Source organism: Amblyraja radiata, chromosome 21 (genome assembly GCF_010909765.2).
Source record: "Amblyraja radiata isolate CabotCenter1 chromosome 21, sAmbRad1.1.pri, whole genome shotgun sequence".
NCBI lineage: Eukaryota > Metazoa > Chordata > Chondrichthyes > Rajiformes > Rajidae > Amblyraja > Amblyraja radiata.
In genome coordinates, this window is record NC_045976.1 from 5,209,094 (window position 1) to 5,277,655 (window position 68,562).

Below are 68,562 nucleotides of genomic sequence, written 5' to 3' on the forward strand. Positions count from 1 at the left end.
TAGTGTTAGTGTGCAGGGATCGCTGGTCGCCGCGGACCCGGTGGTCCAGTATTTTCTGGTTTTGTTTCCTATTTGAGCCATCGAGCCAGGGTGGAAAGTTTGTTGTCACATGTACCCAGGTACAGTGAAACGCTTTGTTTTTGCATACAGCAAGGGTAAAATCATGTATGTAGCAGACCTCACCTTGGCAGAATGGCAGTACACAAGTGTCGCTAGGTTTTGGCACCAACAAAGTTACACAAAGTTAGGGTGATAGGGGTAAAGTTTGAAAGAGACCTACAGGGCAAGGGCAAGTGTTTTTCACACATAGGGTGGTGAGTGCCTGGAACGGGCTGCCAGGGGTGGTGGAGGAGCCAGATAAAATAGTAGTGTTTAAGAGACTTTTAGACAGACACATGGAAGTCCAGGAAGTGGATGGATATGGATCATGTGCAGACAGATGTGATCAGTTTACAATTGTATTGTATTGTATTGTATTTAACTTGGCATCATGTTTAGTTTAGTTTGAGATATACAGCGTGGAAACAGGCCCTTCGGCCGACCAAGTCCCCGCACATTAACACTATCCTACACACACCAGGGACAATTTACAATTTTACTGACGCCAATCAAACTACAAACATGTGCAAACTACATCGGAAATGTCCTCGTTCTTCAGGGAACGGGGATTCCCCTCCGCCACCATAGATGAGGCTCACACCAGGGTCTCATCCATACCCCGTAACACTGCTCTCTCTCCCCATCCCCGCACACGCAACAAGGGCAGAGTCCCTCTGGTCCTCACCTTTCACCCCACCAGCCGGCAAATACAACACATAATCCTCTTCCATTTCCGCCACCTCCAACGTGCCCGCACCACTCGCCACATCTTCCCATCTCCCCCCATGTCTGCCTTCCGCAAAGACCGCTCCCTCCGCAACTCCCTCGTCAATTCTTCCCTTCCCTCCCGCACCACCCCCTCCCCGGGCACTTTCCGTTGCAACCGCAAGAAATGCAACACCTGTCCCTTCACCTCCCCCCTCGACTCCATTCAAGGTCCCAAGCAGTCGTTCCAGGTGCGACAAAGGTTCACCTGTATCTCCTCCAACCTCATCTACTGCATCCGCTGCTCTAGATGTCAGCTGATTTACATCGGTGAGACCAAGCGTAGGTTGGGCGACCGTTTCGCCGAACACCTCCGCACAGTCCGCAATAACCTACCTGACCTCCCGGTGGCTCAGCACTTCAACTCCCCTTCCCATTCCCAATCCGACCTCTCTGTCCTGGGTCTCCTCCATTGCCAGAGTGAGCAACAGCGGAAATTGGAGGAACAGCACCTCATATTCCGTCTGGGGTCCTTGCGTCCTTATGGCATCAACATTGAATTCTCCCAATTTGGCTAGCCCGTGCTGTCTCCTCCCCTTCCTTAACCCTCTAGCTGTCTCCTCCCACCCTCCCATCCGCCCGCCCTCGGGCTCCTCCTCCTCCTCCCTTTTTCCTTCTTTCTTTCCCCACCCCCCATCAGTCTGAAGAAGGGTTTCGGCCCGAAACGTCGCCTATTTCCTTCGCTCCATAGATGCTGCTGCACCCGCTGAGTTTCCCCAGCAATTTTGTGTACCTTCGATATTCCAGCATCTGCAGTTCCCTTTTGAACAAACTACAAACATGTACGTCTTTGGAGTGTGAGAGGAAACTAGAAATCCCCTAGAAAACCCACGGGGAGAACGTACAAACTCTGTACAGAGAGCACCCGAAGTTATGATGGAACCCGGGTCTCCGGCGCTGTAAGGCAGCAACTCTACCACTGCGCCACCTATTTTTATGATCTACTTCCAGCATCTGTAGTTCTTAGTTTTCAAGCAAGTAAGAACTGCATAATAATAAGACAAAGTAATTCAGAGTAAGAGACAGAGGAGTAAGGATTAAAATATTTATTATTAAAAATACTGAGTTATGTAATGGGTTATATTGCAGGTGCCAAAACTGCGACAATATACTAGAGTTACTGAGAAGGATTATTGATCATTTTAATCATTTAAGCGTTTCATTACGTAATGATAATGCAATTCTGGCAATTTAACCGTACGTAAGAATTAAAGTGTCCATCAATCAACCTGTATTATCTTTAAACTTGGAACTGCACAGTTTGTTTAAAAAACATGTGGCAGAACTGTGTGAAGGTGCCAGGGTTGTGGATGGTTTGCCAATCTGTTGTGCTATTCTTTCCGGGATCGCTTGCTGGAGGAACCAGAGGGCATGGTGAAAGCGGTCGGAGAGCCGGGCCGTTCTTCGGGCAGGTTTGCCTGCCGGTACTTCTCGATGTAAGGGTTGGCCACCTCCCAGACCTGTGGAGAGAAGGAGGCCGGTCATAAGGTCATAAGTGAACAGAATTAGGCCATTTGGCCCATTGTGCCTCTTCTGCCATTCAACCATGGCTGATCTATCTCCCCCTCCTAATCACGTTCTCCTGCCTTCTCTCCGTAACCCCTGACACCCGTACTAATCAAGAATCGGTCTATCTCTGCCTTAAAAAAAACTATTGGACTTGACCTCCACAGCCTTCTGTGGCAAAGAGTTCCACAGAAGATAGACATAAAACGATGGAGTAAATCAGCGGGACAGGCGAATTGTGGACGCAGCCCAGACTATCACACCAGAGAGAAGGAATGGATGTGTTTTGGGTCAAGACCCTTCTTCAGACCATTCCTTCTCTCCAGAGATGCTGCATGTCCAGCTGAGTTACTCCAGCATTTTGTGTTTATCTTCGGGTTAAGCCAGCATCTTCAGTCCCTTCGTACACATGTAGATTACCACAGATTCACCACTCACCGGTCACCAAGAGCAGCAATTCAGCAGCAAGTCCGAGATATATCACTCCCATATCAGGCGGGTATCTTGACCCGAGTGCCACGAACCATGGATTCAGCCTGAAGTCATAGTCCAACAAGTGACAGTGACATTTTTCCATACCCCTGGACCGTACAATTGTACAGCAATTAGGCTAACTTATTAAAGGCAGCATAAAGGTCATTAGGAAAAAAATTGCAGTGATTAGAGTAGATTAGACAGCAGCAAGCAGTTAATTAAAACAATGATAGCAATATATGTGAGTGATACTATGAGACCATTCACAGGATAAGTAAATCATCGTGCACTCAGTGGCTGAAGGGCCTGTTTCCACAATATTGGGCGGCACGGTGGCGCAGCGGTGCCGTACAGGGCCAGAGACCCAGGTTCGATCCTGACTACAGGTGCTGTCTGTACGGAGTTTGTACAATCTCCCCGTGACCTGCGAGGGTTTTCGCAAAGTAGGGGTTGTTTTCTACAAGGATTGGGGTAACTGTAGTCAGGTTAGTCCGGTATAAATCAATAACTAATAGTCACAATCCCCAATTAAGAACAGGATCTTGATGATTTGTTGTGACACCGTAGAATCTGTAACACCATATGCTGAGAGAAAGGAGCAGCTGGGCTTGTACACTCTGGAGTTTAGAAGGATGAGAGGGTGTCTCAATGAAACATATAAGATTGTTAAGGGCTTGGACACGCTAGAGGCAGGAAACATGTTCCCGATGTTGTGGGAGTCCAGAACCAGGGGCCTCAGTTTAAGAATGAGGAGTAAGCCATTTAGAACGGAGACGAGGAAACACTTTTTCTTGCAGAGAGTGGTGAGTCTGTGGAATTCTCTGCTTCAGAGGGCGGTGGAGGCAGGTTCTCTGGATGCTTTCAAGAGAGAGCTAGATAGGGCTCTTGAAAATAGCAGAGTCAGGGGATATGGGGAGAAGGCAGGAACGGGGTACTGATTGGGGATGATCAGCCATGATCACATTGATTGGCGGTGCTGGCTTGAAGGGCTGAATGGCCTACTCCTGCACCTATTATCTATTGTCTATTGTCTAATCTGTAACTATTGTAACCTGAACACTATATAATGCTGTAAGATCTCTGGGATGCCACTGCATTTCTGAGTTTTTTTAGGAATGTTCTCCAGTTTATACTGAAATAAACCGACTTGTTGGAGGAACTCATCCCTGCTGTGTGAGATTTTCTTTATTTGCCGTCCCGGTTTGAACCCTAATTAAGTTTATTGTCACGTGTACCGAGGTATAGTGAAAAGCTTTTGTTGTGCGCTAACCAGCCAGCAGAAAGACAATACATGATTACAATCGAGCCGTCCACAGTGCACAGATACATGATAAAGGGAATAATGTTTAGTGCAAGATAACACCAGTAAAGTCCGATCAAAGATAGTCCGAGGGTCACCAGTGAGGTAGATAGTAGTTCAGGGCTGCTCTTTAGATGTGGTAGATGGTTCAGTTGCCTGATAACAGCTGGGAAGAAACTGTCCCCGAATCTGGAGGTGTGCGTTTTCACACTTTTATACCTTTTGCCCGAAGGGAGAGGGGGGGAAGAGGGAGTGGCCAGGGTGCGACTGTTCCTTGATTATGCTGCTGGCCTTGCGTGAGGTGTAAATGGAGTCAATGGAAGGGAGGTTGGTTTGTGTGATGGTTTGGGCTGCGTCCACAATTCGCTGCTATTTCTCGCGGTCTTGGATGGAGCTGTTCCCAAACCAAGCTGTGATGCATCCCGATAAAATGCTTTCCACGGCGCATCTGTAGAAGTTGGTGAGACTTCTGCCGAACTTCCTAAGCATTTTACGGAAGTCGAGACATTGGTGTACTTTCTTGGTTGTTGCTTCAATATGGTTGGTCCCGGAGAAGCGGGTGAATTTATGAGGGTGACTGGGTCCACATGTGGCAGTGTGGATGGAGGGAGGATTGGGACTAACTGGATTGGGAATCCGTATGGACTGAATGGGCCAAATGCTGCAATAACTTATTTACGTTCAAAATGGGATTAAAACCAACTCAGATGGTTAAAATTAATTAAAAAATACTTCATTCACAATTATTAAATAAAAAAATTGCTAAGTAATTGCAATAGTCCAGTATGCACCGTGGTCAGAAAGGCCTTTGGCAGCTTGGCCTTCATCAATCAGAGTATTGAGTATAGAAGTTGGGAGGTCATGTTGCAGTTATATAAGATGTTTGTGAGGCCGCATTTACAGTATTGTGTTCAGTTTTGGGCACCATGTTATAGGAAAGATGTCAAGCTGGAAAGGGCGCAGAGAAGATTTACGAAGATGTTGCCAGGACTAGAGGGTCTGAGCTATAGGGAGAGGTTGAGTCGACTGGGACTCTATTCCTTGGAGCGCAGGTGGATGAGGGGCGATCTTATAGAAGTGTACAAAATTGTGAGAGGAATAGATCGGGTAAACACACTGAGTCTCTTGCCCAGAGTAGGGGAATCGAGAACCAGAGGATAGAGGACATAGGTGAAGGGGGAAAGATTTATTAGAAACCTGAGAGGAATGGTGGGTGTACGGAACGAGCTGCCAGAGGAGGTAGTTGAGGCAGGTACTATATGTTTAAGAAAGATTTAGACAGGTACATGGATAGGATAGGTTTAGAGGGATGTGGACCAAACGTAGGCAGATGGGACTAATGTAGATGGGATGTGTTGTTGTGTGGGAAGTTAGGCCAATGGGCCTATTTCCACATTGTTTCACTATGACTCTATAACAAGCACTGAGTGCTGGAGTAACTCAGCGGCTCAGGTGATCCAAGAGGTTTCATGCCTGAAACAAAGTCCGTTGTTAATGTCTGTATCCTGCATAAACCCTGGGAAGCACCAACTTGCCTTCTTCTCCATTAACAACTGATGGACAGCATCGATGTCCGGTGCCATGAATCGGTCTTTAATCCAAGGCCTGGAAAACAGAAGAGTAACAAAACTTGAACCAACTTGAGTGGAACCATTCCTGCAGTAGGAAGGAACTGCAGATGCCAGTTTACACCGAAGATAGACATAAAACGCTGGAGTAACTCAGCGTGTCAGGCAGCATCTCTGGAGAGAATAATCAGGATCGACCCGGGTCTCTGGAGCTGTAGGGCAGTAACTTTATTGCTGTGCGACCATGCAGCCCTATTACTGATGTATTCAGTGACTGCTTTCATTATAGAGTCATAGAGTGATACAGCGTGGAAACAGGCCCTTCGGCCCAACTTGCCCACACCGCCCAACATGTCCCATCTACACCAGTCCCACCTGCCGCGTTTGGCCCACATCCTTCCAAACCGTCCCATCCATGTACGTGTCTAACTGTTTCTTAAACATTGGGATAGACCACTCTCAGTCTGATGAAGGGTCTCGAACCGAAACGTCACCCATTCCTTTTCTCCACAGATGCTGCCTGACCCGCTGAGTTACTCCAGCACTTTGTGCCTAACTTGAGTGGAAGCATGTTGGGCAGTCCGCGCTCAAACGCGAGCCAAGGACATCGAACGTACCTCACTATCGTGCGAACCAGATCGTAGACCTTCTCCAGAGGTGTTGTTGTCCGGAGTGGGCGTAAAAACTCGATGCCTTGACAAGCGGCCAGCAGTTCTATGCTGAGCACTGAATGAAACAGAAGCACTCAATCAAAATGGAGAATAACAAGCAAGAGCGATACATGTCCAAAGTACACAATTTGTGGTGAACTCATGTTCATAAGTGATCACAGCAGAATTAGGCCATTCGGTCCATCAAGTCTACGCCGTCATTCAACCATGGCTGATCTATCTTTCCCTCTCAACCCCATTCTCCTGCCTTCTCCCCGTAATCCCTGACACCCATTCATATCATTAATTAAATAAATGAGCATGTTGGTAAACTGTAGATCACTGTCATGCAACTTCCTAACGGCACAGCATGGTCTCGATAAAATATAACCTCTCCCGCGGCATCCCATTGTAATCTCCCAAGGGCAACAAGGTGGCGCAGCGGTAGAGTCGCTGCTTCACAGCGCCAGAGACCCAGGTTCAATCCTGACTACGGGTGCTGTCTGTTTGAAGTTTGTACGTTTTCCCCGGGACCTGCATGGGTTTTCTCCAGGTGTTCGAGTTTCCTCCCACACTCCAAAGGCATGCACGTTTATAGGTTAATTGGCTTTGGTAAGTTGTGTGTGGGATAGTGTTAGTGTGCGGGGATTGCTGGTCAACACAGACTGGATGGGCAGAAGGGCCTGTTTCCATGCTGCATCTGTAAACCAAACTAAACCATGGAATGCCTTGTCCTCCCTCCATGCTAAACTTTCTTCAAGGAGAACAAAGAATAAATACTTCATAAAGAACCATTATTGGTGCTCAATCTGCCTTGGCCTACGCGATCTCCCAGTTGCCAAACACTTTGACTCCCCCTCCCATTCCCACACTGACATTTCTGTCCTGGGCCTCCTCCACTGTCAAGTGAGGCCACACACAAATTGGAGGAACTGCACCTCATATTTTGCTTGGGCAGCTTACACCCCCGCGGTATGAATATTGATCTCTCTAATTTCGAGTAACCCTTGCATCCCCTCTATCTCCATCCCTCCCCCACCCTAGATGTCATATTAGTTTCTGTTTGTGTCACTCGTTATCACCTTCCAACAATGAACCATTGTGGGCTCCACCTTTCCTTGATCATCCTTGCTGGCTTTGATTTGTTCTTTTCATAACTCTGACCCAAAACATCATCTATCCATGTTCTCCTGAGATACTGCCTGTCCCGCTGAGTTACTCCAACATTTTGTGTCTATCTTCGGTGTAAACCAGCATCTGCAGTTCCTTCCTGCACATGACTGATAATTGATTTGTGATAGTCTAATGTATAGTTATTTGTTCTATGTTAATGTACTGTCTCGAGGGGCCGATTGGCCTACTACTGCACCTATTTTCTATGTTTCTATGTTTCTATGTGCTTGTAAAGCTACAGGGGGAAATAATTTCATTGTTCGGGTCCTGGTGCAAATGAAAATTAAACACTCTTGACTACCTTGACTCTTAATGCCAGAACATTCGATAATACTAAAATTGAGAATTGTTTAAGAATCACAGGTATGAAGAGGTCGCGTGAGAAAGCTGGGTTATAGTCCTAGGTAGACAAAAATGCTGGAGAAACTCAGCGGGTGAGGCAGCATCTATGGAGCGAAGGAAATAGGCAACGTTTCGGGCTGAAACCCTTCTTCAGACTGATGTGAGGGTGGGGGCGGGGGGGAAGAAGAAAGGAAGAGGTGGAGCCAGAGGGCTGAGGGAGAGCTGAGAAGGGGAGGAGAAAGTAAGAACTACCTGAAATTAGGGAAGTCAATGTTCATACCGCTGGGGTGCAGGCTGCCGAAACAAAATATGAGGTGCTGCTCCTCCAATTTACGGTGGTCCTCACTCTGGCCATATAGAGTCCTAGAGTGATACAGCATGGAAACAGGCCCTTCAGCCCAACTTGCCCACACCGCCCAACATGTCCCATCTACACTAGTCCCACCTGCCTGCGTTTGGTCCGCATCCCTCCAAACCTGTCCTATCCATGTACCTGAAGCACATCAAATTACACACAGATTTACCAAGATCTCATTGAATAGCAGAACAATCTTCAGATACCTCTATTCCTATAATACCAGCAATGCTCCTAATTTGATGTTGCTTCCAATTTTTGAATTTGTACTTCCAGTTCTCAAGATGTGTTGAGAATTAGTGTTTAATCTAATCCCAGTGATGTCAATTGAGAGATAAATAGTGGCCAGGGCATCAGGTGAACTCCTTATGGGCCTGTCCCACTTAGGCTATTTTCAGGCGACTGCCGCCGACTGTCATAGTTGTAGCAAGTCGCAAAAAAAACAGCGACTGAACCCCCCTCGACATAAAGTTTGAAATAGAACATTTTAACTTAACAACAAAACATAACGAAGTCAGCACCGGCGACAACCTACGTAAACCTGGTGACAACTCCAACAGCAACTACGTCAGGAGAAGCTAAGCTACACTCATTGGCGTCAAACCCACTGTCGCCGACTGTCTCCGAAAATGAAAATCCAGCGGCGACCAGAAAGGCGCTACGACTCTCTGGGCAACTACTCACGACCATGTGGCGACAGCTTAGTCGCCTGTAGTCGCCTGAAAAAAATCGCCCAACTGGGACAGGCCCATTAATCTTTAGAGGCAATGCGAGTGGATCTCTTATATCTATCTGGGCAAGCTGAAAGACTCATGGTGTATCTTCAGTGCCATGAATTAGTTTTAGTTTTAGAGAGACAGTGCGGAAACAAGCCCTTCAACCCACCGAGTCTACACTGACCAGTGATCCCCGCACATTAACATCACCCTACACACACTAGGGACAATTTACACATACGCCAAGCCAATTAACCTACAAACCTGTACATCTTTGGAGTGTGGGAGGAAACCACAGATATCAGAGAAAACCCACGCAGGTCACGGGGAGAACGTACAAACTCCGTACGACAAGCACCCGTAGTCGGGATCGACCCGGGTCTCTGCCGCTGTAAGGCAGTGGCTCTACCGCTGCGCCACCGTGCCACCATACCTTAGTTGCAATCAGGTTCCAAGTTGTTCCTGGTAACTATCAGAGTCTCTCAGTCCCCGGGACATAGTCTGACCTTGTTCGACGTGCTCGATGACCCTCAGTGCTTTCCTGGCAGCCCATCCGCCCATGGAGACGTGGTCCTCTGTGGCAGCGCTGGTGGACAGCGAGTCCACTGATGACGGGTGGCACAGAACCTTGTTCTCAGACACTGGAGATTTAACAATAAAACATTTCCAACTTACTCAGCAAACTGGAACAGTAATCTACACGACCATTATCGGGAGAAGGTAGGAGGGAGAGATAGATCAGCCACGATTGAATGGCAGAGTAGACTTGATGGGCCGAATGGCCTAATACTACTCCTATTCCTCATGACCTTATGACTTTATGATCACAGTTCATGGAAGAGAAACAGCAACAATACTTTCTAACCTTCCGTAGAGTGGTGAATCTGGGGAATTCATTGCCGCAGAGGGCAGTGGAGGCCGTCAATAGATATTTTTACGGCAGAGATCGACAGATTCTTGATTAGTACGCGTGTCAGGGGCTATGAGGAGAAAGCAGGAGAATGGGGTTGAGAAAGAAAGATAGATCAGCCATGATTGAATGGCAGAGTAGACTTGATGGGCCAAATGGCCTAATTTTGCTCCTAGAACTTATGAACTTATGATCAGAAATAATTCTTGGATGGAGTAGCAATGAACTAAATAAAATCATTCCCTTCTTGTCTGCGAAACCACGGACCCCATTGCAGTATTTTGTCACATTTTTACAATGATACTTTATTGTCACATGTACCAAGGCACAGCGAAACGCTTTGTTGCAATGGGAACTACACATTCCATAACATGGTGGGGGTGGCATGGTGGCACAGCGGTAGAGTTGCTGCCATACAGCACCAGAGATCCAGGTTCAATCCTGACTATGGGTGCTGTCTGTATGGACTTTGTACATTCTCCCCGTGACCTGCGCGGGTTTTTTCCATGAGCTGTAGTTTCCTCCCACACTCCAAAGAAGTAAAAGTTTGTAGGTTAATTGGTTTGGTATAATTGTAAATTGTGTAGGATAGTGTTAGTGTGCAGGGATCTCAAAACTAAACGGAACTAAACTAAACTAAACTAAATGCGATGAGCATGTTTCACAGCAAGGACAGCACTCTAGCCCCCATTTTCAGCTCCGCGTCCATCAACAGTTCACAGAGAAAACGAACAATCTACAACATACTCGGTGCTGTCAGCTATTTCAGATAGGTGGTCACACACTGGAGTTCCATTAGTTTATTACAAAAAAATTATTCTGATCTCATCGCAAACAATGTTCACTTACTCTTTACAAAATTGACCTTGTTTTCCCCATGTTTCTGTGCCGGCCGCTGTGCGGGGAGTAGTTAGCCCATGTGAGGTGTCTCTGTGGAGCCGGGTGTGTAGTCGCCCAGGGCCATCCAATCTGTTGTGGTGACTGATGTGCTCCAATCCAACCATTTCCCTGAGGTTCTCCCCTTGCACCCACCATGCCCCCCCACCAACATGCCCCCCCACCAACATGCCCCCCCACCAACATGCCCCCCCACCAACATGCCCCACCACCACCAACATGCCTCCCCCACCATGCCCCCCCACCACCATGCCCCCCCACCAACATGCCTCCCCACCATGACCCCCCACCAACATGCCCCCCCACCATGCCCCCCCACCACCATGCCCCCCCACCATGCCCCCCCACCAACATGCCTCCCCACCATGCCCCCCCACCACCATGCCCCACCACCATGCCCCACCACCAACATGCCCCCACCACCATGCCCCCCCCACCACCATGCCCCCCCACCAACATGCCCCCCCACCATGCCCCACCATGCCCTCCCACCATGCCCCCCCACCAACATGCCCCACCACCAACATGCCCCCCCCACCATGCCCCACCATGCCCCCCCCACCAACATGCCCCCCCACCATGCCCCCCCACCAACATGCCTCCCCACCATTCCCTACCATGCCCCCCCACCAACATGCCCCCCCACCATGCCCCACCACCAACATGCCCCCCCCACCATGCCCCCCCACCAACATGCCTCCCCACCATGCCCCACCACCATGCCCCACCACCATGCCCCACCATGCCCCCCCACCAACATGCCTCCCCACCATGCCCCACCCCACCAACATGTCCCCCCACCACGCCCCACCACCAACATGCCTCCCCACCATGCCCCCCCACCAACATGCCTCCCCACCATGCCCCACCATGCCACCCCACCAACATGCCTCCCCACCATGCCTCACCATGCCCCCCCACCAACATGCCTCCCCACCATGCCCCACCCCACCAACATGTCCCCCCCACCATGCCCCACCACCAACATGCCCCCCACCATGCCCCCCCACCAACATGCCCCCCCACCATGCCCCCCCCCACCATGCCCCACCACCAACATGCCCCCCCACTATGCCCCACCATGCCACCCCACCAACATGCCTCCCCACCATGCCCCACCATGCCCCACCACCAACATGCCTCCCACCATGCCCCCCCCACCATGCCCCCCCACCAACATGCCTCCCCACCATGCCACCCCCACCAACATGCCCCCCCACCATGCCCCACCACCAACATGCCTCCCCACCATGCCCCACCATCATGCCCCACCACCAACATGCCTCCCCACCATGCCCCACCACCATGCCTCCCCACCATGCCCCACCACCATGCCCCACCACCAACATGCCTCCCCACCATGCCCCACCATGCCCCCCCCCACCACATGTCCCCCCACCATGCCCCACCAGCCCCCCACCACCAACATGCCTCCCCACCATGCCCCCCCACCAACATGCCCCCCCACCATGCCCCACCATGCCCCACCACCAACATGCCCCTCCACCATGCCCCACCACCATGCCCCACCACCAACATGCCTCCCCACCATGCCCCGACATGCCCCCCCATGCCACCCCACCAACATGCCTCCCCACCATGCCCCACCACCAACATGCCTCCCCACCATGCCCCACCATGCCCCCCCCACCATGCCCCCCCCACCATGCCCCACCACCAACATGCCTCCCCACCATGCCCCGACATGCCCCCCCACCATGCCCCACCATGCCCCCCCACCATGCCCCCCCACCATGCCCCACCACCAACATGCCCCCCCACCATGCCCCACCATGCCACCCCACCAACATGCCTCCCCACCATGCCCCACCATGCCCCCCACCATGCCCCACCACCATGCCCCACCACCAACATGCCTCCCCACCATGCCCCCCCACCAACATGCCTCCCCACCATGCCCCCCCACCAACATGCCCCCCCACCATGCCCCACCACCAACATGCCTCCCCACCATGCCCCACCATCATGCCCCACCACCAACATGCCTCCCCACCATGCCCCACCACCATGCCCCACCACCATGCCCCACCATGCCCCCACCACCAACATGCCTCCCCACCATGCCCCACCATGCCCCCCCCCACCAACATGTCCCCCCACCATGCCCCACCACCAACATGCCTCCCCACCATGCCCCGACATGCCCCCCCATGCCACCCCACCACCATGCCCCCCCCACCATGCCCCACCGCCAACATGCCCCCCCACCATGCCCCCCCATGTCACCCCACCAACATGCCTCCCCACCATGCCCCCCCCACCAACATGCCTCCCCACCATGCCCCACCATGCCCCCCACCATGCCCCACCACCATGCCCCACCACCAACATGCCTCCCCACCATGCCCCCCACCATGCCCCCCCACCAACATGCCCCCCCACCATGCCCCACCACCAACATGCCTCCCCACCATGCCACCCCACCAACATGCCTCCCTACCATGCCCCACCACCAACATGCCCCCCCACCATGCCCCCCACCATGCCCCCCCACCAACATGCCCCCCCACCATGCCCCACCACCAACATGCCTCCCCACCATGCCCCACCATGCCCCCCCACCAACATGCCCCCCCACCATGCCCCACCACCAACATGCTTCCCCACCATGCCCCACCACCAACATGCCTCCCCACCATGCCACCCCACCAACATGCCTCCCTACCATGCCCCACCATGCCCCACCACCAACATGCCCCCCCACCATGCCCCACCATGCCCCACCACCAACATGCCTCCCCACCATGCCCCACCACCAACATGCCTCCCCACCATGCCCCCCACCAACATGCCCCCCCACCATGCCCCCCCCCACCATGCCCCACCACCAACATGCCCCCCCACCATGCCCCACCACCAACATGCCTCCCCACCATGCCCCACCATGCCCCACCACCAACATGCCTCCCCACCATGCCACCCCACCAACATGCCTCCCTACCATGCCCCACCATGCCCCACCACCAACATGCCTCCCCACCATGCCCCACCATGCCCCCCACCAACATGCCCCCCCACCATGCGCCCCCCCACCATGCCCCCCCCACCATGCCCCCCCCACCATGCGCCCCCCCACCATGCCCCCCCCACCATGCCCCACCACCAACATGCCTCCCCACCATGCCCCACACCATGCCCCACCACCAACATGACTTCCCACCATGCCCCACCACCAACATGCCCCCCCACCATGCCCCACCATGCCCCCCCACCAACATGCCCCACCACCTTGCCCCCCCACCGTGCTCCCCCACCTTGCCCCGCCGTGCCCCACCACTGTGTCCCACTATATCCCCTCACTATGCTGCCCCACTGCCGTGCACACTAACACTATCCTACACAATTTACAATTTGTACGTCTTTGGAGTGTGGGAGGAAACCACAGCTCATGGAGAAACCCCACACAGGTCACGGGGAGAACGTACAAACTCTGTACAGACAGCACCCATAGTCAGGATTGAACCCGGGTCTCTGGCGCTGTACGGCAGCAACTCTACCACTGCGCCACCGTGCGGCCCCATCGTGCCAATCTCTAATAAAGTAAGATGATGTGGCAGCTCTGATGTGGGCAACCATCCATTTGTCTTCTTCATCACTGTGTCCACCTGTACTGACACATCCAGGGACTTATGGGCTTGTACCATGTGCCATGTACCATGTGCCATGTACCATGTGCCATGTACCATGCACCATGTGCCATGTGCCATGTACCATGTACCATGTACCATGTGCCATGCACCATGTGCCATGCACCATGTGCCATGTGCCATGTACCATGTACCATGTACCACGCTGCTGGACAGCAGCACTCCCTTTCACTGTGACCAACCACCCTGGTTTGCCTTCCCAAAATGCATCATGTCACACTTGTCGGGTCGAGCCAGCTCTAAAGCCTCTACTTCCTGCTGATGGTCAAGTAATCGTGACCCGTTAGTTATTTATTGAAGTTTTGAAAGATACAGCATTGAAACAGGCCCTTTGTCACATGCCGACCGTCGATCACCCTTTCACAATATTTCACTGTTATCCCACTTTCGCCTCTACTCCCGACACACTGGGGCAATTTAGAGAGGCCTAGTAACCTAGAGACCTGTACGTCATTGGGATGTGGGAGCACCCGGGAGAAACCTATGCGGTCACAGGGAGAACGTGCAAACTCCACACTGATAGCTCCCAGGCCAGGATCGAACCTGAGTCTGGCGATATAAGACAACAGCTCTACCAGCAGTGCCACCCTACGTAAAAAGACACACACACACACACACATATATGTATATTTACATATATGTGTAAGAAGGGTCTTGACCTGAAACGTTGCCCATTTCTTCTCTCCAGAGATGCTGCCTCACATATATATATCTATATAAACACACACACACACACACACCTATATATATATATATACTAGACTAAGTGGGACCCATTGGGTCCCAGCATCACACAGGAGGGCTGGCCACCAACGCAATATTCCACCTCTCCACCAATTCTAATATTGCTCACCAGTGGGGGGGGGCGGGGGGGGGGCTGTCTGTTGCGCTAGTATGGGTGTTGCAGGCTGAAGGTACTGGTTTCCAGAGTGCTAGTATAGACATTGTGGGCCGAAGGATTCTTGGGCTGGCAGCCAACTTTTGCAACGATTTTAAAAGCCAAGCCAAGGCAAACAATTTGGCTGCAGCCTCCCGACAACCAAAATTCATTTCGTGAACACAAACTTGTTAAAAAGGTGAGGCAAACAATTGGGCAGCAGCCACCCGACAACCAAAATTCATTTTGTGAACACAAACTTGTTAAAAAGGCGAGGCAAACAATTGGGCAGCAGCCATCTTACAGCCGCATCGAGGGGACTCAGCGTGGAGTAGACGTGCGTTCAGTGTTATTCGCAGCCCAGAGAGCCGTGACCCACTCGCTTCCTGGGTCTGGCAGAGACTGAGTGAGGGACTACACTTCCGGGTTTTATAGTCCCTCCCCCCTGCCACCAGTGGGGACAGCAGAGAGAATGGGGAATTTTTTTAAAACATGAATATATCTCTGATTTTTCATCGATGGGAAAAATCCTCTGGTCCCGGAAGGCGGAGGGGGGCTCTGCGCGAGGTGGCCAAAAATGACGGCCGTAGGTGGCAGCGTTCTCTCAGAAATCACACCACAGCGAGCCAAAAGCGGTCAAGATCAGACTTTTAGTAATATAGATATATATAAACACACATACACACACACACATACACACTACATATATCTATATATATTGTATGTGTATATACAGATATATGTATATAAACACATATATATATACAAATATACACACACATGTATATATATTTAAATATCTATACAAACACATATAAATATATATATATATGTGTGTGTGTGTGTGTGTGCATGTGTGTGTGTATGTGTGTATATACACATATATATACACACATACACATATACACACACCATGCTGCTTTCTCCACTGTGGTGGCAGGCAGCGCTGGGCTTATTGAAGGTCAGGCCGTGACTCACCCAGGGCAGCTGCTGAGCAGTGAGCGATCATGAAGCCGGAGTTGAGGCCGCCTTCGTTGACCAGGAAGGCAGGCAGTTCACTCAGGGATGGGTTACACAGCCTCTCGATGCGCCTCTCGCTGATAGCAGCCAATTCATGGACAGCGATGGCCAGATAGTCAAGGGCCTGCGTAAACACAAAAAACGTTATCACCACACTGGTCAGAACACAAAGTACTGGGGGAACACAGCGGGTCAGGCAGCATCTTTTCAGACTTTATACTTTTAGAGATACAGCATGGAAACAGGCCCTTCAGCCCACCGAGCCAGTTCCCTGTGCCTCTACATCACTGAACTAGTGTTGCCATGTAAACATTCCACATAGAAATGTGAGGCCCAACTCAAATTGGAGGACCAGCACATCATATTTCGCTTGGACAGCTTGCAACCCAGGGGTATGAATATTGACTTCTCTAACTTCAAGTAACCTTTGCTTCCCCTCTCTCTTCATCCCTCCACCATCTTAGTTCTCTGAACAGTCTGACTAACCTCCGGATTAAATTTTACTCTCCATACATCCCCCTTTCATATCTCTCGTTTCCCTCTCCCTTGATTCTCAGTCTGAAGAAGAATCTCGACTCGAAAAGTCACTCAGTCCTTCTGTCCAGAGATGCTGCCTGTATCTACCTCCCCATTATTTCATCCAAATAACCCAGCTTCCAACAACTCATCTCCTTTGGAACGATTAGGAGGAATTTCTTTAGCCAGAGGATGGTGAATCTGTGGAATTCATTGCCACTGATGGCTGTGGAGGCCAAGTCAATGGATATTTTTAAGGTGGAGATTGATTAGTACGGGTGTCAGGATTTATGGGGAGAAGGCAGGAGAATGAGGTTGAGAGGGAGAGTAGAAGAGCGTAAACTTGATGGGCCGAGTGGCCTATGTCTACTCCTAGAACTTATGAACTTATCTTGTAACCTCTCATCTGAACTGTAAATATTTTAACGAAAAAGAACACTTACTTTTGCAGGATATTCTCCATGAAAGTTTCCTCCAGAAATGGTCTCTCCTCGTTCTGCAAACACCATCTCAACTCTGAGTTAAGGTCTATGACCAGAGATAGTGACATCTACAGAGGTTAACAAACTGGAACCCAAACTACACAGGTAGTTCTGGTCTGCACCAGAATGAAATGCTGATTTAATATTGCCCTGAATAAAACTTCTTCCAGAGGTTTCAGTGATTGCAACCTGTCACCCTATCTCCCTACTCACCAGTGTGGCTGCATGGGCAACATCTCCACGGTTTACAGTGCTTCTGTAACATCAAATGCAGAACCTCCACTGTTCACCATGGCATCAGATGGATGGCAGCATCACTAGCTCTGTGTCCAACACCTTGGAGGCAGAGTCTCTCCCTAGAGGGAGAGTCTAGGACTGGAGGTCACAGCCTCAGAATTAAAGGACGTTCTTTAAGGAAGGAGATGAGGAGAAATTTATTTAGTCAGAGGGTGGTGAATCTGTGGAATTCATTGCCACAGAAGACTGTGGAGGCCATGTCAGTGGATATTTTAAAGGCTGAGACAAATAGATTATTGATTAGTACGGGTGTCAGGGGTTATGGGGAGTAGATAGGAGAGAGAGATAGATCAGCCATCATTGAATGACAGAGTAGATTTGATGGGCCGAATGACCTAATTCTACTCTTATCACTTAAGGGCCTGTCCCACTTTATGATTTTTTTAAAAAGGCGACTGCGTCCGCCAGTGACTGAGGCCACAGTCGCCGATAAACAGTCAAGTTGTACGACATCTACGCCAGGCTACGACACAGATGACATCAAGCTGCGGCAATCTGCGTCAGCCGACGTCGTAACTTCAATGGCGACAACATACGACAGCCAATGACACCGCCTACGTCATCCTGCGACTGCACAGACGTCAAACTGCGACAGCCGAAGTCAACATACGTCCGCCCGCGACACGACACGGCAAGATGCGACCTGCTGCGTCACTGTCTACGACATCTGAGGACAACAGGTTGGCGCATGATGGCGCAGGCTGTCGCAAAATGAATTAGCCGAGGTCATGACCTAGCGTCACCATGGGTCACCTGCAGGACATCAGCGTACGTCAGCGTACGTCATGATAAGACACGCAGGTGTCGCGGAAAGATTTTGAACATTCCTAAATCCAGCGGCGGCAAGGAGACACCGCGCATCATTACACGCATCACCCTACATCACTCCGCGTCATGCTGCGACCACGCCGCGCCAACCTCTTTTAAGGCTGTCACCGAAAATGTCGCCCAAGTGCGACAGGCCCTTTATGACCTTATGACTCCTTTACTTAGTTCAGTGGCCAGTTAAATAACTGTTTGAGTGGGCGATATCAAGTGCCACTGTAGCCATTTCTATCCTTTATGTCCATGCACACTCCGTGCAGTATTGACTCTCTCCTCTGCACTTCTTGTCCAAGTTACAATCACTTGGTCACAGGGAGGTGAGGAGTGCCGTGGTCTCAGGGGAAGCTGACAAAGGATACTGGATTGTCCGTGGCGCTGTTGATTTCAGTCTCGATGATGTTTTTGACAAAGGCAATGGTATCGTTCACCACCCCATGTACCTGTGGGAGGCCACATGAGGGCATGAAACACAAAGTTAACCCCTTTCAAAATGTAAACGTACACATTTAATGTTAGCATCAGGTTTCGTAGAGCCCACGTGTCAGAGAGTGTGGAAACAGGCCCTTCGGCACCACTTGCCCACATCGACCAACTTGTCCCCAATTGCCTGATTCCAACATAGATTGCAAATGACATAACAATTCTAAGTGCAGCCTTTCATTCCCCCTTTTTTAAATGACCAACAGGGGGCGCTGACCTGTGCGCGGCTGCTCAGCCAGCAGCTGTCTGTCTTTTCATCTTTTTTTTATTTTTAGTTAGTTAAAGTGTTTTTGTTTCTGGAGTTCTAGACTTTTTTATGTGGGGGGTGGGGGGGGGGGGGGGGGGAAGGGGGAAACTACCTTTCAGGGTCCCTACCTGGTCGGAGAGGCAGCTTTTCTCCGGGCTGCAGCTTCGACCCATCCTCGCGGCCTACCAGCGGGCCTGGAGCGGTGTTTCCTGACGGGGACCGCCCAGAACCACGGCTTCGGCAGCGGCACAGCGCTGGAGCGCTATCGTGGAGCGGGCGATGCCTTGCCTGGGTCGCCGCGCTGGAGCTCCGGTGAGCTGAAGACTGCCGGGAACAACATCGCGGAGCTGCGGGCCTGTGGAGCGGCCAGCTGCGGGCAGCGGCGCCGAACTTTACACCGGGAGCCTGGGATCTCGCGACGAGATCGCCAGTTGTGGAGCTCCAACCGGCGCGGCCTTGTTGGCTTTGGGGTTGGGGACTGGACTTTGTGCCTTCCCTCATGGTGGGAGCCATTGTGGGGGGATGTTCTTTATGTTTAAATCTCTTATTAATGTTATGTCTGTATTCTTTCTTTATGTGCTGCATTGGCAAGAAGCATTTCACTACACCTAGGTGTATGTGACCAATAAAATATCCTTTGAACCTTTGAACCTTTGAACCTTTGAAATGTTTACCCGATCAAATATCACGGCTGTGACAGTGACGTTGATGGCTGTGAGAAGCTGGGTGGACCTGGTGCTGGGCTTTGAGGGGTCTGAGAGAGGAACGGACGGAGTACATAGAAATAAATAGTTTCTGGGGTGGCACGTTGTCACAGCGGTAGAGTTGCTGACTAATGCCCCTGTCCCACTTAGGAAACCTGAACGGAAACCTCTGGAGACTTTGCGCCCCACCCAAGGTTTCCGTGCGGTTCCCGGAGGTTGCAGGTGGTTGCTGGAGGTTGCAGGTAGTGGAAGCATGTAGGGAGACTGACAAAAACCTCCGTGAACCTCCTGGAACCGCACGGAAACCTAGGGTGGGGCGCAAAGTCTCCAGAGGTTTCCGTTCAGGTTTCATAAGTGGGACAGGGACATAAGTGGGACAAGGGCATAAAGATGCCAGGAGCAACGTGGCTGTGCACCTTGACAGACGAGAGCCGTGCCAGTACCTGCTGGCAAATGGTGGGCAGTGCCTACCTGTGGGCAGCATCGTAGAGTGTAGGCGTCCTGCACCTGGTTGCAGAACCGGTGGCTCTCTGTGAAGGAGAGCACAATGTTACGAGGAAGAAGCGGAAGGGGAAGAGAGAGACCCCGTGGAGCTAGAGCCCCAAGACCGAGGGCCCGCACGCTAGGCCAGGCTCACCCGCCCGCTATGCCAGGCTCACCCGCCGCAGACGGAGAACCCACGTAGAAAGCATTTTATCGGGATGTATCACAGCTTGGCTTGGAAACAGCGCCATCCAAGACCACAAAAAACTGCAGAGAATTGTGGACGCAGCCCAGACCATAACAAGAACCAACCTCCCTTCCATTGACTCCATTTACACCTTATGCTGCCTCGGCAAGGCCAGCAGCATAATCAAGGCCGAGTCGCACCCCCGGCCACTCCCTCTTCTCCCCCCTCCCATCGGGCAAAATGTACAGAAGTGTGAAAACGCACACCTCCAGATTCAGGGACAGTTTCTTCCCAGCTGTTATCAGGCAACTGAACCATCCTACCAACAACTAGAGAGCGGTCCTGAACTACTATCTTGGTGACCCTCAAACTATATTTGATCTGACTTTACTGGCTTTACCTTGCACTAAACGTTATTCCCTTATCATGTATCTGTACATTGTGGATGGCTCGATTGTAATCATGTATTTTCTTTCTGCTGACTGGTTAGCGCGCAACAAAAGCTTTTCACTGTACCTCGGTGCACGTGACAATAAACTAAACTGAACTAAAGTGAACTGAACGCACGTGTAGACCCGGCTCTCCCACCCAGAGTGGAAGGAGTCTGGAGGGGCTGCTCCTCAAGTTTTGGCTGCACTTTCGCCTCAGGCTCCTGATCCTACGGAGGGGGGAGGGTCGGGAGAAAGGGGGAGAGTGGGGACTGCTTTGCTTTTGTGACCTGACCAAGATGGCCACCCCCGGGTCCAGACAGCGGGCAGTCGATGGTCACACCAGAGTCGACTCCCTGCCCCTCTTCCGGGCCTATGTCCGTGCCCGTGTGTCCCTGGAGAGGGAGCACGTGGTGTCCACGGGGACTCTGTAGCCCTCCGTGAACGCTGGTCGCCGCGGGGGGTCGAGTGTATAGTAAAAAAAGTTAACAACAATGTAATCTGATAACTGTTTGATTGGTGTTTGTAAACTGTCCTGATTTTCGATTTCCGCAGTCTCGATTTTGTTATTACTCTGTATTTGTCTTTAATTGAATAAAAGCTGTTTGTTAAAAAAAAGAGTGGAAGGGGTGGGTGGGAGGGCCGGTAAGCAGACCGACTGTGGGGGGAGTGGGCCGCTGGAGGCTCTGCAGCAGCCTGGGGCTCGGCTGGTCCAAGAGGCTGAGCGCACGCGGCCTACAGCGGTGGAGCAGCGGCGGAAGACACCATGGCTACGCTTGGCCAGGCCGGGACTTGGATCTTGATGAAATGGCGGCAAACATGGCGGCACCAGCATTATATGCAACATTTATTTTGCCGTGTAATGTTTAATTGCATACAGTATGTGACGATAAATATCCATTGAAGCATCGGACCATTGAGGAATTGGAGCTAACCTCCTGGCAGTGGTGGCGGGAAGGAGGGAGGGAGGGCGGGAGGGAGGGAGGGCTTACCTGCTATCTCGGAGGGATGATGGTCGGAGCCCAGCAGCGAGCGGAATCGGAAGGCCACCTCGATCTGCCCAGGGTGCGGCCGCAGTTCGTGAATGTCTAAACACGCGGGAGAAAGGAGAGTTTAAGGGCGGCACGGTGGCGCAGTGATGGAGTTGCCGTCTTACAGCACCAGAGACCCGGGTTCCATCCTGACTACGGCTGCTGTCTGTACTGCGTGGGTTTTCTCCAGGATCTCCGGTTTCTTCCCACACTCCAAAGACGTACAAGTTTGTTGGTTAATTGGCTTGGTATAATAGTCCCTAGTGTGTAGGCTAGTGTTAGTGTGCGGGGATCGCTGGTCGGCGTAGACTCAGTGGGCTGAACGACCTGTTTCCGTTCTGTATCTCTAAACTAAACTGAACTAATAAATTGAACACCAGCAGTAACCATGAGGCAGCAATTATTCTCAGAAAGGCTGCATCATCTCGTTGTAACATGGTGATTCAAAGATTTATATAATGACGTAGTTATTGCGGGAATGGAAGGATATGCGTCATGTCCAGGCAGATGAGATTAGTTCGGACAGTTTACAGCCCTGATGCATGAATAGAGTTATCTAACTTCAAGTAACCCTTGCATCCCCTCTCTCTCTCTCTGCCCCTCCCCCACCCTAGACCTCCTGCTAATGTCACCATTTGTATTCCTTCACTATCACCTCATCCCCAGCCAACAATGGACCATTGTGGGCTCCACCTTTCCTGAGTCATCGATGCCGACTCCGCTTTATTCTGTACCTTTCCACATCTGCATCAGATGGTCATCTATTCCATTTCTCCAGAGCTGCTGCCTGACCCACCACCTCCTTTGCACCTCCGGTTTCTGGATTGTCTCCACATTTAGAAAATAGTTTACGCCTTTATTCCTACTTGCAAAATGCATGACTCCACACTTTGCTACACTATATTCCATCTGCCACTTCTCTGCCCACTCTCCCAACCTGTCCAAGTCCTTCTCCAGAGTCCCTGCTTTCTCTACACTACCTGCCCTTCCACCTATTTTCATATCATCTGCAAACTTGGCCACAAAGCCTTAATTCCTCTCGTCCAAATCATTAATATACAACGTGAAGACTAGCGGTCCCAGCACCGAGCCCTGAGGAACTCCGCTAGTCACTGGCAGCCAACCAGAAAAAGCCCCCTTTATTGCTTTGCCTTCTGCTACCCAGCCAACCTGCTGTCCATGCTGGTATCTATCCTTTGATACCGTGGGCTCTCATCTTCCTTAGCGGCCTCACGTATGGCACCTTATCAAAGGCTTTCTGACAATCTAAGTAAACAACATCTACTGACTCGCCTTTGTCTGTCCTGCTATTTACTCTCAGGCACTATAAATTTCCTTTCTTGAGGTCCAGTACCAACCTGGTTTTCCCAGTCTACCTGCATTTTGAAATCTCCCACGACCACCGTAGTAGCATTGCCTTTCTTACATGCCAATTGTATCCCCCTGATGTAACTTGCATCCTCTATCCTGGCTATTGTTTGAGGGCCTGTAAATAACTCCCTGTAGGGTCTTTTTGCCCTTTTAATTTCACAGCTCTAGTCACAATGACTCTACATCTTCTGATCCTATGTCACCCTTCTGAATTTCATTCCTTACCAACTGAACTACCCCGCCCCCTCTGCCTAGCTTTTTGTCTTTCCGATATGATGTATAACCCTGAATATTCAGCTCCCAGCTCCGATCCTCTTGTAGCCACGTCTCTGTAATGCCTACAACATTAAACCTACCAATTTCCAACTGTGCTACATGCTCATCCACTCTGTTCCTTATGCTACGTGCCTGATTCAAATATAACACCTTCAAGTCGGTGTTGACCACCCCTCCTGTCACAACCATCCCGATTTTACCCAACCTTACACTCTGCTCCCTTTTTCAATTTTCTGTCTGTTATTTCTGGAGACTTCCATGACCTTTCCTGCACGCCCTTTCCCGTTAACTCCATGTGTACGCTTCCACATTGTTGACCCACGGGCACGGGGAGAACGTACAAACTCCGTACAGACGGGACCCGTAGTCAGGATCGAACCCGGGTCTCTGGCGCCGTGAGGCAGCAACTCTACTGCTGCTTGTGTGGTGAAGGTTCTCTTAACTGAGTCATTTGGGATTTCTTTACTGGAATAGTTATGTACTGTGTGAAGAACGGGCTTGAAGCAGCATCCACACTGTAGTTCAGGCTTGCACCTGCATCCCTTGCAAACTAATGTTTAGTTTAGTTTAGAGATGCAGCGCTGAAACAGGTCCTTCGGCCCACTTAACCCGTGCTGGCCATCCATCAACTGTTCTGTGTTGTCCCACATTCTCACCCACTAGCAGCAATTTTACAGAGGCCAAGATACCTGCAAACCCCGCACACGTTTGGGATGTGGGAGGAAACGGGGACACCCGGAGAAAACCCACGCAGTCACATGGAGAACGTGCATGACAAAGGAGGACCTGGTGTGCGATACTTTGTCGGTGCCCTTTAGGTGGCGATACTTTGCATACCTTGTGTATGCAAAACAAAAGATATGTGACAATAAAATATCATTCATTCACTCAAACTTCTCACAGACAGCACCGGAGGTGTGGATCGAACCTGGGTCTCTGGCGCTGTGAGGCAGCTGTTCTACCATGTGCGGCACTGTGCCACCCTGGTTTATTTACCAGCGTTGGCTATGGGTGGGCACGCTGCGATCTGTGGTCGCGGGAAGGTTTACAAGAATGATTCCAGGAATGAGTGGGATAGCACATGATGAGTGTTTGTTGGCACTGGGCCTCTACTCGCTGGAGCTCAGAAGGTTGAGGGTGGACCTCATTGACACTTACAGAATAATGAAAGGCATAGATAGAGTGGATGTGGAAAGGATGTTTCCACTGGTGGAAGAATCTAGAAATCTAGAGGTCATAGAATTAAAGGACGCTCTTTTAGAAAAGAGGTGAGGAGGAACTTTAGTCAGAGGGTAGTTAATCTGTGGAACTAATTGACACAGAGGGCTGTGGAGGCCAAGTCAGTGGATGTTTTTAATGATAGACAAATTCAGATAGACAAATTCTTGATTTGATCGGGTGTCAAGGGTTATGGGGAGATGGCAGGAAAATGGGATTAGGAGGCAGAGATCAGCCATGATTGAATGGCGGAGTAGACTCAATGGGCCAAATGTCCTAATTTTACTCCCAGAACCTGTGGACTTGTGAAGGTATGTAAGGCCGGCATTGTTGCCAGTCAGCATTCACTCACTGTGAAGGCGTTACAGAGGGTGGACGGTCAGTGGGAGAAGGAGCCTCAAGTTCCTCAAGCAGGACAGTCTGTGCGGGCTCCGTACTGGTCACTCACCGCTGTCGAAGGCTCTGGTGGAGCCTTTGAGAACCTCCAGCGTGAGTGCGGCGATAATGTCCGCCTGCTGGGCGATGGCCACGGCTCGCTCCACTGCCTCAGCGCCCAGAGACGTGATCATCTGTGTCCCGTTGATCAGCGCCAGCCCCTGGGTGTGAACACAAAGCACGGGATGCCGTTAACACCGTCGCCGCAGAAACAGCCCCCACACCATTCAAACCCAGAGACACGGAGCAGCGAGTTAGAAGTGCCAGGACAGGGTAGGAGGACATTCACCCATCCAGTCTATGCTGGCCCCTTGGGGAGCAATACAGTCAGTCGCAGTGTGAGGGCAGTGAAGCTCAGCAGCTGCAGTGAAACGGATGATGAGGAATAAATGGTCCAGCTATCGATGACAGCCCAACGCTGGCCACAGTGTTGTCCACTGGCACTGGCCCCAGTGTTGTCCCATTGGCACTAGCCCCAGGGATGTCCCAACTGGCACTGGCCCCAGTGTTGTCCCACTGGCACTGGTCCCAGTGATGTTCCACTGGCACTGGCCCCAGTGTTGTCTCACTGGCACTGACCCCGGTGTCACAGACCCACTGGCACTGGCCCCAGTGTTGTCTCATTGGCACTGGCCCCAGTGTTGTCCCACTGACACTGGCCCCAGTGTTGTCCCTTTTGCACTGGCCCCAGTGTTGTCACACTGGCACTGTCCCCAGTGCTGTCCCACTGACACTGGCCCCAGTGATGTCCCTTTTGCACTGGCCCCAGTGTTATCCCACTGACACTGACCCCAGTGTCGCAGACCCACTGGCACTGGCCCCAGTGTTGTCCCACTGACACTGGCCCCAGTGTTGTCACACTGGCACTGGCCCCAGGGATGTCCCACTGGCACTGGCCCCAGTGATGTTCCACTGGCACTGGCCCCAGTGTTGTCCCACTGACACTGGCCCCAGTGTTGTCCCTTTTGCACTGGCCCCAGTGTTGTCCCACTGACACTGGCCCCAGTGATGTCACACTGGCACTGGCCCCAGTGCTGTCCCACTGACACTGGCCCCAGTGATGTCACACTGGCACTGGCTCCAGTGTTGAGACTCCAGACCCAGCACTGTCCCCAGTGTTACTGACCCACTGGCACACTGTGCACAACCACCTGTGGCAATGAATTCCACAGATTCACCAAATCTCACTTACGTAATTCCTCCACGTCTTTCCAAAGGAACGTCCTTTCATTCTGAGGCCCAGTGACGTCAAACGCTCATCACAAGTTAACCCACTCATTCCTGGGATCATTCTCATTAACTCCCTCTGCACCCTCTCCAAAACCAGCAGAACCTTCCTCAGATATGGGGGCCCAAGGCTCCTCACAATATTCCAAGTGGTTTGGGATTATTGGACGACACAGAAGCCCAGGTACTGACGAGAAGATTCTGGCTTCACGGTGGAACGATGAGTGGTTTGACAGGGTGACCAGGGCCTGGATAAATATTCCATGAAAGGACATGCCCCAGAAGGTCAGCTGGGGACAACAACCCTACAGTCATCCAGCACCAAGGGCTAAACGCACAACCTCACACATCATCTTGTGGTCATGGACAATATAGCTGCCATGGCTCGTTGGTCAGTGGGACCAGGAGGGAGCTGTAGACGTCAGGCGCGAGGGGCAAAGGCCAGTGGGAGGGTGAACCGGGGTAATGCCTCCAGCACCTTCAAGATGCAGGAGGTGCCCCCGTGACACAAAGATGGCCGGGAGAGGAGAGGAGATGGAAGTCGGATTGTGGGAACTGCTCCAGTGCATCAAACGTGCGGGCCGACCGGACTTTGGACTTTGGATAACCTCGCCAAAAATGGTGGTGCCCGCGTGTGTAAATATGCAAACGGAATGTCAATGTGCAGTTGCATTTGTGACAAATACTACACTATTGAACTATTAGTGAGCAGAGCCAGGCTGGTCAAAACTTCCTCATGAAATCAGGCAAATCTGTAACTAACCTCTCCAGGGGCTGTGCTTGGGGGAGTGAAATAAGTTTAGAGTTAGACAATAGACAATAGGTGCAGGAGTAGGCCATACGGCCCTTCAAGCCTGGACCGTCATTCAATATGATCATGACTGATCGTCCACAATCAGTACCCCGTTCCTGCCTTCTCCCCATATACCCTGATTCCACTATCTTCAAGAGCCCTATCTAGCTCTTTCTTGAAAGTTTCCAGAGAAACGGCTTCCACTGCCCTCTGAGGCAGAGAATTCCACAGACTCATAATTCTCTGTGTGAAAAAGTGGTTCCTCGTCTCCGTTCTAAATGGATTACCGCTTATTCTTAAACTGTGGCCCCTGGTTCTGGACTCCCCCAACATCGGGAACAGTTTAGAGATACAGCACGGAAACAGGCTCTTTGGCCCACCAAGTCCGCGCCAACCAGTGATCCCTACACACTAACACACGCCAGAAACAATTTACAATTTTACCAAAACCAATTAACCTACATTTGGAGTGTGGGAGGAAACCGGAGCACCCGGAGAAAACCCACGTGGTCACGTACAAACTCTGTACGGACAGCACCTGTGGTTAAGATCAAGCCTGGGTCTCTGGTACTGTAAGGCAGCAACTCTGCCGCTGCGCCACCGTGCCGGTAAATGCTTGGTTAGTTGAGGAATAGAATAGGCTGGAGGGGAAGAATGTCCTCCTCTTCTGCGAACATTCAGTCTGGAGAAAGAGTGATGAAAGATGTGAAGGTGATTCACAATCACCAATTATACAGGTGGGCGGCACGGTGGTGTAGCGGTAGAGTCGCTGCTTTACAGCGCCAGAGCCCCGGGTTCGATCCCGACTACGGGTGCTGTCTGTCCGGAGTTTGTACGTTCTCCCCGTGACCGCTTCGGTTTCATCCCACACACCAAAGACGTACAGGTTTTGTAGGTTAATTGTCTTGGTCACATTGTAAATTGTCCCTAGTGTGTGTAGGATAGTGTTAATGTGTGGGGGTCGCTGGTCGGTGCGGACTCGGTGGGCCGAAGGGCATGTTTCCGTGCTGTATCTCTAAACTAAACTAAACTAAACAGCGGCACAGTTAAAACAACCCCGACTGATGCTACTCACTGCCAGGTAGCGTTTGAAGAGTGACCCTGCGTGCAATACAAGGCACACACACTGCGACTGGTCAATGGTTTACAGCAGCAGCCTTCACCTGCACCCAGTATTTACACAGCCCACAGATCAACCTCACTGAAGATAGAAGAACCAGCACCAGCTGGGAGTGTCTGCAGTTTGACCACCACGGGTCTGTCTGTCAGTTGAAGAATCATCGAGTCTTACAGCGTGGAAACAGGCCCTTCAGCCCAACCTGCCCACAGCGGCGAACTCCCTCTAAACCTGTCCTATCAATAAAAATTATAAACATGTCTTCAATACAAAGCGCGGCACGATGGAGCAGCGGTAGAGTTGCTGCCTTACAGCGCCGGGTTCCATCCTGACTACGGGTGCTGACTGTACGGAGTTTGTACGTTCTCCCCGTGACCTGCGTGGGTTTTTCTCTGGGTGTTCCGGTTTCCTCCCACACTCCAAAGACGTACAGGTTCGTTGGTTAATTGGCATGGGTAAAAAAATATTGTAAGTGGTACCTCGTGTGTAGGATAGTGTTAGTGTGCGGCATGATCGCTGGTCGGCGTGGAGTCGGTGGGTCAAAGGGCCTGTTTAAACTAAAGGGTATGTCTAAACTAAACTAAAACTAAACTAAATAAAACTAAACTAAACTACACTGGAGTTTGCTTGTGCCGAACACTACGCTACGCACACTAACACTATCCTACACATACTAACACTATGCTACACACACTAAAACTACGCTATACACACCAACACTACGCTACACACACAAGGGACAATTTACATTTACACCAAACCAATTAACCTACAAACCTGTATGTCTTTGGAGTGTGGGAGGAAACCGAAGCTCTCGGAGAAAACCCACGCAGGTTACGGGGAGAATGTACAAACTCTGTACAGACAGCGCCCGTAGTCAGGATCGAACCCGGGTCTCTGGTGCCGTAAGGCAGCAACTCTACTGCTGCGCTTGACTCTTGCTCCTCAAAATGGTGGAGAGTCACCAGGGTAAACTGCGCTGTCGACATTCACATCCATCTTGCAGGCAACTGCAAGACTCAATGTCACTACACAATGATCTCCCCAAACTACAAAGTCGTTCTCAGTGAGTACAAATGAGTAGCATTTCATTAAGTCCTTGCCTACAAGCATATGGGCGGCACAGTGGCGCAGCGGTAGAGCTACTGCCTCACAGCGCCAGAAACCCGTGTTCGATCCTGACTACGGGTACTTGTCTGTGCGGAGTTTGCACGTTCTCCCCATGACCTGCGTGGGTTTTCTCCGAGAGCTTTGGTTTTCTCCCACGCTCCAAAGACGTACAGGTTTGTAGTTAATTGGCTTGGTATAAACATGTAAAAGTGTCCCTGGTGTGTGTAGGGCAGTGTTAGTGTGCAGGGATCGCTGGTCGGTGCCGCCTCGATGGGCCGAAGGGCCTGTTTCCGCACTGTATCCCTAAACTAAACTAAAACAAAATCCTCTGGCTCTACACTGAGATTCACCCTTTCCCCATGTAACCCTCATGACGTACTTTTTATTGTGAAATGTTTTGGTATCTTCCTGAACCTTGCCTTCAGCGCCGCTTCAGGTCCCCTATTTACCCTCCAAATAATTGTTTTAGTGTCTCTCTTTGCACTTGTGGGGCCTCTCCTGGTTTCATTTGTCAATCTCTGCCATATTCCTTGACATTCAACCTTCCTTCTACTTGCTGGCTTAAGATTTCACCCTCGTGAGAACACAACATCATCAAGTCATAGAGCCCCACATTACGGATATGGGCCCTTCAGCCCACCTTGTCCATGCCAACCAAGTTGGTTTATCGAGCTAGTTCCATTTGCCTGCATTCACCCGGTAGCCCTCTAAAGCTTCACAGACCAAAGAAATAACTGGTGCAGGAACAGCTGGGAACTAAGGGGACCACAAATTGAATACTTTGTGTTAAAATAAAGTACTTTGTAAGATGCCCTTTAAGTGGTGACTCTTGGCATACCCTGGGTATGCAAAACAAAAAATATCAGTGACTTCTCGCAATTGACAATGTTTCATTCATTCATTCATTCATTCATTCATTCATTCATTCATTCATTCGAAATGTCTTACAAAAGTCATAATTATAATCACCTACATCTTCTTATGGCAGCTCAATCCAGATGTGGACTAACCTCCGAGTGAAAATCTTGCCCCAGAGATCACTCTTAAAATTCTCCCCTCTGACCTTAAGTGTACGCCCTCTTGTTTTAGAATTCTCTACCCTGGGGAAATAGTCTACGAGGTCCTGAATTCTCGTTTAGTTTGAAATTACTTCATTGGTCACCTGTGAACTTCACTACAAGTAAGTATTTCCAGTTCACTTTTGTCAGGTCCTGTCTTGTCAGCGCACGGTGGCGCAGCGGTAGAGTCGTTGCCTTACAGCACCAGAGACCCGGTTCAATCCTGACTACGGGTGCTGTCTGTACCGAGTTTGCACGTTCTCCCCGTGACCTGCCTGGGTTTTCTCCAGGATCTCCGGTTTCTTCCCACACCCCAAAGACGCACAGGTTTGTAGGCTAATTGGCTTCCATAAAATTGTGAATTGTCCCCAGTGTGTGTTGGGTAGCGTTAGTGCGGGGATCACTGGTCAGTGCAGACTCGGTGGGCCGAAGGGCCTGTTTCCGTGCTATATCTCTAAACTAAACTACACATTAGAAACATAGAAACATAGAAAATAGGTGCAGGAAGAGGCCATTCGGCCCTTTGAGTCAGCACCGCCATTCATTGCGATCATGGCTAATCGTCCCCAATCAATAACCTGTGCCTGCCTTCTCCCCATATCCCTTGATTCCGCTAGCCCATAGAGCTCTATCTAACTCTCTCTTAAATTCATCCAGTGATTTGACCTCCACTGCCCTCTGTGGCAGGGAATTCCATAAATTCACAACTCTCTGGGTGAAAACGTTTTTTTCTCACCTCAGCCTTAAATGGCCTCCCCTTTATTCTAAGACTGTGGCCCCTGGTTCTGGACTCGCCCAACATTGGGAACATTTTTCCTGCATCTAGCTTGTCCAGTCCTTTTATAATTTTATATGTTTCTATAAGATACCCCTTCATCCTTCTAAACTCCAGTGAATACAAACCTAGTCTTTTCAATCTTCCCTCATATGACAGTCCTGCCATCCCAGGGATCAATCTCGTGAACCTACACAGCACTGCCTCAATCACAAGGAAGTCCTTCCTCAAATTAGGAGACCAAAACTGTATGCAATACTCCAGATGTGGTCTTACCAGAGCCCAATACAACTGCAGAAGAACCTCTCTACTCCTATACTGAAATCCTCTTGTTATGAAGGCCAACATTCCATTAGCTTTCTTCACTGCCTGCTGTACCTGCACGCCAACTTTCAGTGACTGGTGTACAAGGACACACAGGTCTTGCTGTACCTCCCCCTTACCTAACCTAACCCCATTTAGATAATAATCTGCCCCCTTGTTTTTGCCACCAAAGTGGATAACCCCACATTTATCTATATTATACTGCATCTGCCACGCATCTGCCCACTCACTCAACCTGTCCAGGTCACCCTGCAACCTCCTAACATCCTCTTCACAGTTCACACTGCCACCAGACATGGAAATCAGTCTTCCCCCAATTCAGACCCTTCTTTTCCAGTCCACCCTTGTCTTTTATGTTCACTACCTCTGAAATGTTCTCACACTGACACTCCCAATCCCTACGTTGAGGTCCACAAATGCTTCAAGGCTTTTGAGACACAGTACAGAAACAGGCCCTTCGGCCCACCAAGCCTGTGATGACCAGAGATCACCTCATACACTAGCATTATCCTCCATTTATAATTTTACCAAAGCCAATTAACCTACAAACCTGTGCATCTTTGGAGCACAGGACGAAACGGAGCACCCGGGGAAAACCCACACAGGTCACAGAGAGAACGTACAAACTCCACGCAGACGGCATTGGTAGTCAGGATGGAACCCGGGTGGCTGATGCTGTAAGGCAGCAACTCTACCACTGTGCCATCATTCCTCACTAAATTCCTGGCCTGCTCCTGCCAATGTGTTCTCCCGGGTCCTTTAACAATCCTGCCTCCTCTGGACCTTCTACACTAAGCCAACCCAGCTAATACACAGCATGCATATCTGTGACTTGTGTACATACATCTGCTTCTCCATCTGCTGCTGTCTGTTTGGAGGTTGCAGTACACTCCCAGTGAAGCAATCTCCTCCTCCTGTTCGTATCTAACATCCACCCATGTGGCCCTTTTTTAAGCATTTTCTACAGATGCCCCCCCACCCCCCTGTACTACAGCGAAAGAGATTCTTGCCATAGAGGGAGTACAGAGAAGGTTCACCAGACTAATTCCTGGGATGTTAGGACTTTCATATGAGGAAAGACTCGGCATGTACTCGCTAGAACTTAGAAGATTGAGGGCGGATCTTATAGAAACTTACATAAATCTTGAGGGGTTGGACAGGCTAGATGCAGGAAGATTGTTCCCGATGTTGGGGAAGTCCAGAACAAGGGGTCACAGTTTAAGGATAAGAGGGAAATCTTTTAGGACCGAGATGAGAAAAACATTTTTCACACAGAGAGTGGTGAATCTCTGGAATTCTCTGCCACAGAAGGTAGTTGAGGCCAGTTCATTGGCTATATTTAAGAGATTAGATGTGGCCCTTGTGGCTAAAGGGGTCAGGGGGTATGGAGAGAAGGCAGGTACAGGATACTGAGTTGGATGATCAGCCATGATCATATTGAATGGCGGTGCAGGCTCGAAGGGCCGAATGGCCTACTCCTGCACCTATTTTCTATGTTTCTATGTTTCTTTGATAGTCTCCTTTATCATCATTGCTATGCTAATGCCTATTTTATACTCCTTTCTATCACACTTGAGGATTCCACATCTGCAATATTGAGCTCTCAGCCCTTCCCTTCATTTGACCATGCCACGGCAAATGCAATGATATTATATATTCCTGAGTGCTAATCAATGATGTTAATTAACTATATTTAGTTAGTTCAGTTTAGTTTAGAGATACAGCGTGGAAACAGACCATTCGGCCCACCTAGCCCCTGCCTACCTGCGATCCCTGCATACTAACACTTCACTATCCTATTGGGACAATTTACAATTGTACGAAAGCGAATTAACTTACAAACATGTTCGTCTTTGGAGTGTGGGATGAAACCGGAGCACCGGGGAAATTCCACTCAGTCACGGGGAGAACGTGCGAACTCCGTTTAGACAGCACCCATAGTCTAGATCGAATCGGGGTTCCTGATGCTGTAAGGCAGCAATTCTACCGCTGCGCCACCATGCCGCCCACAGCATTCCTTCCTGTGTGCTAATCAATAATATAATATATCCCTGTGCGCTAATCAATAATATAAATACTCCTGAGTGCTAATCAATCATAAAATATTTGTGTGCTCATCAGTAATTTATCCCTGTGTGCTAATCAATAATGTGCTAATCAATATAATATATCCCTGTGTGCTAATCAATAATATATCCCTGTGTGCTAATCAATAATATATCCCTGTGTGCTAATCAATAATATATCCCTGTGTGCTAATCAATAATATATCCCTGTGTGCTAATCAATAATATATCCCTGTGTGCTAATCAATAATATATCCCTGTGTGCTAATTAATGATATAATATATCCTTGTGTGCTAATCAATAATATTTTCCTGTGTGCTAATCAATAATATAATATATACCTGTGAGCTAATCAATAATATATTCCTCTGTGCTAATTAATGCTTTCTGTTCATTGACCTTGCTAGTTGTATCTGTGTTCAATTAGGTGTTCTCCTGCCTTGCATTCCTCCTGCATACCCTTGTCAAGTCTACATGCTCTGACCACTGGGCTGATGGGTCTTTCTTCTACATTTGGCTATTCCTCACCCCCGACGCTGCGCCTTCCCTTGCAAAATTCATTTAGCTTTCCACAAATGCACTCGCAAACCTATCCCCACCCCCTGCTAAAATGATGGGTCGATTCTACCACCCCCCCCCCCACACATCCCCAGCATTCGCAGGTTCCAGATTCCCAAGAAACGGCCCATGGCCTGGAACTGTTAAAGCCTTCCATCTAATCCTCCTTTTCCGATATCTGCCAGCACCCAGCATTGGGTGTAATTCAGCAGTTGCAAATGTAGATGATCTGCTCTTCAATCTGCCACCTAGCTCCTACATTGAAGTGGCCAGACCTCAGCTAGCCTTTGGCCTACGTTCATGAGTGCCGATATGAACCATGACCTCCGGCTGTGTATCCTCTCCCTGCAGAATGTTCTGGAACCATCTTGCAACACCATTCCATCCTGGAGTCACATCCACCTCTACAGGACCAGCAGGGTTCCCTCACTGTCGAGACTCCCACTGTTATCTTGCTCTTGCTCTAGTGCAGATGAACAAAGATCAGTCCCAGAGACACATTCACCCCTACCGCCTTGACGTGGAAATACGGAGTGAGATGCACTCTTAGACTTCTCTGACTACCTGCCTGCCTCCCTTCCTCTGCCTGCTGGTCAGCTATTCCCTCTCTAAGTGCTTGTCCTTAAGTTACTCGCACCCTCTCTAGTGTCTCTGGACTCTTGTCACGACACGGCAACTGGAACAGTCCACACACTCCAAAGACGCTCAGATTTATCGGTTAATTGGCTTCTGTAAAATTGTAACTTGTTGGACGAAGGGCCTGTTTCCACACTGTATCTATAATCTAGATTAAACTAAAAAACGCGTGGGGAAACCTAGGGCTGAATATGAGTTGAGTGCAACTTCACTTCTATACATCCTGCCCGTCTATAACTCAATCCCTGTGCTTGGCTTGCTACTTCCACAGCCTTGCTGAGCCGAGGAACAACTTTGGGTCTTTGGTGCCACATAGTCATACAGCTCAGAAACAGGCCCTTTGGCCCATTGCCGACCAAGATTGCCATCTAAGATAGTCCCTCAACTTTTCCTATCCATGTACCTCTCCAAGTGTCTTCTAAATATGGTTATAATACCTGCCACAACTATGGAGCAACTACTGTAAATGGGACATGTTGGTTGTTGTAGGCAAGTTGGGCCGAAGGGCCTGTTTCCATGCTGTATCACTCTATGACTCAATAACTACTTCCTCTGGCAGTTCATTCCATTTATCCATGAGTGAAAAAGTTGCCCCTCGGGTTCCTACCTTGGCTCTCTCACCTTAAACCTACCACCCTCTGGTTTTTGATTCCCCTACTCTGGGTGAAAGTCTCGGTACATTCACCCTGTCTATTCTCCTCATGATTTCATTCCCGTGTTTCTGTTCGATTTCTCCAAAGCTGGCTGGCATCTCAACTCCGTTTTACCAATTTCCCACTGCCGGGCCCAGACTGGGGGAGGTATCAGACATTGTTATGGAAAAATGGCGTATATGTACAGATCCCTTCTCTCTTCTACCATGCCGACACTCTCACCTCTCATATAAAAACCCTCCACCTTGTGCCAAGCACTCTGCAAGTTTATTAACATCCACCTCGTTAGTATGCACAAATTTAGAATTTCTGTGAAGTCCAGATCCTAAATGATGAATGTAAAATGGCAGTGGTGCCAGCGCTAACACTCGACTTCCTTGGAAGGCTTAAGAAGTTTGACATGATCCCAACAACTCTCCCCAACTTCTACAGATGCGCCGTGGAAAGCATTTTATCGGGATGCATCACAATTTGGTTTGGGAACAGCTTCATCCAAGACCGCAAGAAATTGCAGAGAATTGTGGACGCAGCCCAGACCATCACACAAACCAACCTCCCTTCCATTGACTGCATTTACACCTCATGCTGCCTCAGCAAGGCCAGAAGCATCATCAAGACCAGTCACACCCTGGCCACTCCCTCTTCTCCCGTCTCCCATCTCCCGTCAGGCAACAGTAAGTGTGAAGGGATTTAAAAATGCTGGAGAAACTCAGCGGGTGAGGCAGCATCTAAGGAGCAAACGTCGCCTATTCCTTCGCTCCATAAATGCTGCCTCACCCGCTGAGTTTCTCCAGCATTTTTGTCTACCTTCGATTTTACCAGCATCTGCAGTTCTTTCTTAAACATACAGTAAGTGTGAAAATGCACCTCCAGATTCAGGGACAGTTTCTTCTCAGCTGTTATTAGGCAACTGAACCATTTAATCAACAACTAGAGAGCAGTCCTGAGCTACTATCTACCTCATGGGAGACCCTTGGACAATCTTTGATCAAACGTTCCTGGAATTTATCTTGCACGAAAATTATTCACATTATTCCCTTTATCATGTATTTGTACATAATGGATGTAATCATGTTATAGAGTCCAGCGTGGAAACAGACCCTTCAATCCAACTCGCCCACACCGGCCAACATGTCCCAGCTACACTATATCCATATCTCTCCAAATCAGTCCAATCCATGTACCAGTCTAATAGTTTCCTAAACGTTGAGATAGTTCCTGCCTTAACTAGCTCCTCTGGCAGCTCGTTCCTTACACACACCACCCTTTGTGTTAAAACGTTAAGGGCCTGTCCCACTTACGTGTCCTTGGCACGCAAATTACAACGTCCCGCGAAGGTCGCGTGCGATTACATGCGTACGCACAGCCGTCTGGAGCGCGTGACGTCATTTGAAGATGGACACAAAGCTGAAGTAACTCAGCGGGACCGGCAGCATCTCTGGAGAGAAGCAATGTGTGACTTTTCATGTCGAGACTCTTCTTCAGTCTGAAAAGAAGGATCATGACCCGAATCATCACGTATTGCTTCTCTCCAGAGATGCTGCCGGTCCCGCTGAGTTACTCCAGCATTTTGTGTCTATCTTCAATTTTCTTGGCCCCGCTCTTTTTTTTTTCTTCTTTTTTTTTCTTTTTTTTATGAAACTACTTTTATTCAAAAAATAAAATATACATAGAGTATTAACACAATCAAAGACTGCCTATGTTGACAGTTTACAAACAAACGATCATCAAATTAATATAACGTCAACTTTATCAACAAAACACTCGACCTCCAACGGCAACCAGCATTCACGGAAGGCCTCCAAAGTCCCCATGGACACCGCGTGTTCCCTCTCCAGGGACAGGCGGGCACGGACGTAGACCCAGAAAAAGCTCAAGCAATTTAAAAAACACTTAAACAAAATTATCAAATTAAAATATTAACATTTTAATCTATAATATATTCAACCTCCTGTGGTGACCAGCGTGCACAGAAGGCCTCCACAGTCCCCACGGACACCGCGTGTTCCTTTTCTAGTGACACGCGAGCTCGGACGTAACCCCGGAAAAGGGGAAGGCAGGCGACCGCTGTGCGGCCATCGACTGCCCGCTGCCTGGACCCGCGAATGGCCATCTTGGCCAGGCCCAGGAGCAGACCGACAGGGAGACCCACTCCTCCCTCCCATCCTTCCCCCCTCTGTACGGGTGCCCATAAATTAAGCGTTGGACTAAAATGTAGCCAAAACTTGAGGAGCAGCCCTTTCAGATACTCGAACAGTGGCTGCAACCTCTCACACTCTATGTACACATGGAACACGGTCTCTTCCTCACCGCAGAAATGACAAGCAGGGGAAGAGTCCGTGAACCGGCTCAAATACCTATTACAGGCCACGGCTCTGTGCAACACTCTCCACCCCAGGCCCCCGATGTAAAGGGGGAGGACTCCCTCGTAGAGAGACCTCCACTGCGGACCGCTCCCCTCGTCAGGTGGTAACACGGACTGCCAGGGTGTGTCTGGACGGAAGACGAGGGCGAGGAAGTGGAGAGTGTGCAAGAGCAGCCTGTACAGTACGCGCCTCTCCGCGTCACAGAACGGCACGCTGGGCATCTCGGAAAGGCGGCTCATGTTGCATGGGGCCGGCTCTCGGGAAGGGACCCGGGCCGTGGGCCCTACGAACAATTCCGACTGAGCGGGGGTAAGCTCGTCCGGAATCGCTCCATGCACACGCCTCGCCTCAACACCCACCATCACAGCCAAGGACACGTAAGTGGGACAGGCTCTTTACACCTCACATTCCTATTAAATCTATTCCCCTTCATCTTAAACCTATGTCCTCTAGTCCTTGATTCACTTACTCTGAGCAAGAGATTCCGTGCTTCTACCCAATCTATTCCTCTCATGATTTTATACACCTCTATAAGATTACCCCTCATCTTCTTGCTCTCCAAGGAATAGAGTCCTGGCCTACTCAACCTTTCCCTAGAACTCAGACCCTCGAGTCCTGGCAACATCCTCGTAAATCTTCTCTGTACACATTCCAGCTTGACAACATCTTTCCTATAACATGGTCACTATCTGCAAAATCACCCACTTTTGTATAATCAGCAAACTTGCTAATCTTGCCCTGTATGTTCTCATCCAAATCATTGATGAAGATGACAAACAGTAATGGGCCCAGCACCAAACCCTGAGGTACACCACTAGTCACAGGCCTCCAGTCCAAGAAGCAACCTTTCACCATCACCTTGTGCATCCTTCCATGTAGCCAATTTTCTATCCATTCAGCTACCTCTCCTCGGATCCCATGCGATCTAACCTTCCAGAGCAGCCTACTATGTGGAACCTTGTCGAATGCTTTGCCATATCTACATCTACAGCTCTGCGCTCATCAAAGACGTCTTCAAAGAACTAAATCAGATTTGTAAGACATGACCTCCCACATACAGAACCATGCTGACTATCCTTAATCAGCCTTCTCCATCTAATTGCATGTATTGCCTTTGCAGTGGTTAGCATTAAACAAAAGCTTTTCACTGTTCCTCGGTACAAGTGACAATGAACTAAACTTAAACTAAACTGAGATATCACCTCACATCTCCTTCCACTGTAAAAAGTTGGATGCCCTTCCCTCTCTCTGCCTGCCTTCAGTGCAGACACCAAGCAGTCATCCTTTCTGCTCCTTGACTCATGACTCTAATTTAGTTTAGTTTAATTTAGAGATACAGCACGGAAAGAGACTCTTTAGGGCGATATTTTTCACATAGCGGGTGGGAACTGCAGATGCTGGTTTACACTGAAGATACTGTGGACACAAAGTGCTGGAGTAACTCAGCGGTTCAGGTAGCATCTCTGGAGAAAAGGAATAGACGATATTTCGGGTCGAGTCCGCACCGACCGACGATCCCCGCACACTTAAAATATGCTACACTCGGGACAATTTTACATTTACACCAAATCAATTAGCCACTAAACGTGTGTGTCTGTGGAGTGTGGGCGGAAACCGTTCTCAGAGAAAACCCACGCAATTTACAGGGAGAACGTACAAACTCCATACAGAGAGCACCCGTAGTCAGGATCGAACCCGGGACTCTGGCGCTGTAAGGCAATAACTCTACCACTGCGCCCTAAATTCTCTGGCCTAATTAATTTGTCCATTGTGGGTTAATGGCAGGTCTGTTGAAAATCTGGATCAATAATGTTTACATCGCCACTGATTGCACTTTGGAGCATCCACACAAAATACTTGGTAACGGTGGTTAAGCAAGATTTTCCCTTCATAAATCAATGCTGACATTTCATTCTGTACTGCTAATCTCTAGATGTTCTCCCTTTCATACAGATTCCAATCATTTCCCAACCATCTGTGTTAGTATGACTAGTGTCTAATTCCCTGAACATTTTATATATTATCATTATTAAACATTGGTCTTACAAAAATCATCTTCCAGGCCTGTGGTCCTGCATTCTTCCAAATGAATTATTTAAAACATGTGTTGTAATGTCCTTGCTATCATCTCTCTGGCCACAAGCAATCTGGACCAAGAGTCTTATCCTCTGAATTTCATTCATTTATCTAATATATCTGTTGACCTTATGGAGATATAGAAAATCGTGAGGGGCATGGATAAGGTGAATGGGTCCATTCTATTCTCTTGTCTAGGGGAGTTCAAAGCCAGAGGGCATAGGTTTAGGATGAGAGGGAAGAGATATTTTTATACCCTTTGGGTACCGAGGGGCGATATTTTTCACATAGCGGGTGGTGCGTATGTGGTACAAACTACCGGATGAAATGTGTGGGAAGGAACTGCGGATGCTGGTTTCCACTGAAGATAATGTGGACACAAAATGCTGGAGTAACTCAGCGGGTCAGGCAGCATCTCTGGAGAAAAGGAATAGATGATGTTTCGGGTCGAGACCCTTCTTCAGACCACTCTCAGACTGATGAAGGGTCTCGACCCGAAATGTCACCTACTCCTTTTCTCCAGAGATGCTGCCTGACCCGCTGAGTTACTCCAGCATTTTGTGTCTATCTAGTGGATGCAATGGTGGGTAACATGAGGCCATCTTATGAGAGAGACACTTGGGCAGGTACATGCTTAGGAAAGGTTTGGAGGGATACGGGTCAGGCGCGGGCAAGTGGGACCATGGTTGGCATGGATGTGGTGGGCAGAAAGGCCTCTATGATTCTCTCTATATTTTTCACTTCAAATACACTTATTTCATATCTCATTCACTGCCCAATGTGCAGTCCACCTGCTCTGTCTTGGGTGGCATCATGGCTCAACGGTAGACTCACTGCCTTACAGTGACAGAGGCCCAGGTTCGATCCTGACCACAGGTGCTGTCTGTACGGAGTTTGAACGTTCTCCCTGTGACTGCCTGGGTTTTCTCCGGGTGCTCCTGTTTCATCACTCACACCAAAGACCTGCAGGTTTCTAGGTTAATTGGCTTTGGTAAAATTGCAAGAGTGCAGGGATCACTAGTCGGAGTAGACGGTGAATCAAAGGGCCTGTTTCACACTGTATGACTCTGACTCAGTGAAGCAATGCCAGTTATGCATGGGTCATGGTAACACTTTTTACCACAAATGTAGAAAATCATGCGTCTACGCATCACAGGCATGCTGGCGTCTTAGCAGTGAAAGAGAACTGCACTTTCAGACATGCCATCTATTGGATGTGACCTTAAACTGCGGTCACATCTTCCCGCATAGAGTCACAGAGTCATACAGGCCCTTCAGCCCAACTTGCCCACACCAACCAACATGTCACTTCCCTATTAGTCCCACCTGCCTGTGTTTGGCCCATATCCCTCTAAACCTGTCCCATCCATGTACCTATCCAACTGTTCCTTAAAGATTGTGATAGTACCAGCTTCAACAACCTCCTCTGGCTGCTTGCTCCATGCACCCACCACCCTTTGTGTGAAAAAGTTACCCCTCAGATTCTTATAACATCTTTTCCCCTTCACCTGAAAACTATGTCCTCTGGTCCTCGAAGCACCGACTCTGTGTAAGAGAGTCTGTGCATCTACCCGATATATTCCTCTCATGTGTTTTGTACATCGCTATAAGATCACTCCCTCATCCTCCTGCGCTCCAAGGAGTAGAGACCCAGCCTACTCTACCTCTCCCGATAGCTCAGACCCTCAAGTCCTGGCAACATCCTCAAAAGTCTTCTCTGCACCCTTTCCAACTTGACAAAATCTTCCCTAAACATGGTGCCCAGAACTGAACACAATTCTCTAAATGTGGCCCCACCAACATCTTATACAACTGCAACATGACCTCCCAACTTCTATACTGAGTACAGCCTTCCTGCAGCCTTGGTCAAGTTTACCCTTTATATAGAACTAAGCCAAACCATACAGTTGTTACAACACAGTTGTTTGCATTGTATATATAGGTTGCCATGTTTTTCACCTCACCCATCCAGTCTTATGACCCTGACTACGGTGCTGTCTGTATGGAATTTGTACGTTCTCCCCATGACCCGTGTGGTTTTCTCCAAGATCGTATCTTCGGTTTCCTCCCACACTCCATGGACGTACAGGTTTGTAGGTTATCGGCTTGGTATAAATGTAAATTGTCCCTAGTGTGTGTAGGATACAGTTCTTGTGTGGGGATCGCTGGTTGTTTTGCAGAATCGGTGGGCCGAAGGGCCTGTTCCCACGCTGTGCCTCCAAACTATCAACTAAAAAGGTTCTACACAATTGCAACAGCTTCATCAACCAAGCATCAGCTAATCAGTCAGGTTGATGCTACACACACACAGATATACAAAGTGGATGTTGGTAATAATGGTGCAGATTGGAGCGTGAGAGAACGCCACAAAACATAAAGTCCACTCTTACCTCTTTCGGCTTCAATGAAACGGGTTTCAGCCCATGTGCCTGCAAGACCTAGAAGAAAAATCATTTTTTTCAATGACAAAACTCTCCTATCATTAGACACAATCAACATTCCTGACAACGAGAAACTGACTGCAAGATCTCTGCTCTTAAATGAAAACAGAAAATGCTGGAAACACTCCTCAGTAGGTCAGGCAGCACAGATACAGAAGGAAGCAGTGTTACTGCATTAGGTCAAAGATGCCTGATCTACTCTGACCAACCTGATGGGCCAGAATAGGTGAAGAGTCCTCAACCTGAAACAGTAGCTCAGTGTACAAAGCGACTGCAGATAGACACACAATGCTGGAGAAACTCAGCGGGTGAGGCAGCATCTATGGAGAGAAGGAATTAGCGACGTTTCAGGTCGAGACCCTAATTCCTTCTCTCCATAGATGCTGCCTCACCCGCTGAGTTTCTCCAGCATTGTGTGTCTCCTTTCCATTTTACCAGCATCTGCAGTTCTTTCTTAAACAAGTATACATACTTGGCTAATAAAATGTATTCAATTAATTATGAGGTTATGACTTCTAGTCCTAGACTCTCCCACTAGTGGAAACATCGCATCCACTCTATCCAAGTCTTTCGTTATTCTGTACGTTTCAATGTGGTCCCCACTCATTCTTCTAAACTCCAGCGAGTACAGGCCCAGTGCCGTCAAACGCTCATCATAGGTTAACCTATTCATTCCTGACTGGCATCATTCCCGTAAACCTCCTCTGGACCCTCTCCAGAGCCAGCACATCCTTCCTCAGATACGGTGCCCAAAATTGCTCACAATATTCCAAATGCGGCCTGACCAGTGCCTCAGCATTACATCCCTGTTTTTGTATACAAGCCATCTTGAAATACATGCTAGCATGAATCATGTCTGGTCTATCTCTCCCTCCTCATTCCATTCTCCTGCCTTCTCCCCATGCTGCCTGACCCGCTGAGTTACTCCAGATTTTTGTATCCATTACAAGGTGTGTGTGACCATCTTGGAAGAACGGATGACAGGAGAGCGGGTAGTGTCATGAAACCGACAGCTGAGTTTCCTAGAATGAAGGAGGAGATGCAGTATTGTACGGGATGGAAAGCATGCAGAGGAACGCTGGCCGATGGAGGTTGCTTCGAAGGCACCCCTTGTAAAATATAGTCTACCCGATCTGGCCATGCATCCAGCCTTTCCCAAACTTACTTGGCAACTTGGGATTAAAACAAAACTGAAGAACTCACATACTTAGCGTCAGCCCAGCCGCTTTTTGGCGACCACATTTTCCCTTCACCCATCAGTCCAAGGGCAAGGTGAGCCAGAGGAGCGAGATCTCCACTGGCCCCAACAGTTCCCTTCTCTGGCACGAAGGACAGGCAGGAAGCTGCAGAAAGCACAATATCTCTCGTTACCAACAGTGTACGAAATGTGTAGGAAGGAACTGCAGATGTTGGTTTAAACCGAAGATAGACACAAAATGCTGGAGTAACTCAGCGGGACAGGCAGCATCGCTGGAGAGAAGGAAAAGGTGACGTTTCAGGTTGAGACCTTTCTTCACAGTGGATGTGGAGAGGATGTTTCCACAAGTTCGGTTTGTACACGCTAGAATTTAGAAGATTGAGGGGGGGTCTTATAGAAACTTACAAAATTCTTAAGGGGTTGGACAGGCTAGATGCAGGAAGATTATTCCCGATGTTGGGGAAGTCCAGAACAAGTAGTCACAGTTTAAGGATAAGAGGGAAGTCTTTTAGGACCGAGATGAGAAAATCTTTTTTTACACAGAGAGTGGTGAATCTCTGGAACTCTCTGCCACAGAGGTAGTTGAGGCCAGTTCATTGGCTGGATTTAAGAGGGAGTTAGATGTGGTCCTTGTGTCTAAAGGGATCAGGGGGTATGGAGAGAAGGCAGGTATGGGATATTGATTTGGATGATCAGCCATGATCATATTGAATGGCGGTGCAGGCTCGAAGGGCCGAATGGCCTACTCCTGCACCTATTTTCTATGTCTCTATGTTTCTAGTGGGAAAGTCTAGGACCAGAGGCCATAGTCTCAGAATAAAAGGACGTACTATTAGTCTGAAGAAACGTCACCCATTCCTTCTTTCCAAAGATGCTGCCTGTGCCGCTGAGCAACTCCTGCATTGTGTATCTGCCAGCAGTATACATTTGGACTGGACACATTTATCCAATTACTTTTAAAGATTGTGTCTATTTCAATACCATATTTTTCTTGTGTTTCGAGTTCGAGTTCAGTTTTTGTCACGTGTGCCGAGGTACAGTGAAAAGCTGTTTGTTGCGTGCTGACGAGTCAGCAGAAAGACAAGACATGATTACTATCGAACCATCCACAGTGTGCAGATACATGATACAGGGAAATAACATGAATAATGCTGAGTGCAAGATAAAGTCCAATCAGAGATAGTCAAACAGCAGCATGATATTTTTGCAAATAAACTCACTGCCGGAGACCCGGGTTCACAAATTCACAAGTTATAGAAGTTGAATTAGACCATTCAGCCCATCGAGTCTACTCCGTCATTCAATCATGGCTGATCTCTGACTCCTAATCCCATTTTCCTGCCTCCTCCCCATAACCCTTGACACCCGTTCTAATCAAGAATTTGTCTATCTCTTAAAATATCCACTGACTTGGCCTCCACAGCCCTCTGTGGCAATGCTCCACAGATTAACTACCCTCTGACTAAAAACATTCCCCCTCACCCCCTTTCTAAAAGAGTGCCCTTTATTTCTGAGGCCATGACCTCAGTCCTAGACTCTTCCACCAGCGGAAACATCCTTTCCACATCCACTCTATCTCTGCCATTCATTATTCTGTCTTCTTGCGTACAGCGTGCACAGCCTAAAGTTGATTATTCTGCCATTTTCAATGAGGTCCCCCCCTCATTCTTCTAAACTCCAGAGAATAGAGGCCCAGTGCTGTCAAACGCTCATCATATGCTAACCCACTAATTGCTGGGATCATTCTTGTAAACCTCCTCTGGACCCTCTCCAGAGCCAGCACATCCTTCCTCAGATACAGGGCCCAAAATGACTCATAGTACTCCAAATGTGGCCTGACCAGTGCCTTATAGAGTCTCAGCATTCCATCCCTGTTGCTCTATAGGGGTTCAATCCTGCCGGTGTGGAGTTTGCATGTTCTCCCTGTGGCTGCATGGGCTTCCCCCAGGTGCTCCATCTTCCCAACTGGAACAAGGGCTGCTGATAAAAACGGGACTGGTGCTTTCTTCAATTATTTAAATGTCTGCGATGGTTTTTGAGTGTGATGTGCATTTAACTTTTTTTATTGCTTTTAATTCCTTTAACAATATTTGTTACTTTATTGATATTTCCTTAACATTACGGTTGACATGTTAAAAGCATTCTCATTCAATCACAAAGACAGCCCGGAGAGTCTGTGATTAGTTTAGAGACACAGTGCAGAAACAGGCCCTTCAGCCCATCGAGTTCGTGCTGAGCACACTGGGTTTTTTTTTACCATCCTCGCACACTGTGGTGGGGCCTCAGTGGCTGATAGCCATTATAGAGCCACAGGGAACAGAAACAGGCCCTTTGGCCCAACTCATCCGTGCCGACCCAGATCACCCATCTAAGCTAGTTGCATTTGCCTGTGTTTTGCCCAAATCCCTGCAAATCTTTCCCAACCTTTCCTATCCATGTAGCTGTCCAAGTGCCTTATGAATGTTGTTGTTGTACCTACCTCAACTACTGCCTCTGGCTAACCCAACTAGTGGGAGTTTTGCTCTAATGTCCCAGCATCAACCCTCGGTTGTGTGAAGGCAGCAGGCTGCCTGCATTGAGAGGGCCCCTGTGCATTGGGCTACATTGGCACTTAGCCCAATGTAGAGGGAGCAAGTACTTCATACACAGCTAGGCAGCTGGCCTCCTGCCCAAGGCAACATGGACCCTGGCTCCTGGACTCCCCATATAGATGCATTGGTCAAGGAAATACACCAACTAGCACTAGTTCCACCAGCAACCTGTCCAGGGCCACCCATATTGAAGCAATGGCTAAGAAAGCACACCAATGCTTCTACTTCCACCAATGGGTACTGATTATGGATGATCAGCCATGATCACGTTGAATGGCGGTGCTGGCTCGAAGGGCCGAATGGCCTACTCCTGCACCTATTGTCTATTGTCTATAGCAACCTGTCCAGGGCTGCCCATCTCAAAGTAATGGCCAAGAAAGCACACCAACAACACCTCTACTTCCTTGGAAGGTTTAGGAAGTTCGACATGTCCCGAACAACTCTCACCAACTTCTACAGATGCGCCGTGGAAAGCATTTTATCGGGATGCACACTGCATGGTCTGGGAACAGCTCCAGCCAAGACTGCAAGAAATTGCAGAGAATTGTGGACGCAGCCCAGACCATCACATAAACCAACCTCCGTTGATTCCATTTACACCTCACGCTGCCTCGGCAAGGCCAGTAGCATAATCAAGGATGAGTCTCGCCCTCTTCCTCCCTCTTCTCCCCTCTCCCATCGGGCAAGAGGTACAGAAATGTGAAATGCACACATCCAGATTCAGGGACAGTCTCTTCCCAGCTGTTATTAAACAATTGAACACCCTGTCAACAACTAGATGGTCCTGAGCTACTATCTACCTCATTGGAGACTCTTGGACTATCAGTAATTGGACTTTACTGGACTTTATCTCGCACCAAACGTTATTCCCTTTATCATGTATCTGTACACTGTGGATGGCTCGATTGTAATCATGTATTGTCTTTCCGCTGACTGGATAGCACACTACAAATAGATTTTAATTGTACCTCGGTACACCTGACAATAAACTAAACTAAAATACATTCTAGGTGCTGCAGCCCCATCAACACGATGCACATAGCTCTATTACGCAACACCAGCATGGTGACACAGCGGTAGAGTCGCTGCCTCACAGCGCCAGAGACCCAGGTTCAATCCTGACTACAGGTGCTGTCTGTACGGAGTTTGTACGTTCTCCCCATGACCTCGTGGGTTTTCTCCAGGAGCTCCATTTTCTTCCCACGCTCCAAAGATGTACAGGTTTGTCGGCTAATTGGCTTGGCATAATTGTAAATTGTCCCTGGTGTGTAGGATAGTGCTAGTGTACGGGGATCGCTGGTCCGCGTGGACCGAAGGGCCTGTTTCCGCACTGTATCTCCAAACTAAACTAAAGCAAACATCCAATACTAAACGTGTAGGAGGGAATTCTCTGCCTCAGAGGGCGGTGGAGGCCGGTTCCCTGGATGCTTTCAAGAGAGAGCTAGATAGGGCTCTTAAACATAGCGGAGTCAGGGGATATGGGGAGAAGGCAGGAACGGGGTACTGATTGGGGATGATCAGCCATGATCACATTAAATGGTGGTGCTGGCTCGAAGGGCCAAATGGCCTACTCCTGCACATATTGTCTATTGTCTATTGAACTGCAGATGCTGGTTTGCTCAGCGGGACAGGCAGCATTTCTGGAGAGGAATGCTGAGGAAGGGTCTCAGCCCGAAACGTCACCCATTCTGTCTCTCCAGAAATGCTGCCTGTCCTGCTGAGTTACTCCAGCTCTTTGTGTCTATCCAATACTAAACGTTACGTAAATAAATTCAATCAAGTGGCTGTTACTATTTTCAGATTTATACACGTGAATGCAGTCCATTGCTGGGCTTTGAGCCACCGCTGAGACACAGGGTGCATGCAGTGTCAGTGAGGCTGTGCTAACATTGTGTACTATCAACACCAGTTACTCGGAGCTGAAATACCCCCATAGGAACAACTTCATCCCGTATGCTGGAAACTAACCCTGGAGTCTGGGTTCGTGTTGGGTTACTGTATATTGGTGAGGCTCCAATACATTTGGAGTATTGTGCTCAGTTTTAGTCACCCTGGTATATGAAAGATGTTGTTAAGCTTGAATGAGCGCAGAGAGGATTTGCGAGGATGTTGCCGGAACTCGAGTGCCTGAGCTATAGGAAGAGGTTGAGCAGGCAAGGACTCTATTCCTTGTAGTGCAGAAGGATGCGGGGTGATCTTATAGAGGTGTATACGACCAAGAGGGGAATAGATCAAGTAAATCCATAGTCTTTTATCTGTATTTCGACCCAAAACATTGCCCATTTCAAGTCTGAGGAACGGTTTCGACTCGAAACGTTGCTATTTCCTTCGCTCCTCACCTGCTGAGTTTCTCCAGCACTTTTGTCTACCTTCGATTTTCCAGCATCTGCAGTTCCTTCTCAAACATAAATACATAACCAGTATAGGTTTTCAAGAGAGTTAGACATAGCTCTTCGGGCTTACGGAATCAAGGGATATGGGGAAAAAGCAGGAACGGGATACTGATTTTGGATGATCAGCCATGAATAGTGGTGCTGGCTCAAAGGGCCAAATAGCCAACTCCTGCACCTATTTTCTATGTTTCTATGTTAATTGATGTACTCTAGCCTAGGAAAGTAAAAACATGCCTTACCATTGAAGGCCTGGATCATTTGGTTGAGGGTCTCCAAGGAGATTCCACTGTAACCCTTGGCGAGGACATTGATCCTGAGAGCCAGCAGCATCCGGCATCTCTGCGGTGAGAGGGGTTTGCCCACACCTGGGGGACAGAGAGCAGCAAATAACTGAGGCAATGTGACGGCATACTAAACGGTGGGAGAGTCCGCAGAACGTTGACAGAGTGGACATACCAGCTGAATGGGAACGGACTAGATTTTCTTGGAGCTCCCTGAATGGGGAAAAGAGAAAAATAATTACTTATATAACAACCATATAACCATATAACAATTACAGCACGGAAACAGGCCATCTCGGCCCTACAAGTCCGTGTCGAACAACTTTTTTCCCTTAGTCCCACCTGCCTGCACTCATACCATAACCCTCCATTCCCTTCTCATCCATATGCCTATCCAATTTATTTTTAAATGATACCAACGAACCTGCCGCCACCACTTCCACTGGAAGCTCATTCCACACCGCTACCACTCTCTGAGTAAAGAAGTTCCCCCTCATGTTACCCCTAAACTTCTGTCCCTTAATTCTGGTCATGTCCTCTTGTTTGAATCTTCCCTATTCTCAAAGGGAAAAGCTTGTCCACATCAACTCTGTCTATCCCTCTCATCATTTTAAAGACCTCTATCAAGTCCCCCCTTAACCTTCTGCGCTCCAGAGAATAAAGACCCAACTTATTCAACCTATCTCTGTAACTTAGTTGTTGAAACCCAGGCAACATTCTAGTAAATCTCCTCTGTACTCTCTCTATTTTGTTGACATCCTTCCTATAATTTGGGCGACCAAAATTGTACACCCTACTCCAGATTTGGTCTCACCAATGCCTTGTACAATTTTAACATTACATCCCAGCTTCTATACTCAATGCTCTGATTTATAAAGGCTAGCATACCAAAAGCTTTCTTTACCACCCTATCTATATGAGATTCCACCTTCAAGGAACTATGCACGGTTATTCCCAGATCCCTCTGTTCAACTGTATTCTTCAATTCCCTACCATTTACCATGTACGTCCTATTTTGATTTGTCCTGCCAAGGTGTAGCACCTCACATTTATCAGCATTAAACTCCATCTGCCATCTTTCAGCCCATTTTTCCAAATGGCCTAAATCACTCTGTAGACTTTGGAAATCCTCTTCATTATCCACAACACCCCCTATCTTGGTATCATCTGCATACTTACTAATCCAATTTACCACCCCTTCATCCAGATCATTGATGTACATGACAAACAACAAAGGACCCAACACAGATCCCTGAGGCACCCCACTAGTCACCTGCCTCCAACCCGACAAACAGCCATCCACCATTACCCTCTGGCTTCTCCCATTCAGCCACTATTGAATCCATCTTGCTATTCCTGCATTTATACCCAACAGTTGAACCTTCTTAACCAACCTTCCATGAGGAACCTTGTCAAAGGCCTTACTAAAGTCCATATAGACAACATCCACTGCTTTACCCTCGTCAATTTCCCTAGTAACCTCTTCAAAAAATTCAAGAAGATTAGTCAAACATGACCTTCCAGGCACAAATCCATGTTGACTGTTCCTAATCAGACCCTGTTTATCCAGATGCTTATATATATTATCTCTAAGTATCTTTTCCATTAATTTGCCCACCACTGAAGTCAAACTAACAGGTCTATAATTGCTAGGTTTACTCTTAGAACCCTTTTTAAACAATGGAACAACATGCGCAGTACGCCAATCCTCGGGGACTATTCCCGTTTCTAATGACATTTGAAATATTTCTGTCATAGCCCCGGCTATTTCTACACTAACTTCCCTCAATGTCCTAGGGAATATCCTGTCAGGACCTGGAGACTTATCCACTTTTCAAAAGTGTCAGTACTTCTTTTACTTTGAAACTCATAATATCCATAGCTACTCTACTAGTTTCCCTTACCTCACATAATTCAATATCTTTCTCCTTGGTGAATGCCGAAGAAAATAAATTGTTCAATATCTCCCCCATCTCTTTTGGCTCTGCAGATAGCTGTCCACTCTGTCTCTCCAATGGACCAATTTTATCCCTCGTTATCCTTTTGCTATTAATATAGCTGTAGAAACCCTTTGGATTTACTTTCACCTTACTTGCCAAAGCAACCTCATATCTTCTTTTAGCTTTTCTAATTTATTTCTTAAGATTCTTTTTACATTCCTTATACTCCTCAAGCACCTCATTTACTTCATGCTGCCTATAATTATTGTAGATCTCCCTCTTTTTCGGAACAAGATGTCTAATTTCCCTTGAAAACCAGGGCTCTTTCCAATTTTTACTGTTTCCTTTCAACCGAACAGGAACATAAAGATTCTGTACTCTTAAAATTTCCCCTTTAAATGTCCTCCATTTCTCTTCTACATCTTTCCCATAAAACAAAATGTCCCAGTTCACTCCTTTTAAATCATCTCGCATCTCATCAAAGTTAGCCTTTCTCCAATCAAAAATCTCAACCCTAGGTCCAGTTCTGACCTTCTCCATAATTATATTGAAACTAATGGTATTGTGATCACTGGACCCGAAGTGCTCCCCAACGCATACCTCCGCCACCTGTCCCGTCTCATTTCCTAACAGGAGGTCCAGCACTGCCCCTCCTCTAGTAGGTATCTCTTATGTATTGCTGCAAAAAACTATCCTGCACACATTTTACAAACTCCAAACCATCCAGCCCATTTACAGAATGTGTTTTGGAGAACGTTGCAATTTAATGCACCGGTAAGTTTTTTGTACACTTTGATCAATGTTCTTAAGTGAAAGCAGCAGAATTAGGCCATTCGACCCATCAAGTCTACTCTGCCATTCAAGGGACATCTATAGGGAGAGGTTGAGGAGGCTGGGACTCTATTCCTTGGAGCGCAGGAGACTGAGGGGTGATCTTAAAGATGTGTGGAAAATCATGAGAGGAATAGATTGGGTAGATGCACAGAGTCTTTTAGCCAGAGTAAGGAAATCGAGGACCAGTGGACATGGGTTTAAGGAGAGGGGCAAAAGATTTATTGGGAATCTGAGCGGTAACATTTACACACAAAGGGTGGTGGGTGTATGGAACGATCTGCCAGAGGAGGTAGTTGAGGCTGGGACTATCACAACATTTAAGAAACATTTATACTGGTACATGGATAGGGTAGGTTTAGAGGGATGTGGACAACAGCAGGCAGATGGGACTAGTGTGGGTGGGGCATGTTGATCGACGTGAGCAAGTTGGGCTGAAGGGTCTGTTTCCATGCTGTATGACTCTATGATACCAGGGAGAATAAATAGATTGAGCAGCAAATGCCCCCAAGGCCGATCAGCCTCAATTGAAGCAAAAATAGGTGGCACGGTGGAGCAGCAGTGGAGTAACTGCAGCGCCAGAGACCCAGGTTCGATCCTGACCACGGGTGCTGTCTGTACGGAGTTTGTACATTCTCCCTATGACCTGCGTGGGTTTTATCCAGGTGCTCAAGTTTTTCCCACATTCCAAAGACTTACAGGTTTGTAGGTTAATTGGCTTTGTTAAAGATTGTAAATTGTCCCTAGTGTGCTAGTGTATGGTGGATCGCTGGGCGGAAAGGGCCTGTTTCCATGTTGTATCTTTAAAGTCTAAAGGCTGTGGATTCTGGAGTTGCCGGAATGGGTTCATGGTCTGAGGTGAGAACTGCCAACAAAGGAATAGGCAGAGTGGTGGAGGGAGAAACGTTCCACACGAGGTCGGGCTTGGAACGTTAGGTTATGGAAGTGCGTAATGAGGCTGAGAACCCAAATGTAAAGGTGTTTAATCTTGTGGATAGCTGTCTCCAACGTCAGTGGTGAGCCCTGCCAACTTGCTACCAAACCCTCATAGCAGAGATTGGGGGTAAAATTCACACTGCACCAACCCCAATAGTCTGTTGACAGATACACGTTACACTGGCTGCAGTGGGGAATGGCCGATGTGGGGGAAGGGGGCGCAGAAAACAACGAGGGACCATTGGGGACCATGATCAACACTTTGTAACTGTGTCGGTGCCCTATAGGTGGCGACTCTTTGCATACCTTGTGTATGTTATCTAAAACAAAGGAATAAACGGCGATATGTCACATGCGATAATAAAGTATCAATCAATCAATCAATCAAAAGAATGTTCAGACATGAAGTAGATCTTAACAAACTACGGGGAATTAATGAGAAAAGTCTCTGATTTTTCAGGAATAACTTACTTGAGCTTATTATGCGGGATAACAATCCGGGCAAATTTCCCAAAGCCAGTTGTTATTCCGTACACAACTGAAAGAGAGAAAAGTGCAAAGATATTTTCCCCTCTTTACATTGTTGGCTGTGCCCTGCGATCACGGACTTGTGGGGGGGGAGGGCGGTGAGGAGGAAATGTCAGCTTACTGAAGTTGGTCGGGAATGTAAAGAGTGAAATACACATTCCCAACTTCCAGGGGGACTCATATTATAATGATGGGTCTACTACCATCATCATTACGGGCGGCACGGCACGGTGGTGCAGCGGTAGAGTTGCTGCCTTACAGCTCCAGAGACCCGATTCGATCCTGACCACGGATGGTGTCTGTACGGAGTTTGCACGTTCTCCTTGTGACCGCGGGCAATTTCCCCGGGTGCTCCAGATTCCTACCAGATTCCAAAGACATACAGGTTGTAGGTTTGTGTTAGTGTTATGGGGATCTCTGGTCTGTGCAGATTTGGTGGGCAGATGGGCCTATTTCCACACTGCATCTTCTAATTAAACTAAACTAAGTCGGATACTGCTTATAATCCGACAGTATGGGGAAGTACAGTACTGACATACAGTTTCTGCACTTGTCATTCTTTTCCATTCAACCCACCTTTATTTTCTTTCACAATATTTTCCAGAAGTGTTCTTGACTGTTTGATTTTGTCTTCAGCTTCTGCAGAGATCTGTGGTAGAGGACACATCAAATGCTGTCAGTCTTCATAAGATCATGGGTCATAGGTGATAGGAGTAGAATTAGGCCATTCGGCCCATTAAGTCTACTCTGCTATTCAATCATGGCTGATTCTCTTGCTTTCTATCTATCTCCGCCTTAAATATATCCACTGACGGCCTCCACAGACTTCTGTGGCAATGAATTCCACAGATTCACCACCCTCTGACTAAAGACACTTCTCCTCATCTCCTTCCTAAAAGGAATTTAATTTTGAGGCTACGACCTCTAGTCCCAGACTCTCCCACTAGTGGAAACATCCTCTCCACATCCACTCTATCGAAGACTTTTGCTTTCCTGTTCGTTTCAATGCAGTACCCCCTGATTCTTGTAAACTCCAGCAAATACAGGCGCAGTGCCGACAAACGCACATCGCAGGTTAATAGTGACTGTGTGGTTATAGAAAAGCAACAGGGAGATATTGTGAACTCACCTTGATCTTGTAAAGTCCTTTTCCCAAACGAACTAGTTCTTCTATCGTTAAATGATTTCCATCTAAATAAATACACTGAAAGATTGCATTTTTCTTTAGATTGTTGGGTTAGCACGAAGTACATCAGCGGCTAACTTTCATATCGGGTTGACGTACGACCTTCAGTGAACTTTCCAAATTGAAATACAATCGAGCCATTTACAGTGTGCAGATAAATGATAAGGGAACATTTAGTGCAAGGTAAAGCCAGTCCGATCAAGGATAATCCGAGGGTCACCAATGAGGTAGATGGTAGTTTGGGACTAGTCTCTGGCTGTAGTAGGATGAGATTCAGTTGCCTGACAACAGCTGGGAAGAAACTGTCCCTGAATCTGGAGGTGTTTTCAACCTTCTATTAAAATGCGGAAAGAGTGTAATAACACATTTAAAGCAATGACTCCGGTCTTCGGTAAAGATTGTAAATTGTCTCTAGTGTGTAGGATAGCGGCAGTATGCGGGGATCGCTGGTCGGCATGGACTCGGTGGGCCAAAGGGCCTGTTACCGTGCTGTATCTCTAAAACTAAAACTAAAGCTCCAGCCGTCACTGTTTCTGTTTCAGGTTTAAGGGAGGGACATATAATATTCACCCGCAGGTCTGTATCAGGATAGAGTAACTATTATGGTGCACATTAGGATGGATGAATCTCCAGTCTAATGGGATCTATCCCAGGATGCCAAGGAAAGCAATGGAGGAAATCACAATGACTCTGATGGAGATTTTTGCGCCTCCATTAGCCACGGGTGAGGTACCAAAGATTAGAGAATATCTAATTTAGTCCCCTTGTTCAAAAAAGGCAGCAGGGATAAGACAGTCAGAGTCATACAGTGTGGAAACAGGCCCTTCATCCCATCTTGCCCGTGCCAACTCGCATGCCCAATCTACACTAGTCCCACCTGCCTGCATTTGGCCCATATCCCTCTTAACCTATCCTATCCATGTAGGGCCCAAATGTTTTTTTTAATGTTGTGATAGTACCTGCCTCAACTACCTTCTCCAGCAGCTTTTTGTATACATCTCTCGTTTTCCTTTCCCGTGACTTTCAGTCTGAAGAAGGGTCTCGACCAGAAACGTCACCCGTTCCGTCTGTCCAGATAGTGCTAGCGTACGTAGTGCTCGCTGGTTGGTGCAGACTCGGTGGGATGAAGGGCCCGCTTCCGCACTGTATCTCCAAAACTAAATGTTCAACATGAAAATACAAAGTTGTCAAAAAAACAAAATAAACTGAGCAGATGAAACTGGATGGATGAGGGAGGGCACCAGAGAGCATTGTTGGACTAGGACCCTTACAGGGGAAAATGTCCCACATCCACCACTGTGGATTGAGAAATGAGACACATGTTGGTCAGAATCAAGGACAAGTGATGCCCAGGTCCTAGTAGATTCTAAGCTGGATCTAGGTTTGGAATTCAGGTGTCCAAATACTTGATTAGTACTGGGTGTCAGGGGTTGTGGGAAGAAGACAGGAGAATTGGGTTAGGAGGGCGAAATAGAGCAGTCATGATTGAATGGCGGAGTAGTCCTGATGGGCTGAATGGTGCACGGTGGCGCAGTGGTAAGCTGCTGCCTTACAACGTCAGAGACCCAGGTTCCATCCTGACTATGGGTGCTGTCTGTATGGCGTTTGTACGTACACCCCGTGACTGTGTGGGTTTTCTCCGGGTGCTCCGGTTTCCTCCCACACTCCAAAGTACAGGTTTGTAGGTTAATTGGCTTCTGGAAATTGTACATTGTCCCTAGTGTGTGTAGGATAGAGTTAGTGAGCGGGGATCACTGGTCGGCACGGACTCGGTGGGCTGAATGGCCTGTTTTCACGGTGTATCTATCTCTAAACTAAACTAAACTATTTCTTCTTTCTTGCTCTGGGGTGGAAGGTCTGCATTCCACCATCATTTTTTAAAGGTTTTGATCACATTTATCTCCCACGCAGCCATGTCTTGTTGAATGAGGATTAACAAGGCCGATGATTATTGTGGGGCGTGAGCTAGTTTGTAGAGTTGCATGTACGGCTGTACAGTTTGCCACACCTGTAAACAGAAAGCACAGTGGATCATAGTTCAAACAACATTGAGAATCACTTGTGAATCACTTTGCTCACTATCTGACTATGGGACAGAGCTGATGGAGTAAAACATTGGTATACGCCGCACCCATAAATTCATAAGTCTTAGTAGTAGAATTAGACCATTCGGCCCATCGAGTGTACCCCACCATTCAATCATGGCTGATCTATCTTTCACTCTCAACCCCGTTATCCTGCCTTCTCCCCATAACCCCTAACACCCGTAATAATCAAGAGTCATGGGTGTTTAATTGGCAAATACACTAGGAATTGAACAATAACATTCTAACTTGCTGCAGCTTTATAGGTACATTTACTGTTGGTTTGTTTTTATTTGTATGTGTGTATGCATTTGTATACATATGTGTGGGTGCATATGTATATCAGTATATATACTGTATGTACTGTGTGTATGTGTGTGTGTGTGTGTGTGTGTGTGTGTGTGTGTGTGTGTGTGTGTGTGTGTGTGTGTGTGTGTATCCATATAATTCACTTCCTGTCTGCGTTGTATATTGGTTTTAGAAAAAATCAATATACAACGCTACCCAGTATCACTGTGATTGTTAGCCATCTTACTCAGTCCTCCCCCACTGAGCCAGCCCCGAGAATTTTTCCTATTGATGAAAAATAAATAAGTTATGAGTGTTTAAAAAACCTTGAGCTCAGCTGATTGGTCCTCTCGCCTGCCAATCACTGTGATGAAGGTAACGCCCCTTCCAGGGGGGGGGGGGGGGGGGGGGGGGGGGGGGGCAAGACTATAAAACCACGGATGCCTGGATGTCAGTCAGTCACTCTGCAAGATCGCGAGGGAGAGGCCACAACTGTCATTCTAAGCTGTGAATCAACTGAACTGCTCAAAATAGGACGTACATGATAAATGGTAGGGAATTGAAGAATACAGTTGAACAGAGGGATCTGGGAATAACCGTGCATAGTTCCTTGAAGGTGGAATCTCATATAGATAGGGTGGTAAAGAAAGCTTTTGGGATGCTAGCCTTTATAAATCAGAGCATTGAGTATAGAAGCTGGGATGTAATGTTAAAATTGTACAAGGCATTGGTGAGACCAAATCTGGAGTATGGTGTACAATTTTGGTCGTCCAATTATAGGAAGGATGTCAACAAAATAGAGAGAGTACAGAGGAGATTTACTAGAATGTTGCCTGGGTTTCAACAACTAAGTTACAGAGATAGGTTGAATAAGTTAGGTCTTTATTCTCTGGAGCGCAGAAGGTTAAGGGGGGACTTGATAGAGGTCTTTAAAATGATGAGAGGGATAGACAGAGTTGATGTGATCAAGCTTTTCCCTTTGAGAATAGGGAAGATTCAAACAAGAGGACATGACTTCAGAATTAAGGGACAGAAGTTTAGGGGTAACATGAGGGGGAACTTCTTTACTCAGAGAGTGGTAACGGTGTGGAATGAGCTTCCAGTGGAAGTGGTGGCGGCAGGTTCGTTGGTATCATTTAAAAATAAATTGGATAGGCATATGGATGAGAAGGGAATGGAGGGTTATGGTATGAGTGCAGGCAGGTGGGACTAAGGGAAAAAAGTTGTTCGGCACGGACTTGTAGGGCCGAGATGGCCTGTTTCCGTGCTGTAATTGTAATATGGTTATATATGGTTACTTGCGATAAATAATTTGTTAGCCCTTAATGACAATGCCATGAGTTGTTTGGCCTGCTGCCCCGCCTGTGCTTGAAAGTACAATGCTTAATTGGAAATGAAATGAAATGACAATGCCATGAGTTCTTTGGCCTGCCGCCCCGCCTGTGCGTGAAACTGCAATGCTTTTTTAGGTCTGACTGTGTGTGGAAGGAATAAGTGCTTTATTAGGTCCGACTGTGTTTAGTCCAAAAGTTCCACTCATTTCATGACTTCTGCTTAGTGGACAAGTCTTGCTGATTGCATAATTTCCTGTGAGTGCAGAGGTCACGCTGATTGCATAATTTCCGGTAAGTGCAGAGGTCACGCTGATTGCGGAAGTGCCGCTGACTGTGGAAGCCCCACAGTGGAGGCCGTGCTCAACCGTGTGAGTAGATTCAAGAGAGTTTACTGTCATGTATATGGTGTGTGAGTCAGTGTGTGTGTGTGTGTGAATGGTAGTGTGAGTGTGTGTGTGTGAGTGTATGTATGTGTGTGAGCGTATGTGTGTGTGTGAGTGTACGTGTGTGTGAGTGTGTGTGTATATGTGTGTGTGTGAGTGTGAGTATGTGTGTATGTGAGTATGTGTGAGTGTATGTATGTGTGAGTGTATGTGTGTGTGTATGAGTGTGTGTATGTGTGTGTGTATGTGTGTGTGTGTGTGAGCGTGTGTGTGTGAGTGTGTGTGTGTGTGTGTGTGTGTGTGTGTGTGTGTGCGTGTGTGTATATTGGAATTGGTGGAGAGGTGGAATATTGCGTTGGGGGACCAGCCCTCCCACTTAGTCTAGCATACATATATGTATATATACACACTTGTGTGTTTATGGGGATGGAAATCAGAAATAAAACTAAAGAATGCTGAAAATACTCGACAGATCAGACGGCATCCACATAGAAGGAAGCAGAATGAACATTTCAGGTCAATGACCGATCATTTGACCATTTACAGCATATTATATGTTGATTATTAATGAGCAGAGAATCAATTTTGCTAATATTGACGGAGGAAAAATCGCTGACCATAGCCCTAGGGAGAACTCCACTTGTTGTTTTTAGTTAGGACACAAGGTCATTAATGCCCACCAAGCGATCAAGTAGAGTCACCACTTCACATCTTTTCCTGAAGGCACGACTCCCAACAGAGCAGCATGATCTCAGTAGAAACATAGAAAATAGGTGCAGGAGTGCCCTTCGAGCCTGCACCGCCATTCAATATGATCATGGCTGATCATCCAACTCAGTATCCCGTACCTGCCTTCTCTCCATACTCTCTGATCCCTTTAGCCACAAGGACCACACCTAACTCCCTCTTAAATATAGCCTATGAACTGGCTTCAACTACCTTCTGTGGCAGAGAATTCCAGAGATTCACCACTCTGTGTGTGAATTTTTTTTTCCTCATCTCGGTCCTAAAGGAATTCCCCCTTATCCTTAAACTGTGACCCCTTGTTCTGGACCTCCCCAACATCGGGAACAATCTTCCTGCATCTAGCCTGTCCAACCCCTTAAGAAATTTGGAAGTTTCTATAAGATCCGCCCTCAATCTTCTAAATTCTAGCGAGTACAAGCCGAGTCTATCCAGTCTTTCCTCATATGAAAGTCCTGACATCCCAGCAATCAGTCTGGTGAACCTCCTCTGTACTCCCTCTATGACAAGAACGTCCTTCCTCAGATTTGGAGATCAAAACTGTACGCAATACTCCAGGTGTGGTCTCACCAAAACCCTGTACAACTGCAGTTGAACCTCCCTGCTCCTATACACAAATCATTTTGCTATGAATGCTAACATACCATTCGCTTTCTTCACTGCCTGCTGCACGTGCATGCCTACTTTCAATGACTGGTGTACCATGACATCCAGGTCTCGTTGCATCTCCCCTTTTCCTAATTGGCCACCATTCAGATAATAGTCTACTCTCCTGTTTTTGCCACCAAAGTGGATAACCTCACACTTATCCACATTGTACTGCATCTTCCATGCATTTGCCCACTCACCCAGCCTATCCAAGCCACTTTGCAGCCTCCTAGCATCCTCCTCACACCTAACACTGCCCCCCAGCTTCGTGTCATCCGCAAACTTGGAGATGTTGCATTCAATTCCCTCGTCCAAATCATTAATATATATTGTAAATAGCTGGGGTCCCAGCACTGAGCCTTGCGGTACCCCACTAGTCACTGCCTGCCATTGTGCAAAGGACCCGTTTACTCCTACCCTTTGCTTCCTGTCTGCCAGCCAGTTCTCTATCCACATCAATACTGAACCCCCAATACTGTGTGCTTTAAGTTTGTATACTAATCTCTTATGTGGGACCTTGTCGATAGCCTTCTGAAAGTCCAGGTATAACACATCCACTGGTTCTCCCTTATCCACTCTGCTAGTTACATCCTCGAAAAATTCTATAATATTCGTCAGACATGATTTACCTTTCGTAAATCCATGCTGACTTTGTCCAATGTTTTCACCACTTTCCAAATGTGTTGCTATCCCATCTTTAATAACTGACTCTAGCAGTTTCCCCACTACCGATGTTAGACTAACTGGTCTGTAATTCCCTGCTTTCTCTCTCCCTCCTTTTTTAAAAAGTGGGGTTACATTAGCTACCTTCCAATCCTCAGGAACTACTCCAGAATCTAACGAGTTTTGAAAAATTATCACTAATGCATCCACTATTTCTAGGGCTACTTCCTTAAGTACTCTGGGATGCAGCCTATCTGGCCCTGGGGATTTATCGGCCTTTAATCCATTCAATTTACCCAACACCACTTCGCGGCTAACCTGGATTTCATTCAGTTGATCCATCTTATTTGACCCCCGGTCCCCTCCTATTTCCGGCAGATTATTTATGTCTTCCTTAGTGAAGACAGAACCAAAGTAGTTATTCAATTGGTTTGCCATGTCCTTGTTCCCCATGATCAATTCACCTGTTTCTGACTGCAAGGGACCTACATTATTTTAAACTAATCTTTTTCTCTTCACATATCTATATAAACTTTTGCAGTCAGTTTTTATGTTCCCTGCCAGTTTTCTTTCATAACCTATTTTCCCTTTCCTAATTAAGCCCTTTGTCCTCCTCTGCTGGACTCTGAATTTCACCCAGTCCTCTGGTAGGCTGTTTTTTCTGGCTAATTTGTATGCATCATCTTTTGTTTTCATACTATCCCTGATTTCCCTTGTTATCCACGGATGCACTACCTTCCCTGATTTATTCTTTTGCCAAACTGGGATGAACAATTTTTGTAGTTCATCCATGCAGTCTTCAAATGCCTTCCATTGCACATCCATCGTCAACCCTTTAAGAATCAATTGCCAGTCTATCTTGGCCAATTCACGTCTCATACCCTCAAAGTTACCTTTCTTTAAGTTCAGGAACCTTGTTTTTGAATTAACTATGTCACTCTCCATCCTAAACTCAACCATATTATGGTCACTCTTGCCCAAGGGGCCACGCACAACAAGACTGCTAACTAACCCTTCCTCATTACTCAATACCCAGTCTAGAATAGCCTGCTCTCTCGTTGGTTCCTCTACATGTTGGTTTAGAAAACTATCCATTCCAAGAAATCCTCTTCCTCAGCACCCCTGCCAATTTGATTCACCCAATCTATATGTAGATTGAAGTCACCCTTTATAACTGTTTTACCTTTGTTGCACGCATTTCTAATTTCCTGTTTGATGCCATCCCCAACTCCACTACTACTGTTAGGTGGCCTGTACACAACTCCCACTAGCGTTTTCTGCCCCTTAGTGTTTCGCAGCTCTACCCATATCGATTCCACATCCTCCAAGCTAATGTCCTTCCTTTCTATTGCGTTAATCTCCTCTCTAACCAGCAACGCTACCCCACTTCCTTTTCCTTTCTGTCTATCCCTCCTGAATATTGAATATCCCTGGATGTTCAGCTCCCAGCCTTGGTCTCCCTGGAGCCATGTCTTCGTGATCCCAACTATATGATAGTCATTAATAGCTATCGGCACCTTCAACATCCACCTTATTACGAATGCTCCTTGCATTAAGATACAAAGCCTTCAGGCTTGTTTTTACAACACTCTTACTCCTTATACAATTATGTTGAAAAGTGGCCCTTTTTGATTTTTGCCCTGGATCTGCCTGCCACTTTTACTTTTCACCTTGCTACCTACCTACCTACCTACCTACCTATTGATTCTACCCTCATTTTACACCCCTCTGTCTCTCTGCTCACACATTTAAGAAACCCACCCCCTCTTATTCTCGGTTTATTATTTTTTTCTTCTTTCTCCCCTACATGTTGGGTGTGAGTGCTTCCCTTCTCTGCCTCCTGCCTCACACACTGTCTACTAGCTTTCTCTATTTGAGTCCCTCCCCCCAACCGTTCTAGTTTATAGTCTCCCCAGTAGCCTTTGCAAATCTCCCTGCCAGGATATTGGTCCCCCTCGGGTTCAAGTGCAACCCGTCCTTTTTATACAGGTCACACCTTCCTCAAAAGAGGTTCCAATGATCCAGAAACTTGAATCCCTGCCCTCTGCACCAGTCCCTCAGCCACGCATTTATCCTCCACCTCACTCCATTCCTACTCTCACTGTCGCGTGGTACCACATGGAAGGTCAGCCTAGCTTGTGGAACTAGACTACAGGAAGTAAAGTCTGCAGATGCTGATTTACACTGACGATAGACACAAAGTGCTGGAGTAACTCGGCGGGTCAGGCAGCATCTCTGGAGAAAAGGAACAGGTGACGTTTCAGGTTGAGACCCTTCTTCAGACCCTTCTCCAGTCTGAAGAAGGGTCGCAACCCAAAACGTCACCTATTCCTTTTCTCCAGTGATGCTACCTGACCCACTGAGTTACTCCAGCACTTTGTGTCTATCGTCAGTGGAACAAGACTCAGGGTTAAATAGAATGGGAAGACGGGTTGCGGCTCAGATGCTAAAGTGGACCCTTTGGGCCTTAACCACATATTGCAGTGAGATACCACACTGACCACTCAAATGCACAGAAGGAACTCTAAAATGGATGTGTCGCATTCTGGCCACTCCCTCTTCTCCACTCTCCTATCAGGCAAAAGGTATAGAAGTGTGAAACGCACACCTCCAGATTCAGGGACAGTTTCTTCCCAGCTGTTATCAGGCAACTGAATCATCCCACCACAACCAGAGAATAGCGATGTTACAATAATTACCTTCAGTGGCACTGCAGTTCTGCCACTGTCCGTGTGCGCGACTTTGGCACCTTAGGGGGGGGGGGTGGGGGGGGAGAGGCGGGATTAAAGTACAGGTGCACAACCTTTTATCCGAAGATCCAAATAACGAAAACCTCCGAATAGCGGCCATTTTTTCGGTCCTTGAAGAAAGGTCCTTGAAAACGTTCACCGAGGGCGGCCCGCAGAGGTGACAGCGGAACCTCCGGTCGGTCCTCGAAGAAAGGGGAACTAAATCCCCATTCATAAAAGAGAAGGTGAGGGTATATTGCGCGGGAGGGTTAATAATTGACAATATGCTGCTGCCTGTCCGCTGAGTTAAAAAGTTCCCACGGTAGACTCACGATACACAGTGTTTCGTGAGTCTTGCGTGGGAACTTTTTAACTCAGCGGGGCAGGCAGCAGCAGATTGTCGCTCCCTTCAGTATCACCCCACCTACACCCCTCTGCTTCCCGGCCATGTGTGTGACCCCTTCCCTCCCCTCTCCAGCTCCCCGCCCATTGCACCGGCGCGGGGGCTTTGCACTGTCACCGGAGACGTCAGGACCAACGGGACAACGACCCCCAGGCCCACTGCAAGCACGGAGATCCCAGAGACCCACAGCCAACAGCAGCCCAGCCCCGTTCCAACTCCAGAGGAAAACTGCAAACTGGCCGGAGACGTCAGGACCACCAGAAGCCGTTCCCCGAGCTGCGCCCCCTCATCGGGACACCGACCCCCAGGCCCACTGCAAGCACGGAGATCCCAGAGACCCTCAGCCAACAGCAGCCCAGCCCCGCTCCAACTACAAAGGAACCTGGGTTGCGGATGACGGGGCGCAGCTCGGGGCGTTGTAGGGGCCCATCGGGGAGCGGGTTCCTGTTGGTCCTGACGTCTCCGGCCACCTGCCATCCTCCGGGAACTGTACCGCCCTTGCAGGAGAGTGGGGTTGTTTGCAGTTGCAGAGGGAGGGGGCAAGGGCAGTTCCCAGTCCACGGGGGTGGCCGGAGACGTCAGGACCAACGGGACACCGACCCCCAGGCCCACTGCAAGCACGGAGATCCCAGAGACGCACAGCCAGCAGCAACTCCAGCCCAGCCCCGCTCCAACTCCAGAGGAACACGTAGGGGCAGAAGCTGACGGTGTGCAAGGTACGTCTTGTTCTTGGGGTGGCGGATGAGGGGGCGCAGCTCGGGCTGTGGGCAAACTGCCACTTGTCGCCGTAGCGGCCCATCGGGGAGCGGATTCCTCTGGAGTTGGAGGGGGAGGGGGGTATTGTGCTGTTTGATCGCCCCCTGCTACCCCAGGGACAGGGAGACACAGCGGCGTTTTAGACTGGTGCGCAATCACTTCCAAAGTTCTGCCCACACAGTCAGTACACCTCTCCTACACTGCATTTCATACAAACATTTATTCTGCAAGAAAAAACTACATTGAAGACTCAAATTCGCGACCGAGTTTACTGCCGGGATCAAGGCGCAAACTCGCGACCTTGCGGATATGAGCCGAGCACTCTACCACTGAGCCAGCCATTAAAATCTACGCTAAAAAATTTCCATTCCGAAGACCGACAAATTCTGAATTACGAAAAGTGTCTGGTCCCAAGGCTTTCGGATAAAAGGTTGTGCACCTGTACTGTTTTCTCCTGCCTGTCGGAGGCGAACTTCCTCAGGCTGTTAAGCTGCTGCAGAAAAATCGTTCCGACTTCCGTTCTCTGAAGTTTTTTTTTTTAAATCGCAGGACAATTTAATTGCTGGAGTAAAATAAAAAGCTACTTCTAACGCCATCAACGCCTACAACGAGATGGATCTCACGTAGTGGACAAAACAAAATGTAAGTCGTCTATTTTACATATAAACATCCTTCTTAGGTTGACTTTAATCAAAATTTCCTTGGCGAAAATTTGATTTTGGCCCCATACGAACCAGCAGTGTTTTTCCTGCCGATATGGGGTTCAAATTCACCACTAATGCAACGTTCCAATCGATCGCGTTCCACAAAAACACACTCGCAAGATGATTAAAATGGCCATTAATTTACGGGAATTAAACATTAAATTCCTTCCATTTGGCCTATAAATTCATGACAATGAGATTTAAAAATCATGTTATACCTGTATTGTGAATTGTTGTGTGAATGTTATTCGGACACTTAGGCTATTTAAAAATGTTAACCTTTTCTTAAGAAAAGGATAGTAATTGGATTTTGTAATTAGCTACAATTAGGTTAACTAATTATATGCTTTAATTTCAGGTCATCCAAGTCAGATTGTTTCATATTTGTTTCTGAATGCTTCAACCTATAACTGAAAATTTCATTCAGTTTTCTTAACTTTTAATAATGTTATCGGCTTTTGACTGTCCTCGATCACAGCTTTTAAGTTAAGTCAATGGAAAAGCAATAGGGAACAAGATGTTAATTTCAGAGTATGAAAATGGTCATAACTTTTTTAATACTGAAGATATGAAAGTGAATTAGGTGTCAAATTAAACTTATTTTTATGCTTTATCTGATGGGAAAAATGGCAGACTTGATTTTTAAAATCTCAAAGTTTTGTAACATTGCTCCAGAGAACAGCGCTGAACTACTATCTACACTGTTGTTGACCCTCAGACCATCCTTGATCTGACTTTGCTGGCGTTACCTTGCACTAAACGTTATTCCCTCATCATGTACAGCAGGGGTCGGCAACCTTGTTCTGCCAAGAGGCCAGGGCGCATGTCTGTGAGCGGATGGCGGGCCCCATCTATCACGTGTACACATAGATCCCGCCCCCCCCCCGCCCCGGATGGCAGGCATCAAATCACGTGTTCACATAGATCCCGCCCCTTTGAGGACGCCACCCGGAGCACTGGCCCCTAGTTACGGTCGCTCACGAACACGGCGCATCTACGGACCATTGCCTTGGCTCTGTCCTGAAGGCGGTGACTCAAATACTCACACTGACTCATCTCCGGAAGGACTTTGCATTCGCTAAATAAAATAAATCTCCGGTCTATTGACAACCCCGATCCCGACAGTGAAGCCCAGACACAGAAGGTGCGCATCCGTGCCGGCGGCTTTGCGCAGGATGCGGTACAGCCAGAACTCGGCACTCGGCGTTCGGCCACGCTCGCCGTTGGTCGGCGGCTCCGCCATTGTTGCCGCCAGCGCAGGCTTCCTTGCGTCCTTGCGTCACCACGCCTGGGCGCCGCGGCCTCGGTCCCGGGAGGTAGCGGAGATGACGGAAGTCCGCGGGCCGGATGATTTTAGGTCATGGGCCGCATTCAGCCCGGGGGCCATAGGTTGCCGACCCCTAATGTACAGCAGCTATACACTGTAAATGGCTCGAATGTAATCATGTATTGTCTTTCTGCTGACTGGATCGCACGCAACAAATGCCTTTCACTGCACCTCGGTACACGTAACAATAAACTAAACTGAACTGAACTGATCTTCCGTTATCCTTGGTTTCAACGTTGCTGCTCAGATGCAAGGATACATTGCAATTGCACAGTTGGATACAAAACTCATCCTCTTTCTCAAAGTGTCAGGGGTTATGGATCGAAGACAGGAGAATGGGGTTGAGCGGGAAAGATAGATCAGCCATCATTGAATGACGGATTGATTGGGCAAAATGGCCTAATTCTGCTCCTGGAACATATTAACTTATGAACCATTTGCCACTTAGAGTCACACAACGTGGACACAAACACTTTAGCTCAACTTGCCCACACCAACCAACATGTCCCAGCTACACTAGTCCCACCTGCCTGCATTTGACCCATATTCCTCAAAACCTGTCCTATCCATGTACCTGTCTAATTGTTTCTTAAACGTTGCAATAGTCCCTGCCTCAACTACCTCCTCAGGCAGCTCGTTCCATACACCCACCACCCACTTCATTGAGTTTAGATCTGGGCAGCAATTGGAAATGTCCCTCTACATTTAAACATAGCAGCTGAGAAATCTGCAGAACCCTGAGCTGCCTGGAGTGGTGATAACTTGCCTGCTCTTCGGTCAGCAGCTTCTGGACGATCGCAATGTCTGGAGCCATGAATCGATCTTTAACCAAGGGCCTGCAAAAGGGAAAGCGTCAAAGTAGGAAAGATGGCAACACACCAGTGGAAGTGTAGCCACTCATTACAGACTGTCCCAACGCTACGGACAGCTGACTTATGGACAAATGTACATTCCATCGAGCTGCCATAATATTATTCAATCCAAAGCTCCAATGTCTCTCACTCTCCCTCTCCTCTCCCCCTCCCCCTCTCCCCTAGAAACTAGGTGCAGGAGTAGGCCATTCGGCCCTTCGAGCCAGCACCGCCATTCAATATGATAATTGCTGGTCGTCGGAAATCAGTACCCCGTTCTGGCTTTTTCCCCATATCCCTTGAATCCCTTAGCCCCAGGAGCTAATCTAACTCTCTCTTGAAAACATCCAGTGAATTGGCCTCCACTGCCTACTGTGCAAAGAATTCCATAGATTCACAACTCTCTGGGTGAAGAAGTTTTTCCTCATCTCAGTGCTAAATGGCTTACCCATTATTCTTAAACTGTGGCTCCTGGTCCTGGACTCACCCAACATTGAGAATGTTTTTCCTGCATCTACCCTGTCCAATCCTCTATGTTTTTTATAAGATCTCCTCTCATCCTAAATTCCAGTGAATATGAGCCCAGTTGATCCGTTCTTTCATCATACATCAGTCCCGCAATCCTGGGAATTAACCCGGTGAACCTACCCTGCACTCCGTCAATAGCAAGAATGTCCTTCCTCAATTTAGGAGACGTGATGAAACTTACAGAATAGTGAAGGCCTGGATAGAGTGGATGTGGAGAGGATGTTTCCACTAGTGGGAGAGTCTAGGACCAGAGGTCATATCCTCAGCATTAAAGGATGTTCCTTTAGAAAGGAGATGAGGAGGAATCTCTTTAGACAGAGGGTGGTGAATCTGTGGAATTCTTTGCCACATAAGGCTGTGGAGGCCGTCTATGGATATTTTTAAGGCGCAGGTTGACAGAATCTTGATTAGTATGGGTGACCGGGGTTATTGGGGGAAGGGAGGAGAATGGGGTTGAGAAGGAAAGATAGATCAGCCATGATTAAATGGCGGGGTAGGCTTGATGGGCCGAATGGCCTAATGCTACTCCTATAACGTGAACTACCAGTTGATTTAATTTAAGGAATAGATGTACAAAAGGGGATTGGATCAATCATCTTCATATCATTAAAAACATCAGCAATAGCTGCTTTTGAGGTGATGGATTCAAATGGAGCAGAGATGGGAATGGAGCTCACACCTATGGAGGTAGACAGAGTACAAGCTTCTCAGAGGGAGGTGGTTTGGGAGGTAGTG

The 68,562-nt window shown here is 48.2% G+C and overlaps 1 protein-coding gene and 1 long non-coding RNA gene across 2 annotated transcripts; one reads left to right on the forward strand and one right to left on the reverse strand.

The window, feature by feature from the left end:
- Window positions 1-1,895: 1,895 nt before the first annotated feature.
- Window positions 1,896-54,402, reverse strand: hal (histidine ammonia-lyase). The gene is made up of 17 exons (XM_033039411.1): window positions 54,329-54,402; window positions 53,776-53,848; window positions 53,143-53,209; window positions 49,140-49,177; window positions 48,923-49,048; window positions 43,705-43,844; window positions 42,451-42,498; window positions 25,314-25,461; window positions 21,962-22,057; window positions 20,343-20,401; window positions 18,800-18,880; window positions 17,280-17,345; window positions 16,279-16,444; window positions 9,455-9,589; window positions 6,330-6,438; window positions 5,680-5,749; window positions 1,896-2,324 (listed from the first exon to the last, which is right to left on the reverse strand). The coding sequence occupies exons 5-17, from the start codon at window positions 49,011-49,013 to the stop codon at window positions 2,196-2,198; spliced, it is 1,338 nt and encodes a 445-aa protein (XP_032895302.1). The 5' UTR covers window positions 49,014-49,048; window positions 49,140-49,177; window positions 53,143-53,209; window positions 53,776-53,848; window positions 54,329-54,402; the 3' UTR covers window positions 1,896-2,195.
- Window positions 30,852-56,459, forward strand: LOC116985042. Its single transcript, XR_004415195.1, has 4 exons — window positions 30,852-30,862; window positions 47,246-47,254; window positions 47,352-47,355; window positions 56,439-56,459. It is a non-coding gene; the product is annotated as an uncharacterized LOC116985042 (long non-coding RNA).
- The last annotated feature ends 12,103 nt before the right edge of the window (window positions 56,460-68,562 follow it).

Coding starts and splice junctions, on each gene's coding strand:
- hal (XM_033039411.1), bottom strand. CDS start 49,013: ATGCTGCTGGCTCTCAGGATCAATGTCCTCGCCAAGGGTTACAGTGGA. Junction 17,346..18,799: donor ACAGCGCCACGGACAATCCA/GTATCCTTTGTC, acceptor CTCAGAGTTGAG/ATGGTGTTTGCAGAACGAGG. Junction 9,590..16,278: donor CTGCTCAGCAGCTGCCCTGG/GTGAGTCACGGC, acceptor TTAAATCTCCAG/TGTCTGAGAACAAGGTTCTG.